This window comes from Arachis ipaensis, chromosome B5 (assembly GCF_059453495.1).
Source record: "Arachis ipaensis isolate K30076 ecotype BB chromosome B5, ASM5945349v1, whole genome shotgun sequence".
Lineage (NCBI taxonomy): Eukaryota > Viridiplantae > Streptophyta > Magnoliopsida > Fabales > Fabaceae > Arachis > Arachis ipaensis.
In genome coordinates, this window is record NC_142440.1 from 157188985 (window position 1) to 157259932 (window position 70948).

Here is a 70948-nt window from a genome sequence, read left to right on the forward strand (position 1 = left end):
TATCGTTATTTGACTCAATTTAGTCCCTGAAGTGGTTTATAACGTTAGTCCCCAATTTAAGTTCCATCTATGTCCACCATTAGAAGTCACTCTCTTTCTTTTTCTCTGCTCTCCTTCTTCTTCTTCTTCTTCTTCTCCGACACATCTTCTTCAACCAAAGCAGCATAATCAAATAGGGTGAACCCAAATGACATCCATGCAAATTCAATTTAGCCTCCAATGAATCCCACACCATTAGCTCTCACACAAGAATCTAGTAACTCCTTAAGTCCGGAAACTATTTCCACTGTCGATTACTTCCTGAATGAGTTGCCATTGTCGATTGAGGAATTGAATGAGATGTCTGAGCTTCTCATCTTCTTAAGCTAGGAAACCATTTCCATGTGCTCACCATGAGTGGCAAAAGTTAAAAGAACCATATTGGCGCAAACAGTGTCAATCTCAAAGCCACCTGACTTCATTTGATCCACAACTCTCTATAAATCATGGAACAACCCCAACCTCCCATAACCATACATAATGGACTTCAACTCAAAAGCTGAAGGGTCAATCGCTCCACCATTGCCTCTCAAACCCTCAACCAAATCCTCGGCTTCACGAGACCTATCCATTACATACAAACCACTAACCATATACTCAAAAGCCCTATGTTTTATGTAAACAGAGAAAGAACTATGAAAAAGCTGGTTCATGTAATAATAAGCAACATCAAAATTTTTCGGTGAGCCTCGCTTGGAGTGTGACTCAAGCAATTTACAGTAGAAAAGAGCAAGTTCTCTGTTTCGAGATTCAAATTCGGAAGTGGCCTCAAAGACCAAAGCTTCAGCTTCCTCAGAACGACCCAATTGATCAAGAAGTGCTGCAGAGTCGGAAACAATGATAGGGTTCCAAGTGAACTAGGAAGTTTGGGCGATACATGAATAAAACTGTGAAATTTTGGGGAATTAGAAAATGAGAAAAGAAGAAAAGGGTTTAGGGTTTACTGCAGAGAGAGCGAGAGAAGAAAGATGAGAAAAAGAGGAGGAAGGAGATAGAAGATGACAAAATAATGTCTTCTAATAGTGAAAGAAGAAGAAAGAGATGTGGTTGAAGGAGATGTGGCAAAAGAAGAAGAAGAAAGGGAGTGAATTCTAATGGTGGACACAGATGGAACTCAAATTGGGGACTAGGGTTATAAACCACTTCAGGAATTAAATTGAGTCAAATAACGATAACAACCACGTTACTTATCCATCGTGGCGTCTCTCAATACACGTCATCACGCCGTTAAGGTATATTTTCCGGAAAATACTTCAGGAACGACCGTGAGTCACCTTTGTTAAATTCAGGAACAATATTAAAATCATTACAAGTTTAAAGACAACTATAAAACTTGATTACAAATTCAAATACCACTTTAAAATTTAACTCAGATCTTCCACTCATCAGCTTTCTCCATTCACATATACATAACCTTTTAATCTATTGTTTATACTACGATTAATTAAGGGATTTTAGCAGTTTATTGCCTGGGTTTATTATATTGTTATAAACTATAGCACGCCACATGCGCAATTATATATATATATATATATATATATATATATATATATATATTACGTTTCTAAAATAAAATCTCTAAATAGTTTATAAATATATAGCATTTTTTATATCATGTGTTAACTTTTGAATGAATTGAATTAAACTCACTTAGCTTAATCTCAACTGTAATATAATATATAAGAATTTCATGTTACGTAGTGATGAACTGATGATGACCCTACAAAAAAAAATTATATTATTATCCAATCAAATAATATTTTTAATCATAAAATTTTTAAAATAGTGAGTAATCAAATCATTTTTTACTAATATGACTGTATATATAATTAAATATCAATATAAATTAAATTATTATGGTATATAAATATAATGTTGCATATACTTTAATTACTAATTAGTTTCCCAAGCTAAGAGAAAGAACGCTTTTTTTCTCTTTTCCTCTTTTTCCATGACTGGTTATTTGCTCTAGATTTGATTAAATTAAATCCAGAATTAAACTTAAAGGATAATAATAATAATAATAATAATAATAATAATAATCATAATCAAATCAAAGCATTCTAATTTGTAAATCTAGAGGCCACGGAATGGTGGAGGGTCTTTGTACTTGCAGGCAGTACTCTATCACGTTTGAAAGGAAGAATCCAACGACTTTTTTTTTTGACGAAGGTATTTATAAATATAAATAATAAATACATAAAGTAAAACAAAAGCTTTATTAAAGAACTACCCTCAAATAACAACAACATAATATAATAATAGGGAAAAGAAATAGTGGTGTATTTTCCATGCCCAACGAAACTTTGATAAAATAAGAACTGTCGGTAGAACAAAAAAAAAAAGAAAAGGAGGGGGGGGGGGGCTTCACTTTCCCAAAAAAAAGAGATGAAATGTGTACACATAATAATGTACAAATATTCAAGAAATTTAATAATTTTATTTTTATGAGTTATGCTGCGTGTACATCAAAGTCAACCATCAGTATAAAATACATGTTGAAATACAAATATACATTAAAAATAAATTAAACTACACATATATTTATATACAAGTATATTGGTGGCTAATTTTAGTTGCTAATTTTGGTGTACAAATAACATTTCTTAATTTTTATATATAAATCTCAATAATTAACATGATAATAATGATATTAAAAGGACATTTTTTTAAAAAAAAAGAATAGAATTATTCAAAAAAATTTCAATAATTAATAGAATTAATTGGGTGGCTAATTGCTAATGGTATAACCAAAATCCCAGCTGCTATGAAAATGATAGAGCACCATGAAATTGCAAGGTTGAGATAGATGCTTCCTTCCTATAAAGCCAAATTAAAAGGGTCTATAAAGGAGGCCAATGCCATTGTGAGTACGCAATTATATATATATATGTCAAACATCAATGGGATTTGCTACACACTTAGCTTCATTATTTCATTATTTAGCAATAACATTGACATTTCTTCAGCTAAGATATTGACATTCAACGAGCTCTTTCAGCTTCCATTGCCATAAAAAAAAACAATTAATCCGGATGGACCACACTTTTGCATCCTTAGCTTCATGCTTCTTTAGCTTAAATATAGGTGCAATTTCTTTGTACAAGTTCCTACTACAATCTTAGGTGCTACAAATATGGATTCATATGTTGCTTATTATATGACTAAGCCAATAGGAAAGTTAATTTGCTTTCTCCTTGTGGTAATATGACAAGTATCTCCTTTATTTTATTTTATTCAGTGAACAAATCTCTTATGATGTAGATTCTTTGATTTTTACCAATTTGGTTGTGTAGACCCAATTGACACTCTAATAAGAGACCAATGACTAAGTCAACTTCATAAGTTTGTTTGATATAGCTGGCTGTCAGATTTAAGTACACTGTGAAGTTTTTCATATTCTCATCATCAGCTTTGAAATGCTTTAAATCTATGATTCAATATTTTTGTCCTAAAAAATTGAAAAAAGTTAGGAAATTAACTTGAGCCATTTTATTGACACATACCAATAATATAGGTTCATGAGGGTTACATATATATAATAAGGTGGAAACTCAGGTGCAGTCGACTTCACGTGAAGTTGATAGATGAAAACCGATAGATGAAAATTTAGTCAAATTAAATCAGTCAAACTTCACATGAAGTCGACTGCACCTGAGTTTCCACCATATAATAATTACATAAAATACTATTGTATTTATATTTTTAAGTAAGAGAAGTTGTATTTTATATTTTTAAGTAAGAGAAGTTAAGTTTGTTTAATTTATAGCGTGAAATTTGACAATAATTTGGATTTGTGTGTAGTGTAAGAGTAATTCAGCAATAATTTTTAATGTTGCATTCATATATATTATATTAGAAATTAAGTGAACTTAATTTATTTGTTTTGGAGAGAGGGCATTTTCAACTTCTTGGTTGTTTAATTTACTAAATTCTAGTTGTATAATTAGTATTACTACTCTTGAATTATTTTAAATATTTTCCTTGGTTAGTTAAGAACATATTGATATATTAATTAGTTAGTTAAGAACATTGATTGGAAGGTATAACTAATTAACAGAAGGCTTAATAGATGGAATTTAAATTTATTATAAATTATATCACTAAATTATATTACATGTTATATCATCACATCATAAACATTTCAACATTATATATATATATATATGTATATGATTTTTTTTTTTAATGGTGTAATGATACATAGGTAGATACTATTCATATTAAATGATTTTTCTTCTTTAACCAAAATTAAAAATTTGGACTTGACTTTAAAGTGAAAAAAAAATTTAAAATTTTGAGAAAAAAAACAAATAGGTTCTGACCTTTTGCCCCGCGGATATTTTCGTCCTTGACCATTAAAAAATACTTTTAAGTCCCTGACCTTCACAAAATTAGGACGAATCAGTCCTTGACGGAGACATTTAGACGGATCAGTCCCTGACGGAGGCATTTAGACGGATCGGTCCCTGACGGAGGCATTTGGACGGATCGGTCCCTGATGGAGGCATTTAGACGGGGACTGATCCGTCCAAGTTTTGTAAAGATCAGAGACTTAAAAATATTTTTCAGTGGCCAAGAACAAAAATATCCGCAGAACAAAAGGTCAGGAACCTATTTATCTTTTTCTCTAAAATTTTGGATTAACTGTTTTATTTCTGGAGGTATCTACAAAGAATATGAAGCTAAAATAAAAATATAAGATGGTGTAATCATGTGGGTATAATGTAATATGGAGGAAGCTAATAGGGACATTATGATTGGACAAGGATTGGTGTGTGTCACTTTTGGATTAGTTGCCCTTTTGTAATCTTCTTATTCTTTTATTTTATTTTATTTTTAAATTTCTTCCTTTATGTAATGTAAGATGACGATAACATTGCTGGTCTCCAAAGTATATAATTATGTATCACTAAGGACATTATGCACGTTGTCAACCAACTCATCATCTTCAACCGTGACAACTCCTATTCCCCCCCTTTAATAATTAATTAATATATACCATTTAGTAATTATTCTTTGTTAGTTATTATTCCCTCCTGTATCCTTTCATTTGTTGCCAATTAGGTTTTAATAATTCATAATTTTACTTTTAGTTTCTAATAATGACTCAGTTAATTGTAATAATTAATAAATATTAAATAAGATAAATTCTGACTATTTTTTATTAATTTTTTTATTACCAAATATTTCTGTTGTTTATATAGATAGTCATATTAGACCTGTTTAACTTTCAAGTCTAGGTTGGTTGCCTTAATTTTCCAGATTAATTTATGCATGAAGTTTATAGAATATATATTTTAGGGTTGGTTGCTTTACTCTAATTTAAAATTTATAGAATATATATTTTTCAGATGACAAAAAATAAATATCAAGTTTCCAAGTAATTTATTTTTTTTTTTTTGGTATACAGTTTCCAAGTAATTTAGTGAAGTGTGAGTTGAGACAAAAATATAATAGTGTGTCATCAGAGGACTTTTTATTTAGAACCTGGAATCTCTACTTAACCCAAAAAAAAAAAAAAGTGGTTAAAGGGCATTGATGAGCCCACCAATGTGCTTTGTTCGGTATTGATTACCGAATTGGGAAACGGTGTTTCTCTCAACACCCAACATATATTTATACATGATAAGTAACTTGTAAGAACCTTCCCTCAAGAGAAGAACACCACAGGGACAAAAGGGGAAAATGTTGGAGTGAAACCCCATTTTGGTCCCTGAGATTGGCAGGTTGTACTAATTTGGTCTTTGACTTTTTAATTGCTACAATTTGATCATCGAGATTCAAAAAAGTGCACCAATATAGTCCCTCGTGTATCTTCTGTCGTTGGAATTCAACACTGTTAGTGGCGTAGCTCAAGTCTTGTCATGCTAGACATATTAAAACGACGTGGTATGCGTTTTGGCGCTAAAGAAGGCACTAAATGACGTCATTTGAGGGTTTGAACAATACTAAAACGTTATATCCCTCCCTTTTGATATTGTTCAAACCCTGAAATGACATTATTTAGTGCTCTTTTAGCGTCAAAACGTGTACAACGTCGTTTTAATATGTCTAACATAGGAAGATTTGAGCTATCTCTCTAACGGCGTTGAAGAAGGACTACATTGATGTACTTTTTTGAATCTGGAGAACCAAAGTGTAGCAATTGGAAAGTCAATGACCAAATCAGTGCAACTCGCCAATTTCAGGGACTAAAATAGGGCTTAACTCAAAAATGTTGTGTCCAATCTTGTATGAATTATAAAGAGTTTAATCCTAACTCTTTGAATCAAAATAAAATACTTTGGAGTTTGGAGGTTGGATAACACTTGTATAAATATATTCTAGTGTGAGATAAATCTAGTCTTAATTTCAGCAAAAATATTGACTTTTTTTTCCTTAAATGCCCCTGCTTATTATATCACACTATTCTTTTGTCCCCTGGGTATATATAGTAAGATATATTGACATTTGATTAGTCATAAGGTGTCACATGTTATTCCATAAGAGGAGGAGGGGCACATGTTTGATGCCTCATTGGTTTGTTGGACATTTGGTCACACATGGACCACTTGGCATCTGCTTCAAGGTAACTCTGCCAAACATGTTGTCTGAATCACCATCGCAGAATCCCCACTGAGTTAATTAAAGCTTTATCAAAGGGGAGAATGAAATCCTGAACTAGCCCTGATTAGATATGTGAATTGCGTTTAAACTCAATGTTTTGCTTCAATTCTGTGTACTAATTATTTGCATTGGATTCATCTCATGCATGAAGAGGATATTTGTATGATTGTTGCTTATAGAATTGACAAGTCATTAGATTATCTTGTTACATATGTAGCATATTAAACTTGGTGAGTTTGAATCATTCCTGAAGGCAATATGGAAAGTATTGTTACTCATTTTATTTATTTTAGTTTTTGTACAACTCATTATATTTAGGCCCATACATGATCCATTGGGCTACGTTAAATTGTGCACACAAAGATCCCTACACAACACACGAGTTTGGAAAAAAAAAAAAACTCACACACACACCAATGCAATAAATCATATTTTTTCCAAGTTCGTAAAGACGTAAACCAATATTGTAAATGTGAGTTAAGCCCCTTTAGTCTTGAGATTGGCAAATTGTGCTGATTTGGTTTCTAATTTTTTAATTGTTATAATTTGGTCTTTTAAATTTAAAAAAGTGCATCAATATAGTCCCTCTTCAACGCCGTTAGTGAGATAGCTCAAGTCTTACTTTGTTGAACATATTAAAACGACATAGTACACTTTTTGACACTAAAAGAGCACTAAATGATATCATTTCAAGGTTTGAACAATATTAAAAGGGAGGGGTATAACATTTTAGTTTTATTCAAACCCTCAAACAATGTCATTTAGTGTTTTCTTTAGCGCTAAAATGCATACCACATTGTTTGAATATGTCTAGTGTGACAAGGCTTGAGTTACGCCACTAACGGTGTTGAGTTTCGACAGAAGATACACAAGGGACTACATTAGAGTACTTTTTTAAATCTGGAGGACAAAATTGTGACAATTAAAAAGTTAAGAATCAAATCAGTGCAACTTGCTAATCTCAGGGATCAAAATAGGGTTTAACTCTGTAAATGTAGATTGTATAGAGTATCAATATTATTTCGAGGCTTATTTAAAACAGATTATGAGAATTAGACTTTGTGAAACAAGATTAGAGATAATAGTAAAGGTGTTTGAGATAGCTTCACCTCAACTTCCATATGTGCAAGAAACTCTAATACCTAAGTCAACAAGAGTTTCAGATTATGTGTAGAATAAATTGAGAAATATCTAAAATTTATGAAGTATTTATAGACAAAAGTCACTTGGTCATCATTTTAGAAGATCTTCTTTGAGGCGAGTGAGTGTTTTTACTTTTTTCCTCTTACTGCACGGGGAGTTATTCCACGTCGAGAGTGTTGAGATGTAACTTGGTATGTAAGTTGGGTCGAACACAAGTCTCCATACCCGTGTCCTAAGTAAATTGGGCATTTTGACCCGTGTAGCTTTTGGACATGTGTCTTCTATTGGGCTCACAAAATTCTCCTTGGGTATTGACTTTAATTATTTTAGCTTTTCTTATTTTTATCTTCTTATTTGAGTATTTGACTATGATATTCCCTATACGTATGAGTTATAAAAGAAAAAAAAAAAAAACTGGATTTGGTAAATTAAATTTAGTGGTCCCAAAATTATAATAAAACTTTATTTGAACAAATTCGCACATACAAATAGCTGGTGGCATATCATGCAACATATGAGGCCAACTAGAAGAGATTAGCAGATAGCAGAAAGATACAAATACCTATTAACATGTTTTACTATTAATGATGCTTCCTAGGACAACCACATGCATACATTTGTTCAAGGCATGTGATCAATTCCAAAACATGCTACTCCCTTCCTTTCCCTTTATCTATCACTCTAAAAATTTAGTTGTTCTCAGATCAATCTATCGACATACTAAATTATATTCAAATACATTAATCAAAGAATATTCTTAAATTTTCACAAGAAAAGATAAAAGGGAATATAAGGAGTGTTTATTTGCAGAGCTTGGTCCTTCCACCACTTCCCTCATGGCAAAAAGTTTGATTCTGCATAGGAAGCTGTGTAACTGTATATTCTGAATTAGATCAACTGGCTGCAAATTTAGTAATTTACTCATGCATATGATATTGCGGATAATGGAAATGCAGTGCCAAAGCAATGCTCACCCCTAGTAAATTGAAAAACTTCGCACCTAAGATAAGCAACCGTGTTAAGTGGCAGCTTTTAGTTTCTTGCATCCTCCTGCTTCAAAATTCACTGCAACTTTATCATCTTTATAGAAAATATTGTACCTCTTTCAGTTCACATGTTGAGAACTTTACTGTGGTTTAAACTCATCGGATGCTCTACACCAGCCTGTAAATAAATACATGAAAGGGAAGGGAAATGGAGCCTTGAATTACCTTCCATAGTGGCCAACATTGTCAAAGTATATCATTGAAATATCAACAAAAGAAAACCCAAATTAACCAAATACCAATTCCAACAATAAATCCTCCGGTTAGACTCGTAAAAATGATGTGGAAATTCACTAGAACACCATACACATGCCACTTACCACTGAGTTTGTTGGCCACAGCTGCAATCCAGGCTCTATCTTTAGTACTAAATGCATACCTCGCAGCTGAGGCCAGCAGAATAAACCCCACTGGTTTTCGCGAGTTAGCTGCAGTCTGATTATTAACTAGCACTGGTTGCACCAGGAGAGAGCTAGTCCCTTTAGACACTAGTTCCGGAAATTCAGAATCTGAGACATCAGTCAAACGTTCAGGTTATATGAGCAAAGGTCCAAAACTATAAAATGTTCAAAGTGAAGTGCAAGTCATGCTTAGGAGTGGATTATTTTTTATAAAGTTAATTAGTAAGTAGACGAAAAATGGAAGGTCAAGAAAAAAGCTCTAGTAGGGAAAGGAGATTCATTACCTGCATCTTGAGGAAAATATAGGGTATCCTTCAAATCAACCAGATCAGCCTTTTCAATTTTTTTCGCAAACCAATCAAGAAGAATTTCTTTAGATGAACCATCAGGTATGTTCCAATAGCCCCTTGCACACATGTCTCTTTGAACAAAAATTAGCTGAACAAATCGAAATAGTTCAAGAATAAGGTAGAAGAAGAAAAACTACAGATCATAGAGAAAGAAAGTGAGATTGAGACTGAATTGTATTACTGAATTGAACTAATGAATGTAAATAGATTTTGCTGGTTAGATTTTACATGCTAAATAATAGCGAAGTATCCTTTAAGAGCAAATTCATTATATTTGTTATTGATAACTAGCTACTAGCATCACTAACTACTCTAACCAACGCTGACAAACCTGTCTCATCTCAGCGGAGCTATGTAATATTACAGATACTCCAAGAGAAACCTATTACATTTTTTACATCAATGACTTCACAACTATGAAATACTAATTTAAAAAATTTAATCATAAACAAACATAATTCATATCAACAAAGTATCGTTTTTCTCTGTTCTTTCTTCCCATGCTGCCTGGGCCAACCCACCTTTTTTTTTTTTTCGTATAATTTGATACTTAACAGTAAGCTACTAATGAAGGACCCTAGCATGCATGAATCAATCTATCATGTGTTCATTTAAACTATTGTCTTACCGCAGCAATGGCATTTGAATTACGCAGCAGAACGTATGATGCCCAAGCTAGATCCTCCTTCAGACCATCAGCTATATCTTGTGACATGACAAATATTTGCTGTGTACCATCAGGTAGAGTTGCTTGATCCACTGGTTGAGCACCCTACGAATTTCCAAGACTTGGCTGAGAATCAATATATTGCACAGATGAAAACTTTACAAATACATGCATTATGCATATAAAAGATGTGAGGTATCAGAAACTGAGATGATGAAGAAATGATGAACAAGGAAAGAGAGAAAGAGAGAGAGAGAAGTCAGGAAAAGAGAGAGAGCTATTGCATTGAGTGTTTTTGGATCTGTATTTTCTGAACTGAATTTTAGTTTACAAGTTTATACTATATATACAGGTAAGGGTGGAAGTGAGCCGGGCTACTTGACGGGGACTCGTTTTATTCATAGTTTCACTTTATATTAAACACTACAAAACAAAAAAGAATCAATAATCAATACTAGTTAATATTGTAGCTTTTTTGTTTAAAGAAAAAATTATGGATTGTAAATATGGTTATGATATGTGAATAGTGATTAATATATAGATGAATTATTTTGAACTTTAATTCATGAAATAGGCTTTTCAAATAAGCTCGTAAGCTTGTCGGGTTTAAACAGGCTAGGCTCGAGCCTGAAAAAGCCTATGAAAAGTAATAGGTCTAGGTTTGGGCTATCTATTTATAACATGAATCAGGCTCGTTAAAGCCAAAGCTCGGCTCGGCTCGGCTCGACCCATTTCCACCCCCATGCAAAGTTGCTTAACAGATTCTAACTAATTGTGCTGAATTGGACACAATAACAAACTCACTAAGATTGGAATGGTTGAAGATGTTTTCACGAGTACAAAATTAGGAGTACAAAATCAGGAGTACACTATAAGAAGGAGGAATAACCCAAAATCTATATTAATGTAAACAATGATAGATTTGACTATACAATGAGTGTATCTTTCTCTTGAAACATAACAATCTCATGCCAGTGAAAAACATGATAGGATCACGATGCTACGGTCAATTGTTTAAAACTTGATTTTTTTTGAAAAACCAACAAATAAATAAATACCTTGAGGAATTTACCAAGGTAAGGTAGAGCGACAGAGAAGGAAGCCAAAGACAAACCCAAAACCTCTGTAGTCTAGATAGCAAAGATAAACACAGCAAATGAAACTCATTTCAGACAAAAAAAAATAACCAATGAACTGAATTGAAAATGGAAAAAGAAATAAAAAGAAAAAGGAAATTTTGATAAGTTTTTACAAGCTGGGCAGGTGTCATAGTAGCTGAATCTGTGCCAAGGAAGTGATTCAAGAAGAGAAGGGAACCAAAGCCATAACCAATCCATCTGGGCAAATAGGATTCATCCAAGCCAGGTATCCCTGAAACACCCCAAAAACAAGAACAATGTCATACAAGCATAAACACAAACACATGATAGGCAAAGATAGGAGACTCAACCTAAGGTGAAGCGAAGAACGGAGAGGTTGAGCTGTTGTTGTTGGGTTGTGTTGGGTGGCTTAGAATCTTGAAAGGTGGCACGAACTCTGAGTGTTGTTGTTGGTGAAGATGATAATGTTGATGTTGTGAAGGTGGGTTTGTGGGAAGGAAGACATGGTCTTAAGTTGAAGATTATGGTACTCATTGGAAATGAGATACTGTTGGGGAGATAGCCTTTCTGGTTAGTTTTTAGTTTTGCCACTTATTAGTTATTATTTTGTTTTAGTTTTTGCCTTTTTGGTGTTTCCATTGTGAAAAAAGGATTTTTATCACAATATTATTAGGGTAATAATAAAATCATTTTTAATCATTTGGTTTTTTAAATATGACCTCTTTTCATCTAATATGACTAATAATAAGTAATTAAAGACTTTTTATCAATTAATTTTTTAATAAATAGGTAAAGGTACATAAAAAAATATAGAAAGAACAAAAATATAATTAAATGATTATTAAATAGTATAATATATTTCAAAAATTAATTTTACAAATCAAAACTGATTCTTCATTATCTAACATTTTCCTAATTTAATCTAATTCTAACCTAACATTATAGGCAGAAAAATTTTAATAAGAAAGAATTATATATATATATATATGAGTAAATTGTTAAATTCGTAAATGAAAAATCATTCATTCTTTAAATTAGTTTCTAAATTTTTTTTAATCAGATTTGTTTTTTAAAAATTTAAAATCATATTAGTCATTTTACAGTTTTGTTACTAATAATGTTAAAATTAATAATGTTAAAATTTGTTGATATTACATGTTCAGTTGTTGATATTACATGTTTAGTGGCTGAGATTAGACTAAAAAAATTAGAAAAAAGTTATATGTAAATTAATGTGTTTGAAATTAGAGAGAAAGAATAATTAATATCTTTGAAATTAAAAAAAGAGATAATAATTAATTTTAAAGTATATTTATAATTTTAAATATTTTTAATTATATTATTTAAAATATAATTCAAAAACTAATTTCATTAATAAGAGCGTGTACTCCCATTTTTTATTAACCCATATCTCATGCTTTTTAATATAAATACTCTCTTCTTTTTTGTATTCTTTTTTCTTCTTCCCATGTTTCCTCTTCGTTATTGTTTTTTTATTGCTATTGTCGTGGCTGTTTTTTCTTTTTTTTTTTCTTTCTCTTCTTTCGAGTATTTTTGCAGTATTATATATTTTTTTGTTTTGATTTTTTATTTTTTTTGTTTTTATTCTTATTAAAAGAATAAAATAAAAAAAATTATGAGAAGTGAAATAAGAAAGAGAAGATGAAAAAGCAAAGAAGAAGAATACGACAACGATGATGAAAAAGAAGAGGATAATGAATTTTGAATTATGTAAAATTTATTAAAAAATAACACCGAAACTTTTTAACCGTGACACATCTTCTTGTTAAAAAGGTGAAATAAGAATTATGTGAATGTCAAACAAGAAACAAACAAGAAGAAGATGATGATGATGATAATAAAAAAGAGAAAAAGAAGGAAGAAGAGTTTTGAATTATGAAAAATTTATCGAAAAAATAACATCAAAATTTTTTAATCGTTACTTAAGTTTCTGAATTTTGATAAGAAAATTTTTTAACCGTGAAATCGAATTTCTTAACTATGTCATTTTTAACTAAATGATGTACTTTTTTTTAATTATTGAACTAGTTGAGTGACATTAAATTTATATATAAACAATTTAACTATTTTTGTGTCACTTATAATAAAAAGATGTATTTTTTGTTCTAAAATCTATTTAAATATATTTTATTAATTGAGTGAATTAAGATTTTAGACTTGTAATTTTTTAAAGATTTATTATGTTATTCATTTATCAAAAATTTGTGCGTTATTTTTAAATAAATAATATATATATTTTTTACCCAAACGGTATCCCCCAATCCGACAGGTTAATGACTAATACGTCACGGATCTGAACTCCATTTAAGGGTCTACTGCATGCACAAGGCAGGGTTCGAATTCCCTACACTTGCTTAAGCGGATGAGTGAGCTGACCACTCGACCAACCCAGGTTGGTTTAAATAATATATTTTATTATCATTGAATTCATTACGCGGCAGGGGTTCATGTCCCGGCCCGACCCGAATACCCGGCCCGGTCCTGAACATTTTAGGGGCTAATTTGGTGTGATTTCACTGGGTATAAGGCCGGGTAAGAGTCTCAAAAATAGACCCGGTCTTTATTTCGGATCGGGTCCGGGCCATAGCTCGGGTCACCCGAACTCGGTTCGATGGCCCGGTCATCATACACAATTAATATTTTGTGTTATTAGTAATGGATGATGGCTATTGTTATGTGAAATTTAAGTATTATAAATCTTAATATTTTGTGTTATTAGTCATTATAAGACTATAAATTAATGTTTTATATTTAAAATGCATAAGACTTTAGACTAATGCATAATATTGTGTTATTTGTATTGATTTAAATATTTGGTGTTATTAGATAATATTAGTATTGATTGTGGTTATACTTTAATTTTAGGGAATTGTTGGTTCTTGTTATATTTTTCTAAGTGAATTTTACCATGTCAAATAATGGTTGGAGTCTTAGACATTTGGATATTTCCACATGGTAACTTACAAGAAGGTAATATTAACGGCTCGGTTTTCACCCAGTTTTTACCCGGTATAATCGTGACCCGAAAGTGTGTAGGTTTCATTGGGTCTAGGGCCGGATTTGGGTCTAACAAATAGGCCCGGTATATATTTCAGGTCAGGTTTGGGTCACATCGAACCCGGTTTTACTCGCCCCATGAACACCCCTATTACGTGGTATTAAGCCAAAAAAAAAAGAAAGAAGCGCAAGAAGTAATAGTAGTACTAGTAACCATGTGAGTGAATACTCTATCCGGTCCCTGACAATTACCTCAAAAGGACAACGAGGTCCCAAGAAAAAAAAAAACACCAAATCCGGTCTCTGATCTTCTTTTTTTGGATGGATTAGCTCCTGTGTTAAAAAAATAACATTAACTTTTTTGGCACAGAGACCTCGTTATCCTTTTGAAGTCATTGTAGATTGAATTTTTTTTTTTTTTTTTTTTTGTCAAAAATCTCGTTGTCTTTTGAGATAATTATCAGAAATTATTTTAAATTTTTCTCTAACCATGATAACAAGAAAAAAAATATTTGAAAAAAAAAAAAAAGAGACTGTACGAGTACAAATTAAAAAAAAAAGAAAAAAAAAGCATATACGAATTAAAAAACGCGTGCGCAAAAAATAGCGCATAAATGTAAAATATATTATAACAACCTAATTAAACTTATTTAACAATTTTATTTGGTTATAAAGGTTTTTCATACATCATGTTCTAACCTCAACAAAAATGAGTTTCTCTTTGCAGCGGCCTTTTGGTGGATTTGGAGGGATAGGAACAATGACATCTTCCATCAAGATGATCCATGGAGTAAGGAGAAAATTATTCACTTAGTTCAACATGCTGCTCGCGATTTCTCTAAGGTTGTTACTAACCAAAAACATATTATTCCTTCCTCTTTGCAATATAACTGGGAACCACCTCCAATGAATGTCTGTAAAGTGAACTGCGATGCAAGCGTTTTTGAAAATGGGCAATTAGCGGGCTTTGGATGTATTATTAGAGACAGCATGGGAATTTGGATGAAAGGTTGTTCTGCCAGTATACCTCTTTCTAGTGTTCTCTCTTGTGAGCTTCATGCTATTTGGAGAGGGCTTGTTATGGCTTGGGATTGCGAGTGTAAAGAGGTCATATGTGAAACTGATAATCTTGATGCATTTCTTCTTGTTTCGCGAGGCACAACCAGCATGATTACGAATGACTCTGATCTGCTTGGCAAAATCAAAGAGATGCTTCAGCGCAATTGGACAGCTACTTTAGTGCTCATCCAGCGTACAGCAAACAGAGCGGCTGATTTAATGGCTAAGACTGCTGCTTTAAACAAGCAGGTGTACCTAGAGTGGTTACAACCCCCTAATAATTTAGACATTATTATTAGAGAGGAGTACTACTCTTTCTCTTAGGTGTTTTTTTTCTTTGTGTTATGTTCAGTCACCAAAAAAATACATCATAATATAGTTCTGACTGTGTTTTGAGATATATAAAAGCAACAAAAAACCAGGAGCCAACAATAATAGAATTTTTTTTTATTTTTCAGCAAAATTACTTTTTGTTATTAACAAAAAATATTTTCTATTACACAATTTTGATCACCTTTATATAAAATGCTATTTTTGCATTCATTTTAAAAATAAAAAGTGAACATCATATCAATATATTTTGTTTTTTTTTTAAAATCTCCATATAATAGCTCAAGAAAACATTTTCAAAATATATAAACTATTTTCTACACTTTTAAAATGTTTTTTATTTTCTCTGTATGCTTTAATTTTGATTGGTGGTCCTTGGTAAGAATAGATAGATATTTTCACGTCTTAATCTTCACACGTGTCTCCTATGTTACAGGGCATCGCCGGTAATCTAGAGTCCGAAACCGGATACTCCGAGGTCCCCATTCCCGCTGCATATATAAGCCAATCCTCCAACCTTTCTCTCTCTTCTTTCTTTCTCTTTCTCTCTCACTGTTGTTGAGTATTCTCTCTGCAATTTCATCACTTCTTTAATTTTTAATTTTTATTTTTCGCTCCGAATTTCGCTTCCAAAAGCAACGCTATGCTTTTTCTCAGCTCGTGATTTCGATGTGAGTAACTCCTTAACTTATTTAATCGAATGTTTGTTTCTTCCTTGCACTGATACAGTGGTATGTTTCATTTTGGCTTCTGTTTTTCTTCCCTTCACCTATCAATGATCGATCTTAGAAGCTATGTATAGTGAAGACTGTTACTTTCTTTGTTGCTTCGATTTTTTGTTTTCCTTTTCAAATTTAAAAATTGGGACAATGAGTTGAATTTTATTTATATTTTTTATTTTTTTCGTGTTCTGAGCTGAGTTTAAGTTTAAGGTTTGCGTTTTACTTATTATGGGGGGTTGTGATTGGGAGTTTATGGGGTTTGGTTTACACTGCAGGCTTTGGGGATTCTTAGTTTGTGTATGTAGCTGATGATTGGTGTTCTGGTTTCTGTATTTTTCAATTGGTAAGTTTTTCTTTTTGGTGCTGCTTTTGCAATTTTGGTTGCATTTATTTATCTTTTTTGAAATTTTGAATCTTTGAATTGAAAGCTTCGGGTTCTGCTCTGTGTGTGTGTGTGTTTTTTTTTTTTTGGGGGGGGGGGGGGTTCAACCCTGCTAATGTTTGTAATCTCCCCTGACGCGCTTTTTCTGTGCAAAAGCATGTCTAGTCCAAATGTTAGTAAGAATTAGGGCTTTTTGTGTGTAGTTATTAGATTGTGATTCCCCTTGCTTCAAAGGACATTTTTGTACCGTCCAAATTTTAGGCTTGTTCCATGACTTGAAAGTGTATGTTTACTTTCTTCACCATGTGGTTGCTGTTTATTTGGTTGTTTAACTTGTATTAGTTTCACTGTTTCAGCGTATACTTTCCTTATGCTAATATATATGTCTGGTTCTAACCTCTTTTTTAATTTTGGATCCATATCAGCAATTGTTCAGAGCTGAGTAGAAAGTATCATTTTTTGGTGCATTGGATTTCAAGGCTGTATTATTGGATAGAAGTTTGGAAACTCAAGTGGAGTTTGAAAGTTTAAAAGATCAGGGGAATATTTATGCTCAATCTACCTGTTACATAAAGCTTGTGAACTGCTTTGAGAATATTTGGAATATCAGTCAGGCCTGGCTCTGAGGAGCTATAGATTCCAGTCACCAAGAAGGAGGTGCCCTCTATGGCACCTTCTCGGGTGGCTGGAGGATTGACCCAATCATCATCAAGTTCTGGAATTTTTTTTCAAGGAGATGCACAATCACATAGTGTAGTTAACTCTCCGTTAAACTCGCCATTCATTAACTCATCTAATGCGGTTCCTGGAACTGGTCTTCCAAACCTGGGTCCAGTGTCAGGGGATATGAACAATACAATTTTGAACAGTGCGGCAAACTCAGCACCAAGTATTGGACCTAGCTCTTTACTCACAGATGCAAATTCAGCATTCGCTGGTGGGCTCCATTTGCCAAGAAGTGCAAGCATTAACACAGACTCATACTTACGGTTACCTGCTTCACCCATGTCATTTACATCAAATAATGTTAGTATTTCAGGGTCATCAGTTATGGATGGTTCGAATGTAGTACAACAGAGCTCTCACCAAGATCAGAATGCTCAACCATTGCAGCAGAATCAGCAGCAAGGAGCTTCTAGTGTTATGTCTACACCTGTGTCTCAAATTGGTCCTTCCCCACTTCAAATGGGTGCACAAATACCTGGATCTTTCATGCAAGATCCAAATAATTTATCTCAGCTGTCCAAAAAACCGAGGCTGGATATCAAGCAGGAGGATTTAATGCAACAGCAGGTGATACAGCAGCTTCTTCAGAGACAGGACCCCATGCAATTCCAGGGTCGTAATCCACAGATACAGGCTTTGATGCAACAGCAGCAAAGACTGAGGCAACAGCACATCCTTCAGTCAATGCCACAGTTACAGCGAGCACACTTACAACAACAGCAGCAGCAACAGCAACAAATGCACTTGAGGCAGCAGCAATTACAGCAACAATCAATGCAACCCATATCTGCGGTGAAGCGTCCGTATGACAGTAGCGTTAATGGTGTATGTGCTCGAAGATTAATGCAATACCTCTATCATCAAAGGCAACGACCAATTGTGAGTTTTGTTCATGTGTTAATTTATGGCTTTCTTCTGTCAAGCATCATATTTTTCTGCACATTTAAATGTATGTTTTAAACACATTTGATTGATGTTTTTTGTTCCCATTGGAATCCTGATTAGTTACAACTGAATTCAATTTTCTGTTTGTCTCAGGAAAACACTATTGCTTATTGGAGAAAATTTGTGGCCGAGTATTACTCTCCTCGAGCAAGGGAACGGTGGTGCTTGTCTTTGTATAATAATGTTGGGCATCATGCACTAGGTGTTTTCCCTCAGGCATCTATGGTTAGTTTCTATACTTGTACTCAATACTCTATAATTGTATACCATAATCTTTGTTTAAAAAAAATTCAGGCATTCAGCCATAGCAGAATGGTATGGCCCTTGTTATTGGAACCACCATGAAAAGATCTTAGTTTAGTGGAATTGTGTTGTGGAAAATGAGGGGCACCAGTGGCATTTACGGCCGAAATGGCGGACGTGTTGAGCTTTTTTTTATATTTTAAGTAAATTTTGAGGGTCATTTTGGTAATTTGTGGTTTCAGTAAGAAAACGGTAACCCATCACCAGAGAACTCAGTTCTCTCAATCTTGTTCTCTCTGCCTCTCGTTCTTGTGCTGCCCTTTTAATTTGCTTCTTGTTACTGTTGACATGTACATAAATCTGACATGGATTTTTCCCCCCAAAGGATGCGTGGCAGTGTGACATATGTGGTTCTAAATCTGGAAGGGGATTTGGTAAGGAACTGAGAACATTATTTTTTTTTATTATGTAATACTGTCATTGTATTTTTGTATTCTACAGAATCTGTATGTTTGACTTTCTTGCTTACAAAAATGACCCTAGTGCAATCAATATTAACCAATAATTACATTATGAATAGTTGTATAAATAATAATCTTTGGTCTAAACTTGAAAATTATAGAAAGTCAGATATCTGACGGCATTGTATTCGGACAATGATAAGCAAGTATAATAAAAGAATGACTGGTTTAGATTATCTGAATGCAGAATGTACCTGTATGCAATGTTATTGGTGTGGGTATTTGAATTTTCTAGTCACATTAATGCACTAATACTTACATTCTGGATCTGTGTAACAGAGGCAACTTTTGAAGTTCTCCCTAGACTTAGTGACATCAAATTTGGCAGTGGAGTTATCGATGAACTTTTATTTTTGGATTTGCCACGCGAACAAAGATTTCCTTCTGGTTTAATGATGTTAGAATATGCAAAAGCGGTTCAAGAGAGTGTATATGAGCAGCTTCGTGTTGTTCGTGAAGGTCACCTCCGTATTATATTTACACAAGACCTGAAGGTTATAAAACCATCAATGTATTTTAAAAATATTTTCCATTTGAATCTATTATGCATAATTATCTGCTGATTATCATGTAAATTATTACAGATATTATCTTGGGAGTTCTGTGCAAAGCGCCATGAAGAACTTCTTCCTAGAAGGTTGGTTGCACCACAGGTTGGTTCCAAGGCTTTGTTCCATTTTGGTGGGCTACTCATTATGTACTTGGGAGTTGGTTATAGAGATGCTTTATATGAAGTAGCCTGAAGAGGCATTATAGTGGGAACTAATTCATGCAATTCCAATATTGCAGGTAAATCAGTTGGTTCAAGTAGCTCAAAAATGCCAGAGTACAGTTGCTGAAAGTGGTCCAGATGGGGTTTCTCAGCAAGATCTTCAAACAAACAGTAATATGTGAGTTAATGCATTCTTATTCTTATTCCTCGCTGATAGACATGTGTTGTGAATCCTTGTTCTTGGAATTTATGTCTCGCTTGATGTGAAGATGTGGTGTTATATGGAATGATGACTTCTTGTTTTGGTTGGACTAACAATTGGATAAACAACTGTAGAAAGGATATCAGATAGAAAACTGTCCTGCTTCTCCATTTTTCGAATAATTTATTTGTGATGTGTATTTGTGTAGTTCTTCTTTCAGTGCTACATGCTATCAACCGATGTGAGTGCACTAAGCCACGCTATAATGTATTTTTTGCATTAGGGTATTGGCTGCTGGGCGTCAACTTGCAAAGAGTCTCGAGTTGCAATCAGTAAATGACTTGGGTTTTTCCAAAAGATATGTAAGATGTTTGCAGGTACACTGTTAAAATCTAGATTCAGTGTCTTCTGATTTTTTTCTTCTTTTATCATTTACTCCAGATTTCTTATAATTGCCTGCTGTAATGGGTGACAGATTTCCGAGGTTGTCAATTCCATGAAAGATCTCATGGATATCTGTCGGGAGCACAAAATTGGGCCAATGGGTAAAATTTTATTGTTCTTGTTACTATTTTACACTGGTTGGTTGTATGTCATTGTTTTCACATGTTGAACACATGGCAATTGACCATCTAAAATTGTGTTTCCTTCTGGACATTAGATTAGATGTGGTATACTATGTTCAAATTATGAGTATCTTTTCTTTCCCGTTAATGATTCAACTCCTACCTGCAGAGAGCTTGAAAACTTATCCTCGTTTTGCAACCCCTGCCAAGCTTGAGAAGCAAAAAATTCATGAGATGGAACAGCTAGCAAATGCTCAAGGTCTGCCAACCGAACGAAACACACTCAACAAACTGATGGCACTGAATCCTGGTCTGAACAACCCAATAAACAATAATCTTAATATGGGGAATCGTGGTGCTTTGAGTGGGTCAGCACAAGCTGCTCTCGCAATGTCTAACTACCCGAATCTTCTCATTAGACAAAACTCAATGAATTCAAGCCCTGGCTCAATTCAGCGAGAAGGATCGTCATCTTTCAACAATGCGAACCAGAGTCCCTCTTCAGCTATGCAAGGTGCTGCTGCCTCTGCTTTTATTCCAGGCTCAATGCAGAATTCAACCGGTTTCCCAAGTCCCCATCTACCCCCACAGCAGCGGCAGCAACACCTTCTACAGCGTTCAGCAAGTGCGAATGGTTTACTGCAACAAAACCATTCACAGGGATCCCAAGGAAATCAAGCTCTACAGCAGCAGATGATCCAGCAACTGCTGATGTCAAATAACAATGGGGGAGTGCAATCACAATCTCTTAGTGGACCCAATGCAAATGGGAACATAGCAAAGAATGGGTTGAGTTTTGGAGGCCACTCTCCTACTCCTTCCATAACTGGAGGATCTATCAATGTTTCAGGAAACAACGGCCCTGTTTCAAGGAGTAATAGCTTCAAAGTGGCCTCAAACAGTGATTCTTCTGCAGCCGGCGGCAACAATGGTATCAACCAGAGAACGCCAGATATGCCACAAAATATCCTTTTGCAAGATGTGGTTCCGGATATTGTCGGTGATTTCACCGATAGTCCCTTCTTCAATAGTGATCTAGATGATAACATGGGTTTTGGCTGGAAGGCATAACCAACACAAAATGGCTTATCAAGTGCTCTTGTTATAATTATTGTACAGAAAACTTTTTTAAATAGCTGCTGCTCCCTTTTCTTGGTGGAATTTGTTGTGACTTGACTAGGTCTTTAGAGATTCTATCTCAGGGTTTTTGTCTTGCCTGCAAGTGTAATCTATTAGACAATTTAATCAACAGTTTTAGCTCTTTTTTCTTGTTTCCTTTTTTCAATACAACACTTATACAATTCAGGTGCTTTGTGCTCCTTTCTTGCCATATTGTCCTTAGCGTTGACATATGACGTAGGATGTTTGTCCTGAAATGTGGCTAAGTGGGTTGTGACCCAAACTGGTCGTCATATCCCTTAAAAGTCAGAACCCCATAAAAAGAAATGTGTAACTGAGTTGGGACAACTTTTTTGTTTAAATCTAGTATCAAATCAGAATATTGATTAGAATTCAACCTGGCTTTGGCTTGTACCTTTGACCTAAATGCTTCTTAGTGGTAGGTGTATGCTTTTTGAGAATTAGATTGGATTCTCTTTTAGTTGACTTTGTCAAGTACTTTCACGTCCAAAATGTTACTTATTCCCTCATTCATTTAGTTTTTGGTTTCCATTCTATGCCTTTTTCCATGTTTACAGGTTGGAACACAACTGTGAGTAGAATACGTAGTAAAAGAGTTCATGATACTTGGTGTGTAGAGAACATACGATACATATATTTTGAATGTGTTGATGATGTTCTAAAGCAGGCTTTGTAGGAAGGAAGACATGATCTCAAGTTGGTGATGATAGTGTTCATTTTGAATGGCTTTGTAACGCTTGAATTTGTCTACCAACCCCACTTCAGTTTCCAGTTGCTACTTGCTACTTGCTACACAGCTTGGTCCCAGCTACGTACTCAGCTTGGGAAATAACATGCCAATTGCCAAATAATGCACTTACTATAATAATTTGCTTGATGAGACACGTGCTATAATCATTGGATATCCTTTTACAAGTATATGTTATCATAACAAGTGATCTTTTATTAGCGGCGGCAACGGGGCAGGTTTTTGCTCTATCCGACCCCGCTCCGCCTACAATAACTCGCATAGAATCTGCCCCGCTTCTACCTGCGGATAGTAAAACGTTGAACCCTAACCCACCCCCTAACCCACCCTATCCCTCCCTGTGGGTATCCACCCCGCCTCTACCTGCTCCTATAATTATTAAAATTCAATAAATAAAATTAAATTTCAAAATTTATATAACCATCATTACATACATAACATAAATCAAAATAAAAATTTAAATATGATATAATATTATTAATCATTTACTAATTATTTTACATATATTATACATATATATTAAAATTATATATATTATATATATATAGCAGGGCGGGTATAAACTAAACCCGACCCCGTCCCACCCTCCAAGAACTCGCCCCGCTAAAAACCCATTCCGATACGGGGTGAAGTGGGTACCCGCGAGTTCAGGTGGTTTTGTCATCCCTATTTTTTATGCAACCAAAACATCAATTACTATATATATATTGTGTTAAGAAGTCTGATTACACTGTTATTAAAGATTTAGTACTCTTCTAAGTTGTATGAGAAGGGTAGATTTTCCTCACGGATTCTATTTATAGTTTTACGGAACAAGTGGGTATCTGTGGATATTAATAATTTAAAAAAAAAAAGCAAAAAAAAATCACAAAATAATGAATATAATACAATATTATTTAATTTAAAAAATAAAAATACATAATCTATTTGTATTAAACACATCTTGAAGTAAAATACCAATATAAAAATTAACTTATGTCATTCCCAAATCAAATCATTTCTTACACAAAAAAAGACTTTTTAATATTATCTAGATCTCATATTAACAAAACTAACAATAACTAAACTTTTAATTTTAGGCTATTACATAAATAGAATCAATGGTGATAATATAATTTCTGTCACAAAAATTTAGTGAATCCTCATGGTCGAAGATCTTTCTTCGTTTTCGTCTTCATTTATTCATCAAGGCAAATCCCATTTTTATAGAGATTTAAATGGATTTTTGTATTCATCTCGTAGTAGATAATCTTCACAAATTACAATTTTCAACAAATATTTTTGCTATTCCTAAATAAAAATGATAAAAATTTTAATTTTAATTTCTCTGTGGAAAATGGTTGACTCCAATAATATTCTCTCTTTCATATAAAATACCTTTGTTCACCCAAAAAATGGTCTCATCTCAAAATATCTAAAATATCCATTATCAATGTAAAAACATTAAAAATAGCTAACTGAAAAAAGTTAATCCTTATTTAGAATGCCATAGATCGATAAAATAATTTCTAAAAACTTATTATCAATTTGTTGCGTAATCAAATTGCTAATTACACTAACTTAAACCTTGATGGAATGCAAAACGCAATCATATAATTATATTTGTTAATTTTTAAATAACGTGATAAAAGTATATAAATCTCATTTAATTAAGCTGTACGTGGAAATTAAATGAAATCCAGACTAGTTTATCTGAAAATATAAATACGCGAAGAGACGTAACGAAGATGTTTACAAATAGGAAGCGTTACACTTGGGCAGAATAATAATGTCGCGATACAACCTGCAAGTTAACCAATCAGAAAGAGCCACGTATTCAAATAGGTCTTCATGCGGCTGCGGATCTATCACCGACTTAGATGCACTATCCTTTTCTTGACGCGTGTCCACTCCATTACCGGACATAGCCGGTAATCTAGAGCCCGAAACTGGACACACCGAGGTCCACATTTCTTCTGAGTATATAAACCTCCACTCTCAACTCTTTCATTTTCTCTCTCTCTCTCTTCTTTCTCTCTCACTGTTATTGAGTATTCTCTCTGCAATTTCACCATTTTTTAATTAATGAGATTTTTATTTTTCTCTCCTAATTACGCTTTCAAAACCAAAGCTATCGCTTTTTCTCAGCTTGCGATTTCGATGTGAGTAGCTCCTTAATCAAATGTTTCATTTTTCTTTGCACTGAATGTTACTCAATTTGGCTTCAATTTTTTCCCCCTCTTCACTTACCAGTGATCGATCTTGGAAGCTCTGAAAAGTGAAGACTGTTACTTTCTTTGTTGTTTCGATTTTTTTTTGCCTCTTTGCAAATTAAGAAATGGATAGAGTTTCGGTTATTTAGTTTTTCATTGCTTTAGCGATTTTTGCGGTGCTGAGCTGAGTTTGAGGTTTGGTTTACTTATCATAGAGGATTGTAATTGGTACTTCTATGCGGTTTGGTTTACGCTGTAGACTTTGGGGATTCTTAATTTATGTGTCTCGGTGTGTATGCGTGCTGATAATTGGTGTTATAATTTCTGTACTTTCAATTGGAGAGTTTTTCCTCTTTGGTGATGTTTTTTGGAATCTTCATTAGGTGAATTTTTGGAAATTTGAATCTTTGAATTGAAAGTGTTGGGCTTTGGGGGTTTTGTCTCTAGTCTGCTAATGCTTGTTTTCTGAACTTCCCCTAATGCCTCTTTCTGTGTAGAAGCATGTCTATTCTTAATGTTTAGTAAGAATTAGGGTTTCTCGTATGTAGTTGTTGGATTGTGATTCTCCTTACATGGAAAGGGTACTTTGTACTGTTCAATTTATGTGTTTGTTCTATAACTTGAAAGCTTATGGTTACTTCTTAATGACGGTGTTTCTGTTTATTTGGTTGTTTGACTTGTATTAGTTTCAGATTAGTTTTCCTTTTGCTGATATATATGTCTGCCACTAACCTCTCTTTTTAATTTAGATCTACAACTGCAGTTGTCCAGAGGTGAGCAGAAAGTATCAGTTTTGGGCATATTCAGAAAGGTTTTGTTATTGGAGGAACTCAAGTGAAGTTTGGAAGTTTAGAAGATCAGGGGTATAATTGTGCTCAATCTACCTGTTACATAGAGCTCGTGAACTGTGTGAAGAATATTTTCATTTCTAGTCAGGCCTGGCTCTAGATAGCTACTTAGATTCCAGTCACCAAGGGGGGGTGCCCCCTATGGCACCTTCTCGGGTGGCTGGAGGGTTAACCCAATCATCATCAGGTTCTGGAATTTTCTTTCAAGGAGATGGGCAGTCACAGAGTGTAGTCAACTCTCACATAAGCTCATCATTCGGTAACTCATCTAATGCGGTCCCTGGAGCTGGTCGTTCTCACCTGGGTCCAGTGTCTGGGGATATGAATAATGCAGTTTTGAACAGTGTGGCAAACTCAGCACCAAGTGTTGGAGCTAGCTCTTTAGTCACAGATGCAAATTCAGCATTCTCTGGTGGGCCCCATTTGCAGAGAAGTGCAAGCATTAACACAGACTCATACTTACGTTTACCTGCTTCGCCCATGTCATTTACATCAAATAATGTTAGTATTTCAGGGTCATCAGTTATGGATGGTTCCAGTGTAGTACAGCAGAGCTCTCACCAAGATCAGAATGTCCAACCATTGCAGCAGAATCAGCAGCATGGTGCCTCTAGTGCTATGTCTATGCCTGGATCTCAAAGTGCCCCTTCCCCGCTTCCAATGGGTGCACAAATACCAGGATCTTTCATGCAAAATACGGATAATTTATCCCAGCTGTCCAAAAAACCTAGGCTGGATATTAAGCAGGAGGATTTAATGCAACAGCAGGTTATACAACAGCTTCTTCAAAGACAGGACACCATGCAATATCAGGGGCGTAATCCACAGATACAGGCTTTGATTCAGCAGCAGCAAAGACTGAGGCAACAACATATCCTTCAGTCAATGCCACAGTTACAGCGAGCACACTTGCAGCAGCAGCAGCAACAACAGCAGCAGCAACAACAACAAATGCATTTGAGGCAGCAGCAATTACAGCAACAATCAATGCAATCTGCAGTAAAGCGCCCGTATGACAGCAGTGTTAATGGAGTATGTGCTCGCAGATTGATGCAATACCTCTATCATCAAAGGCAACGCCCAAGTGTGAGTTCTGTTCATTTACCGACTGTTGCATGCAATAGTTCGTCTTCCTTATTTTTCAGGTTCTTACAGCAGCAATTGTTTTCAGATGCATTTTACATTCATTATGTTTATTTGTTAATTTAGGGATATCTTGTTCAGGAGTCATTTTACCCCTCGCATTTAAAACAAATAGATGTATTTGGTTGATGTTTTCTGTTCCATTGAAATTCTATATTAGTTGCAACTGTTATTCAAATATTCAATTCATCTGTTTTGTCTCAGGAAAACACTATTGCCTATTGGAGAAAATTTGTGGCCGAGTATTACTCTCCTCGAGCAAAGGAACGGTGGTGCTTGTCATTGTATAATAATGTTGGGCATCATGCACTCGGTGTTTTCCCTCAGGCATCTATGGCAAGTCACTCTGCTTGTTATTTAAATTTTCTATTAATTATTTCAAGGACAGTAGGATGCTTAATACATACAGATGGTATTGTTGGCAATTTCTAAGAATGCCTTGCACAAAATTATGTCTGAAAATTGAATTTACTTGGATTACTATTTTTCGTCTGCACCATGTTCTGCCCTTTTAATTTATTTTTACTTTTGACATATACATAATCTGACATGGATTTTTTAATTTCCCCCAAAAGGATGCATGGCAGTGCGACATATGTGGTTCTAAATCTGGAAGGGGATTTGGTAAGGAACTGAGAACGTTATTTTGTTATTTTGCAATACTGCAAGTGAGAACATACGTGATATTGTGATTGTAGAAATTTATCTGATAATTCTGTTTATTGTCTAGTCTGTAAGTTTGACTTTCTGGCTGAAAAGTATTACTCCAGTGCAATCACTACTAACCAGTAATTGGATTATGAATTGTAGTAAATAATAATCTTCAGTCTAAGCTTGAAAAATTAAAGAATGAGAACTGACCGCATTGAATGCAAACAGTGATAAGCAAATATAATAATCAGTGAGTGGTTAGATTATCTGAACTCAGAATGTACTTGTATGTGATATTATGAGCATGTTTCTTTGAATTCTTTAATCTTATATTCTTATTGATGTAATAATATTTAAATTCTGGATCTGTGTAACAGAGGCAACTTTTGAAGTGCTCCCTAGACTCAATGACATCAAATTTGGTAGTGGAGTAATTGATGAACTTCTCTTTTTGGAGTTGCCACGCGAACAAAGATTTCCTTCTGGTGTAATGATGTTAGAATATGCAAAAGCAGTTCAAGAGAGCGTATACGAGCAACTTCGTGTTGTTCGTGAGGGTCACCTGCGTATTATATTTACACAAGACCTTAAGGTCACAACACTGTCAATGTATTTTAAAATTATTTTCTATTTGAGCCTTTCGTACATAATAATCTTCTGATATTCATGTTAATGTTTACAGATATTATCTTGGGAGTTCTGTGCAAGGCGCCATGAAGAACTTCTTCCTAGAAGGTTGGTTGCACCACAGGTATGATATCTCTGCAGTTTAACTGTGTGTTAAAAGAGGCTACCTCAGGAGTTGCTTTTTCCCTCTTTTATACAACCATCACTTTAACTACACTGGTGGAGATAGTGGAATTCGTTATGGTAAATTGATCAGTAAGAGTAAGTGGCATTATTGTGGAACTAATTCATAAATCCACATTATTACAGGTAAACCAGTTGGTCCAAGTAGCTCAAAAATGTCAGAGTACAATTGCTGAAAGTGGTTCAGATGGGGTTTCTCAGCAAGATCTGCAAACAAACAGCAATATGTGAGTTAGTTCATTTATATTCCTCACTAAATTTCATGTTTTCGTGAATCGTCCTCCTCAAAAATTATGTCTCTTGATGGCGTGCTATCTGAGGATTTGGAGATAGATGCAATGATGCATTTCTTTCTTGGCTAGAGACTAGAGTAGACTGACCGTCAGATAGGCAACTATGGAAAGGATAGCATATAGAAAACTGTCCTTGTCCTCCATTTTAATTGAATAGTTTGTGATATATGTGTGTCAAATTCTCTTTCGTGAAGTGTGGCAACAGATAGGAGTGTACTAACGCTTCTTACAATTTATGTTGTGCATTAGGGTTTTGGCTGCTGGCCGTCAACTTGCAAAGAGTCTGGAGTTGCAATCTCTAAATGATTTAGGTTTTTCCAAAAGATATGTAAGATGTTTGCAGGTACACTACTTAAATCTACTTAAGAGTTTTTTTATAAGTTTATTATTATTATTATCTAATGAAGCTTTCTCATTATTTGCCTGTAATGGGTGACAGATATCTGAGGTTGTCAATTCCATGAAAGATCTGATAGATATCTGTCGGGAGCACAAAATTGGAGCAATTGGTAAATTTTAAATTGCTTTTGTTACTATATTACCCTATTTGGTTGCATGTCATTCTTTCATGTGTGTTTTATGTAGATATTAGATGTGCTTCTCTTGTAGGTTTGACTCTAATGTTATGTTTTGTGAAGCTGTTTTAGTTTCAATATTTGGAGATCTATTTTCCCATCATCAGGTAGCTTTTTCTTGCCTTGTAATGATTCAACTCTTAACCTGCAGAGAGCTTGAAGAATTATCCTCGTTTTGCAACCGCGGCTAAGCTCCAGATGCAAAAAATGCATGAGATGGAACAGCTAGCAAATGTTCAAGGTCTGCCAACTGATCGAAACACGATTAACAAACTAATGGCAATGAATCCTAGTTTGAACAACCCAATAAATAATAATCCTAATATGATAAATCGTGGTGGTTTGAGTGGATCAGCACAAGCTGCTCTGGCACTTAACTACCAGAGTCTTCTTATGAGGCAAAACTCGATGAATTCAAGCCCTGGCTCAATTCAGAGAGAAGGATCATCATCTTTCAACAATGCAAACCAGAGTCCCTCGTCAGCTATGCAAGGTGCTACCTCTGCCTTTATTCCAGGTTCAATGCAGAATTCACCCATTGGTGGTTTCCCGAGTCCCCATCTACCCCCGCAGCAGCAACAGCAGCAGCCGCAACAACACCTTCAACAGAGATCCTTAAGTGCAAATAGCTTCATGCAACAAAACCATTCACAGGGATCCCAAGGAAATCAAGCTCTACAGCAGCAGATGATCCAGCAACTGCTGATGTCAAATAACAATGGGGGAGTACAATCACAATCTCTTGGTGGACCCAATGCAAATGGGAGCATAGCAAAGAATGGGTTGGGTTTCGGAGGACACTCTCCGTCTCCTTCCATAACTGGAGGATCTGTCAATGTTTCAGGAAATAAAGGTCCGGTTTCAAGGAGCAATAGCTTCAAATCGGCCTCAAACAGTGATTCTTCTCCGGCTGGTGGCAACAATGGATTCAACCCGAGAACTTCGGATATACCGCAGAATCTGCATTTGCAAGATGTGGTTCCAGATATTGCCAGTGATTTTACAGATAGCCCCTTCTTCAGTAGTGATCTGGATGATAACATGGGTTTTGGCTGGAAGGCATGACTAACAAAATCTGGCTTATCAAAGGCTCTTGTTGTTATCATATTGTACAGGACACTTCAAAGTTTAAATAGTTGCTGCTCCCTTTTCTTGGTGTACTTTGCTCATTTTTCTTGGTGGAATTTGTTGTGACTTGACTAGGTATTTAGAGATTCTATCTGAGGGTTTTTGTCTCGCCTGCAAGTGTAATCAATTGGACAATTTAATTAACGGTTTCAGCTTTCTTTTTACTTCTTTTTCACACCACTTGCGCAAACTCGTTGCTTTATATTTATACTATTTTTCTTTATTTCCCTTTTTTAACCAATCTACAACGTACACTGAAGTCAGAATTCCTAAAAAAGAAATGTCCAACTTAGTTGGGACAATTTCTCTGTTTTACTAAATTAAGTGTGGAATCGAATCTCAAAACTGATTAAATATTTAACCCCACTTGTTCCATATTAAGACAAGATGTGACTTAAGGGTTTTCACCCCATACCTCTAGATGAGAATTCCTTTCTACCTGATTTCTAGTTGACTTTATTAGCCCTTACACCTCCAAAATTACTACCAACCAAAGCGTTTACTTTTCAAGATATAGACATCAATTCAACCCATTAGAATGTATATGCCAGTAACGTGCTCTCAGTAGTAACTTTCCAGAAGCCATCATCTCATCCCACAGAAAAGAAGAGATTAAGATGAAATTATGCTGCTACATCGTAGTCTTATTGTGCAGAGAACATACTATACAGATATCTGGACATGCGATTGCCTATATCTTTGCAGCAAAAAGCAGCTAATTCCTGATGCTCCCATTTACACAAGTTTCTCAGTTTATTGAGAATCAACAAGACTTGATTCACTATTTTTCATCATTCATCAACTACAACAGCACCAGGACCAAGCAGTGCAGCAATAAGAATTTGCTCCCAACGTCTCACGCCCCTCTGCATTATACTTGTGGTAAAAGTCCGCAGTCGTGAAGGACTGCTAGAGTCGCCTCTTCTTGTTGGAGACATACAACAATCTGTTTGAGGGCAGTACTTCAATGTACACTTTCCTGATGGATGGTGTATTTTGACATCAAACGCTGGCAAAAGTGGCCATCCGACGACTTGAACATGAGAGATGCTGCATCAAAGATATCCAATTTATCAGAGTTAGAAACATATAAGCAAAATGGCAATTCTTTATTTAAAAAAAAATTCATAATCCTTGACAAGTTGTTAGACTCAGAAGATTAGTTCAAGATGTAAATAATTAACCGAGCCATAAACTCTACCGTGATTGTTTCTGAGAAAAGGAAACAACAGGATGAAGCATTCAGCATTTAGATGTTACAAAATAATGTTTGGTTACTATGTTCTATGACATTGTTTGCCACCTTTGGAAGGCAAATGACAAGAGTATTTGCTGACCTTCCATCAAAAGCCTCATCACGAGTTGCCTTCAACAATTTTAAGCAGAATAACATTGAATTATCTATGCACAACTGCTTATGACGGGGTGTGCCTGTGTGCATGTGTATGTGTATGTGCGAGAGAAAGGATTTGTAAATTAACCATATGTAAAATAATTGATCCATTTCTTGCTTTTGAACTCTGCCCAGCAGCTCAACTTGAAGCACACCTCCAATGCACAGAATAGGTTCAGGTAGCTTGAATTTCTGCAAGCAGTTTTCCTGCAGTTTCATTATGGAAATAATTCATTAAACACTGGCATAGAGAGTAATCTATGCTACAAAAAGATTGCAATTTTAAATAGATCAAGTCCACAAAAATATCTAGAGGAAAAAAAGATCCGTTGATGCTCAAAAGATATATGTAGCTGAATCCCAATCCTCTTCTTTGTTGAGTGTGTTTTTGGATAGAAAATAGGAAATGCAAAATAACAAGCATGTTAATAGTGCAACTCACTTGCAACATTGGAAATTCAGGTGAAGTATATGTCCATAGATTACCCCCAAACATGTGATTAGCAATAATATCATCAACTTCAGCACTCTCTAACTCTTTCGGGTATTTTGGACGGCCCATTCGGAATCGGACAGCTTTTGCTGAATATATAGGGAGGCCTGGCTGAAAATATGCTGCATGGTAAAAAGATACATTAATCAGCTAATTAAGTTGAAGTTAATATCCTGGGCATTAGCCATTTTCAGTTCAACTTAATACCAAACTTGACAATTAGCTACTGGACTAACCTTTGAATGGCTGCACATGAATCTCAGTGATTAGACATATTTTGGAAGTTAGCTTATAAACTAAAGTCTCTGGTACAGAAGGATCACTCTCCCCTTTACTAGACCAGTACGATGCTCTAAAATCAGTCCTATCTCGAGGGTCCAACGTATTCAGAACACTTTCTTCGGGGTAGTTATCGGTGCTGGATGCACTTATGGCATCCGAGATGCAATTTTTGCTGATAGAAGGAGTGAGACCACATGCTAGGAACGCATAGACTTTATGATTTCTCTTAAGACATTCCCAATTTGAAGAACTTCCAAGCATGTTACTCACTGGTTCAATCATGTTCTCTACCTCAATGACATGTCCAACACCAGATAGTTCAGGAAACATTTTCAAGCAAAGATGCTTGCAAAGGCCATTTTCAATAACTGCATAATGTTTAAAGTGCAAATCAATACAATTTTAAACAGCACCATAATATTTCAACATTGGAAAATTTAATACCAATAATGTATCACAAAAGAAATAGACTTTGCAAGACAATATAAAGTTAGAGAAGCTACTAATTTCACAAACCATGAACTCAAATGGCTTACCAAATTGGTGCCAAGAACGGGAAAGAGTCGAAACGCGGACAAGGTCACAAGGGTCATCCAAATGAGTGAGAACCTTTATTGACATGTCTGGTCCAAGCCATTGCAATAAATCCAGTTTGTTTTTCACTTCAGACATGATGATGCTCCCAAATTAGAACCAGCTAAAGTTCAAGTCTTCAACCTCACATTTAGTGATCAGAATCAAATATCTTCAAGAAACTGGTTTTCCACCTACAATCAATTACATTGACAGGGAAAAAAAGAACAAAATTTATTAAGCTTCACATGATTGAGCCCGTAGAAAATTGACGAAAACCAGAACCAAAAAAGGAAAATTAGTTAGGAAGATTTATTCCCTACTTACTATATTGTTCCAATAAGCTAACTGAAAAAATCTGTTTCCAGAAGATTATTTAATGAGGGTACTATGGTGTGAACTAATTACAATTAATGAAGAGATAAAGATAAATCCAAATAAGGAAAAATAGGAAAGAGGCTTTAGAAGGATTAGGATTAAGTGTGGCAAACAGAAACCGTAAACACATGCATTCATGTGCATACACAGAGAGAAAACAAAATCTCAATTTTGAAAATTGACAGATAAAAGAAAAAGAAAAAAGTGGTACCTTTCTGAAGTGCGTATCTAAAGAGAGAAGAAAAAGGGATACCCGTGATTCTGAGAAACCGAGGAAGAAGAAAGGTGTGGATTACAGAGTGAGAGTGTGTGTGCGCGCAATGAATCTAATCTAAAACAGGAACAAGGTCCAACAGGTGTTTTTGGAAGTGGTTGAAATATCGCTATGTTACCAAGAACCCTGTGTTAAACATATTGAGTTAAATATAGATAATAACAATAATAATTTGTATTACCAAAAAAAAAAAAACAATAATAATTTCAAATTAGTTAAACAAATAATTATACACTAAAATTAAAAAGTCATGAATTTAACTCTTAAAATTAGTAAATTAATATTTTTATAAATTATATATAATAAAAGATATTTTTGAAAATAATATATACTAATACTCTGTCATATTATTATTAGGACAATTTATTTAAATAAATTATTAGAATGAATTTTATCCAAATACAACTTTTAAAAAGAGAAGATGTAAATGCAATTTTTTATATCTCTATATAAACCGCTACTGGTAGTAACGGTTTATGTGTATTGGGGTGTGTGCGTAAACCGCTAAAGGCAGTAATGGTTTACATTGAGTGGCTCTATAAAACTGTGGAAAGCAGCCGCAGATTCTTTATTTGGAGTGGAATTTGATTTTTGGTAGAGAGGAAATTCTAGAGAGAGGGAGGAGCACCTTGAGAGCGGATCCGAGGTATTTCAGCGCCGAGCTTCAGCGGGATATCATGGCAAACGAACAGAGCTTATATCGACTGAACGGTATTGCTCATATTGTTGGTGCCATTATCGACGAAGTTAGTTTTATTTTATTTTTGTTAGCATTATCATTTGTTAATTTGAATATGGTATGTATGGTAGAGGAACTAGAATTTATAATTTAACTCTTATGGTTGAGTATTGGATTTTGCATATTAGGATGTAGAATGTAGTGGGGTGTACATAGAAATTTGCTAAGAAAAACGAAAATGGTTTGAAAATTTTTTTTGTATAGTTAGACAAATTCGCAACCAAATTTTAAAAGATTTGATTTCAAAAGATTTAAGTTTAAAAGATTTTATTTTAAAAGTCTAATTTCAAATAATTAATTTTTATGAAAGACCGGTTCTTTGGACCAGAAAATTGGTTGTTGTCAAAAACGTGTTTAATTTTCACAATCGATTAAAAATCGTTTATTTAATTGTATAACCAGTTTTTTAATTAATCAATAAAATAAGTATTTAACAATTTGATTTGATAATTGAGTAATAGATTAATTGTTTAATTGTTTGGTGATGGTATAAGTTGTTTATTTGGTGTAATTAGATAGGATTTTTCGTTGTAGAAAGTAGAATTTAACTGCTTTGTGTATATCTTTTATGTTGGGTGCAGCCAAGTAGGTGTATCTACAGTGTGATGCGGCAACAAAATATACCTATGCATGACAGAATTATCTCTTATTTGGAGAGGGCATCGAGGTATTCTTTATTCATTTGAAGGTAGAAAAAAATGATATGTCGTGTTATTCCTTCATCTTATAACCGCTTACTATCGTTCAGGTGGGCCGCATACTTACCACCAAACGATAGCAAGGAACAAAGGGTTATTCCTTCCAACTTCGCAAGCAGTTCGGGTATCCTAACCTCCAGAAAATTCCGCCAACAGTGAAACAGGACCTGCATGTCTTCATCGGACTCTGTCACAAAGGTCTCATACTTCACACCAGCGAACACAATAGTAATGGGAATCTTGTAGAACAATTTTTTAACCTACTTTGTCACACACATATCCAACTTCTCTAATATGACGATCGGATAAAAACACTAAGCGGTACCCTATCTGTAAATTTCACACCGTGCCTTTTGCTTTTTTGAATTTTCCCAGAGCAATGCACTAGAGTCACAAAACTCTCCTCACCATCCATTGTGAGAGAACTCTTCTTCCACCTCAATGTCTTTGAGGGGTATATATAGCCAACAACCTCGCACACACATACTCAACGTAAATCACTACTGCCTCTAGCGGTTTATGCACATGCCCCAATATACATAAACTGCCCCAATATACATAAACTGCTACTGTCTGTACCAGTTTATGCACAAGTCACTCTGAACAAAAATCGCTGCTGTTTATAGCGATTTCTGTGTAAATGCCTCACCTACGTAAACCGTGACTAGCAATGGTGATTTTTATTCTTCTGTAAACTGGTTTCTATAGGCATGTAAAAAATTGCATTTGCGTCTTCCCTTCTCAAAAGTTGTATTTGAATAAAATTTATATCAAAATAATTTATTTAAATAAATTATTCTTCTTATTATTATTATTATTATATACCGTGCCCTAAAATTAGGATTTTAAAAAAACTTGATATATGGCTAAATTTAGGATAAACTTTAGAAGGTAGAACTATCATGTTTAAAACAATTTATTTATATTTCAGTTTCAATGTGTTGTGCGTGTGTTTTTCTCTGTAAAATAATATCATAACATGGTTATAAGAAAAAATACTTTACTCTATTTTATTACACATTTAATAATAAAAAATTATTAGAATTTACTATTTATTTTCTTAAAAAAATAATCCTAAAGTAGGCACTTTATTTAAACCATTTATTAGCAAGTTACAATTGTTCTTAGTTATGTATACTACAATGATTAAGGTGGTTTTACTTGGCTAACTTAAATGAACACTTGAACATGAAGCCAAGAATTATACCATGCGTTTGGATGTGATTAAATATAAACTTAATATGTGTCAACTTCATAAAGATTCTAATTAGATTTGTTGTGACAATACAAAAGTAAAATATTACTTATTGGTTAAAAAATTTAATCATGTATGTGACATAAAAATACTTGGAAGAAAATTAAATTAGGTTTGTCTAGTGTTAGTTCACTAGTCCCGTTAAGTAAGTATTGGAATTCGAATCCTACTTTGTGTATGCATTATACAATAATTTATTAGTCAACGATAAACTCTTAAATAAAACTCAGTACCGCGACAATCGGACATACTATTTTTTCTCAGTAATAAATCATCGTCCACTCTTCTATATATTATTCATCACTTCTCTTTAATTTGTTATTTTTTTCCTTGAAAACTCATTTATTGAATAAACGAGTCAAGTGTATAAGTATAACCCATTTTTATGCCTATAAAAAATTTTGACCATCAATAAGTATAGTAACTAGGAGTAGTGAATTACTTCTACATTTTATTTCTAATTAATTTTAAAAAATTCAGCAAGTATAACCAAATGACCAATAAGGATCCGGTATAATGGATTTCAACTTTAACAAAGACAACTACTAATGAATTCTTTAGTTGTAGTGTCAAGATTAAAATACTTTTTAAAGATAAATCATAATTTTGTTTTTTTCTCTAAATAAAGAGAACAAGCTGTGAATATATATTATGTCATCTACTTTAGAAGTTCTATAGGTGAAGAAATATTTTGATCAAATGCTTACAAAAAACGCTGTGAGCTTTACAACAAAAGATGTAGCCACATTCAGAAAATTTATATAAATAAAAATACAGCCATTGTTAACAAAAAAAGCTAACCTAAGAAAAATAAATTACAACAAATTGTCTATATAAACAGTTAATTAATTAAACATCAACTGTTCCAAAAACGCTTCCATCAAAATTGTTTTGTATTCTGGGTTGGGCAAATCACTGCCCCATCTATGCAAAGCCCGCCTTTTGTGTGAGTGCAATCAATTTGGGCCAGGGAAAACTTGATGGTTGTGGGCCCATTGGGCTTATCAATGACAAAATCCCCAACATGATAATGGGTCCACTCTCCTGGCCCACTCAAGTAACACTGGGAAAGTGAATTCTGGCCATCAGATGTGGATAGTTGAAATCTAACGGGCTTGATGTCCCAACCATGGACTTGGGCCAGGTTGCACACTCTTCGGCCCAATCTGTTTGAGGTCTTTCCCAAATGAAGCCTGAAAAAAACGCTATATTTCCCTCTTGGAAATTCAAAGTCTAGTTCCCCCAACACTTCAACCCACCACATTTGTTGAAGATATGCAACACTTTTAAACCTGCATCCCCCGAAAAACAATTCATGTTAATTTTCCATTTCTTTAAATAATTTTAAAAAACCACTATTATTGACACAGTAAAAATTCAGGTGCAGTTAACTTTATGTAAAGTTGATAGTTGAGAATTATAAAATAATTTAACAAGTTTAACTAAATTGTTATTTAACGGTTCTAACCTATCAACTTCACATAAAATTCTCTGCCACCGAACTTTCACCAATTGACACACATAAAAGTATGGTTAAATAGTAAATACTTAAACAACATGATTATTGTTGGATTAACCTTTTTCATATTGCAGAAGTCAATGATTTTTGTACATATGTAACTTGTCTTTTATCTTAAATAAAAAAAGGGATGACAATACAACAAGCCCTTTAACATTATATATCTAAATCTCACCATTCATGGCAAGGTGTTGAATTGGAATCCTTGCTTAACAGTCAAAAGCCGAATAACTTAATTGGCTCTTTATTGGATTGAGGATCTTTATGAATTATAAGTATCATTATTATTTTTAAAAAGTGGTTAGTTAAAGTCACAAAAGCAGCATTTTTTTGGCTTTTATTAATCGGAAACAACACACTTTCGATTTCAATGGGTGGTCCTGAGAGTTCTTGCACCATGGAAAATGAGCATAACGATAAAGGCATGCATCTCAATTCATCCTTATAATAATAAGTGTTTAATTTTCTCCGGTACCTTTATTTGTATTAGAATATTAATTTATGCCTCTTATATAATTAATTAATAATTGATACTAAATTACAATTTTCACAGCTTTCAAAAATTAATAATGCAAATAGTGAGACGCATAAAAATTCTTAATCATGATATAAACTAAAAGAAAAAACTACTAGGGCTTTTATGATTTTATTTATACAGAAACTCGTATCCTATATTTTAAGCGTTTTTTTTTTCAAGTTGTATAATTATAATTTGTTTCATAGTCATAATAGGAAACATTTACTTAAGAATTATGAAGACATATTTCGGATACGATATTCACCGACATTCGTCCGACATGCGTGTCGGTTGTATCAAACTGTGTCTTAATAAAAAGTAAAAAATTCTTTTTCGGACATACTTTGACACACCTAAATATCATCACGTATCAGCGTGTCTAATATTATTCTTAAAATAAATTTAGATATAGTATATATTATTATTTATTAAAATAAAAATATTTTAAATACTTGATCTAATTAAAATAAGACATTAAAAATAATTAAAAAATTAATTTATATTTAATATTAATAAAATATCAAAATATCATTACGATTTATCTAAAAAATACTTTATATTTTATATGTATGTGTGTTCCTATGTCTTAAAAAATTTTAAAATTCGCATGTCAGTATATTTCATGTCGTATCATATTCTGTATCCGAATATCAGTATCCGGTTAAGATACAATCACTTTCTTAGCTTAAATAATATTCCTTATTTAGTTAATAATGTTGGGTTTCTTATTCCGTATATACACAGATTTTAGTAATATATTTGTTAAGTTTTATATGAATAACTTCAATTTATAGGAGTAATTATTATTCCAATTAACTAATTTTTTTATAATATAATATTTGTAATAAGAAAATTTTAAATATATTAGTAATATAAACTAATTAATTAATTAATTAATTAGAGAGAAATAAGTAAAAAAAAAATTAGATGATTTAATTTGCTAGTTGGAAATATGAAATACAACTACCATACCCAGAATAGACAAATATCAATTAACAAAAAGATTTCTTGTTCTTGAATGCAAGTCCTTTTCAGCCACTATTTCATATTGTATATTATTTTCAAAAGTGCAAATTGTTTCATATTTCTTCATTATATAAATTTTTTTTATAAGATATGATCGAATAACTGACTAGGAAAGATGAGCTACCAGAATATGGGTACAACAAATGGCATTCCACTAGCCAATAAGAAAATAAACTAACAAAAACACTTGTTCGGAAATCGTAGGAATAAATAAATAAATAAAGCGATAGAATTCATTTACTCCTACAGAGAAGTTATATTATGCTATCATTTATGACTTTTAGAAATTTTATTCTTGTAAAATATATTATTAATCTCCAATAAAATTAGAAGGGGAAAATACAATTAGTTCAACTATTATATACTACGAAAATTCAAGTACAATTAACTTCGTATAAAATTAAATGTTAAAAATTATTAAATAATATAATAAATTTGACTAAATTCTCGTTTAATACCTAAGTTTCCACCACTATATATTTTCAACTAAAATATGAGCATAATATATTGGATAACTGTTCTATGTGTTCCCTAACTTTGTTCATATCATATGATAGATCCACACTGCCTAACATTATTGCAAAATTGTTATCTGTATGAATAAGGTTAAAAGTGAGAAATTTCCGATCCGTTATGTGCTATCCAAATGCAATATGCACAAAAAGGAAAGAAACTATTTACATACGACAAAGTAGGGGGGGGGGGTGCTTTTTCTTTAATTTAATTATGATAATTGTCGTTTAACCTAAATTGATGATACATCTATAAAGAAAAATATAATTAAAACAAAAAAGTTTGGTGTATATATATGAACTATTTATCCAGCATATATAAAGAAAAAAATATAATTAGCTTCCCATTATTTTTTTCTGAAAAAAAAATTAATATAGTGTTCACCTGGATTCTTCAGTTGGAATATTATTCCAATATCTTCTGTCATCAATTCCTGTAATCTTGAAAGACTTTGATGAGATGAACAAACAAACTTGTCCACTGCTTCTATCCAACCAAACTTCCTTTAAACCATAAAATAAAAAATAAAAAATATATATATATTAAGAATAAAAAAGGAGAAAAGTTTAGGAGACCAGCAACTTTGTTAAATTTTGGCCAGCATGTAACCAGCAAAGAAAAGTGAACCATTGGATGAAATTTCACACCAATCTCACACCATTAAAACCATCATTGATGGCTATTTGATTACTACAAATCACAAAAATGACTGGCCCTAACATTCCTCTAAAAAAGGAAAAGAATTCCAAAAGAAAAGGATCATAAGAGAATGAGCAAGTAAATTAAAAGTACTCACTTTGGTGCCACCATCAAAGAAATTAGGTCGACATAGTTTGGCATAAACCTCTTTCTTGGACATGATTCTAATTAGATCCTCTTTGTTATCACCAAGAATCTTATTGAGAAGGAACTCATATGATTGTGGCAACTTTGATTCCCACACAAAATCAGCTGAGGAAGCTCTATGAAAAGTTTTGTTCACTTTAGCCAATTGGCAAATCTCTTTTGGATCAAAACTCATCATCATGAATGAGATGCAGCTCTCTGGAATGTCACCAAGCCCTGTTGATGATCTTGATTCTGAAACAACATCCTCAATTTCTGCTACACTAATTGAGGAACTAGCAGCCCCCATCAAAATTTAGATTCCACTTTACACTTGATCAATTCAAGTTGAGCTCGTTCTTCTTTTGTTGTAACTTAATTATTCGTCTTTTATGACGGACTTATAACGGATGGATTTGGATCTGAACGTGATGATTCTGCTCGATTCGAATATGAAGTAGAAGAATTTGGTTCAATGGTAGAGGAGAAGAGGGTAAAGGAGATGAGAGAAGAAGATTGAAGGAGAAGGTGGTATTAGTTTCATTTTATTCATAAATGAATGTGTGATAGTGTCACATGCCTCATTGAGAATTTTGGGTTTTAAGAACAAACAAGTGGTTGGGAATGTTATGAGGAAGGGGGGAAAAGGTATAAAGGGGGAATTATTTAAGCTCTTTGGGGTCCAAGTTCCAAACCACAAATTAAATTAAAATTTTGAAGATAGTGGACGTGTATATGAGTGTGCATGGAATATAAAATTAAGACTTTTGTGGTTGCCTCCTTCATTCTTATTATTTACTTTAATTAATTACTTATTTATATGATGTGTGGAGATTAATTAATTAATTAAGGGCCTATTCTGTCCCTTCCAACTTCCAAGTTCTACATCTTTTTTTTCATTTAATTTGTTTTAATTAATTCTAAATTCTGTCCTTGACTTCTGGGTATGAATATTAGAAACTTATGGGTATGAATATTAGAATGGAGGAGTGCTAGGGGAACAACGAAAATTTTGAACAACATGAACAATCACCAATCAAATGAAAATACACTACACTCTAATTTAATGCTACTAATTAAATTTACTCTTTTAATTTTATTAATTTACATTGTTTACACATTGTTCAAAAATTTTGTTAGTTACCTGTACTTTTCCTATTAAAATTCCGTATATTGAATGATACATGATTTATATGTATTGATTGAGTCCCACAAGGGAACTAATGGAATATTTGAATTTAGATTTTTGATACTATGTAATGAAACCACTCATCTCAAAAATTCAAGCTGATAGAAAAATGTAACATTAATGGTACAGATATTCCATTGACTCCCTATACTTTCTCGTATTGATTATATTTATGTTCGTGTTTGAGTTAGCAAAAGTTAGAATACGTGTTATTACTTATTAATGTTGTATTATGTATTGAAAGAAGTCTCGTATTATTTAATCAACAATATTTAAAAAACAATAAAAAATAATCTAAATCAGTTAAAATTTATTTTATTTTACATTTATTAATTATTTTTAAAATAAATATATGATATTAGATGTAATATATACATATGAAATTATAAATATTAAATTAAATAAAATAATTTTATATTATTATCTTTCTAAAATTACTCTTATTTAATAAATAAATTCATTATGTACTCATGTGTTTCCTATATTTAATTGATATATTACTTCTTAATACATAAACTTTATGCTTATTTCTTTTAAATTTTCTTTAAAGATCAGAGTAAGAGAAAAATTCTTAAGGAAAAGTATATGGAACCAAAAGGTGATCAGCCAAAAAATAAACAAAACCGTTTAATTAGAATCATTTTTTGAATAATATGTTTGAAAACTGCTCCTGGGATTACGGAGCACAAACCAAAATCCAATTTTTCATAGAGTCTAAACACATTTTTGCTGGTTTTTGGCTGATATGCTTTTGGTTCCTAGTTATTTTCAATTCTTAATTATATTGGAGAAGTTACAGAGCATATATAGTTAACAAAGGAATTTTCTTTAAAGTCATCACATCATCGTAAGATGAGATGTCACTTTTGGTTTGATGAATTCAACGAGGCAGGACCTTTCGTCCCATCTTAACTTTCAACTTGATTTAGCATTTTACTTTTATTATGGTTGAATTGATGTGAGGCTATTAGATTTAGTAGGTAGTTTAATTAATGTGAAAGCGGAGTTACCATTATACTCCATTGTTAATATTCATCAGGACAGTGATCGTTTTATAACATCTATGTGTTGGAATTAATAATGCTTAAAAGAAAGGATTATGTTAGCTAACCAATAACTTTTTTGAACAACATGAACAACTACCAATCAAATCAAAATACATTATATTTTTAAATTATCCATTTAAATCTTAATATTAGAATAATCATCTGCACACCTAATAAAATAAATATCTAATATATCAATTATTTACATTGTTTAGTATTTTCATTCTCTACCTATACTTTTTCTAAAAGAAAAGGTAGCATTGAGAAAGAGAGAGATAGAAGACTTTTCTTTTTTTTTTTTTCAGTCATATAACTCATATTACGTATGTGAAAGAAAACATGACTATGTTGAATAAAAGAAATTAAAGAACAAAACGTTCAAGAATGAAATTTCAAACTTGTATAAATAAGAAACTTCTTGTTATATTTTTCTCCCTCCATTTTCTATCACATATAATATAATTCTTACAAAAGGAAATAATAAATGGCATGGTATATATATATTTTATATTGTGGCCCGTGTATAATCTTATCCACTTTTGCATATATTGTCGTCACAACAAACAGTGATATATAGCCCGTGTTGTATATTGCCATCACATCGATTGTATTGTTTGAACGGCAAAGCATAAACAAAATCTATATATAATTGGGTACCTTAATTATTGTAAGCTCTTTATTCTTTTCAAGGGAGTTTTCCTACGTGTAAATTATATCCACCAATTGCGAAGAGATATATCATATAACATGGCAGTGAGTCAGATTAATAAAGTGCTGAGTATGCAACAATTTGGATAGGGTTTGCCCCACCAATGCAATGCAAAGCAAAAGCCAGATATTGTATAAATTTGTCATCATTTCCTTTATTACGAGACACTAGACAAAAAGGAGAAAGAAAAAGAAAAAAAAAATTAAAGATAATGCCGCCTATAAATATTAAATAATTAATAATTTTTTTAAACAACACAAATAATTACTAATAAAATAAAAATATATTATATTTTTAAATTATTTATTTAAATTTTAATATTAAAATAATCATTCACATATCTAATAAAATAAATATTTAATATATTATTATTCATATTATTTAATATTTTTATTATTTATCTATATTTTTTTATATATAAATATTTAAGGCCCTGAGAACATAAAAGCCGAGGATATATAATAAATCAACCAATGGTTCGAATAATACTTGGTGTTTATATGTATTTGTTGCTATTATGTCAAATTTATGGAGGATCCATGAGGCCATATATATATATATATATATATATATATATATATATATATATATATATATATATGCAGTGCAATAGTATTTGCAGCCTTAATGTTTTTTGTTGGTTGGTTTTATTATCACAAAGCTGCTCCAAAATTGGCATGGTTCTAAGATGTAGAATTTATGTTGAATCACCATTTGGCAGGATTACTAGGACTTTGATCTCTTTCTTGGATCGGGCATCAAGTACATGTATCTTTACCAATTAACCAATTTTTAAATGCTGGAATAGATCCAAAGGAGATTCCACTTCTTCGTGAATTTATCTTGAATCGGGATCTTTTGGCTCAACTTTATCCCAGTTTTGCCGAGGGAGCAACTCCATTTTTCACCTTGAATTGGTCAAAATATGCGAATTTTTTTACTTTTCGTGGAGGATTAGATCCAGTAACTGGCGGTTTATGGCTGACTGATATTGCGCACCATCATTTAGCTATTACGATTCTTTTCCTGATAGCTGGTCACATGTATAGAACCAATTGGGGGATTGGTCATGGTATAAAAGAGATCTTAGAGGCCTATAAGGGTCCATTTACAGGCCAGGGTCATAAAGGTCTATATGAGATCCTAACAACTTCATGGCATGCTTAATTATCTATTAACTTAGCTATGTTAGGCTCTTTGACTATTGTTGTAGCTCACCATATGTATTCTATGCCTCCTTATCCATACCTAGCTACCGACTATGGGACCCAACTATCATTGTTCACACATCACATGTGGATTGGTGGATTTCTCATAGTTGGTGATGCTGTGCACGCAGCCATCTTTATGGTAAGAGACTATGATCCAACTACTCGATACAACGATCTATTAGATCGTGTTCTTAGGCATCGCGATGCAATCATATCACATCTAAACTGGGTATGCATATTTTTAGGCTTTCACAGTTTTGGTTTGTATATTCATAATGATACCATGAGCGCTTTAGGGCGCCCCCAAGATATGTTTTCAGATACCGCTATACAATTACAACCCGTCTTTGCTCAATGGATACAAAATACCCACGCTTTAGCACCGAACACAACGGCTCCTGGTGCAACAACAAGCACCAGTTTGACTTGGGGCGGTGGTGATTTAGTGGCAGTGGGGGGCAAGGTTGCTTTGTTACTTATTCCATTAGGAACTGCAGATTTTTTGGTCCATCACATTCATGCATTTACAATTCATGTAACGGTATTGATACTCCTAAAGGGTGTTCTATTTGCTCGTAGCTCGCGATTAATACCGGATAAAGCAAATCTCGGTTTTCGTTTCCCTTGTGATGGACCCGGAAGAGGAGGGACATGCCAAGTATCCGCTTGGAATCATGTCTTCTTGGGGCTATTCTGGATGTACAATGCAATTTCAGTAGTCATATTCCATTTCAGTTGGAAAATGCAGTCAGATGTTTGGGGTACTATAAGCGATCAATGGGTAGTTACTCATATCACAGGATAAACGCATAAGCAGGTAAAGAGTACATGTGTTGAGCTACCAAGGAAGTAATAACTCCTGAAGAGGCTAGAGCAAGACCTAATTGAAAATGAAGTGAATTATTGATTGTGTCATAAAGACCCTTATGTCCACGCCCAATCTACCCCCTAGAGGAATGTGTGCTTCTAAGATCTCTTTTATAATGTGGCCAATCCCGAAGTTGGTTCTATACATATGACCAGCTATCAGGAAAAGAATCGCAATAGCTAAATGATGGTGCGCAATATCAGTCAGCCATAAGCTTTGCGTTTGTGGATGGAATCCCCCAAGAAGTGTTAGAATGGCAGTTCCTGCTCCCTGAGGGGTACCAAATAAATGACTACTGGAATCTGGGTTTTGAGCATAAAGATTCCACTGGCCTGTAAAAAGTGGACCTAATCCTTGAGGATGTGGCAATACACCTAAAAAATTATTCCATCGAACGTATTCCCCTCTAGCTCCTGGAATAGCGACATGAACTAAATGTCCTGTCCAAGCCAAGGAACTGACTCCGGATAGTCCTGACAAATGATGATTAAGACGGAATTCGGCATTTTTAAACCAAGAAACGCTCGGTTTCCATTTCGGTTGTAGGTGTAACCACCCCGCTATTAAGGATATGGTTGAAAGAAATAATAGAAAAAGAGCTCCAGTATAAAGATCCCCATTAGTACGTAAACCGATTGTATACCACCACTGATAAACACCGGAATAGGCAATATTCACTGGACCAAGAGCACCCCCATGAGTAAAAGCTTCTACAGCCGGTTGACCAAAATGAGGATCCCAAATTGCATGAGCAATAGGTCTTACATGTAAAGGATCCTGTACCCATGTCTCAAAATTTTCCTGCCAAGCTACATGAAACAGATTCTCGGAAGTCCACAGAAAAATTATTGCTAATTGTCCGAAATACGAAGCAAAAATATTTTGATAAAGACGTTCCTCAGTAATATCATTATATATATATATATATTCCCATCAATACTTATTTAATTTTATGTATGTGTGTATGTCTTCCTTTCTTGCTATCTCTATACTCATTAAATTCTTTCTTTCTCTATTATTAAATATATGCTATTGCTAGATACCAAGTTAATTATTTATAATGGATGGTCTTTAAAAAAAATTGTTATATTTTTTAATTTGACAAATAAAAAATTAATACAGATTAAATTTAAATATTATATTAAAAAAAATTAATAAATTATTATATACTAAAAATAAAATTTAAATTTTTAATATTTATTTAAATAAACAAATAAATTGATCACTTAATTAATTTAAATTGATTCACTATGTAATTATTTTTTTGAACAAAAGAGTTCAATACAATAAGTAGAACAAGAGTAACAATAAGCAAACAGAAAAATTAAAAAAGAAAAAAAAACAAAAAAAAACTCATCAATTATTTTTATACTCCTCCTTTCTATAGTGTACTCCTAATTTTGTACTTATGAAAGCATCTCCCACCACTCCAATCTTACTAAAATTCTGTCGATCCGATTGTAAGATCGTTAAACAGAAATTCACCAGTTATATATCTTGTTGTATCTAATTCTTACTAAAACTTTGTTAATCTAACAGCATATTTTCTCCCCTTTACTTGCACAGTCTCCTCGTTAAAATCTTCTACAGAGACTGACATAATCCTGCAATATAACTCAATTCCGCCCACACAGCAAATTTTTCTTCTCTTGTATGAGCCTCATACACCAAAAAAGTATAATTGAAATTATTTTTAATAAAACCATTTCAACACACAACCAAAGTTTCTCATTTATGACACAGCGATTTATTTTACACATTATTTCATTCCAAATTAATAGTAACCATTTGAGGCACCCTCAAATTCAAACATATTCTCATCCGACAGCATCACTCTCCCAAATTCTTATTACATCAAATTTTATTACTACCTGCCATTTAGTCTCAAACAAGCCTAACATATTTAATATAAATCTTTTCTTGAGATTTTTTATCATACTTAATTTTTCATCACCTATCAACTCCTGTCAACCCCTAATAAATTATTACACTATGTAATTATTATATCATGCTTGTAGATGCATATAAGCAGAAGTGATATTCATGCATTTTATGCGTCAGAAATCATCACAAAAATGGAGATAAATGGACTTGGAAGTTTAGATAGTGATGAGTTTGAAAAACTCTAATTTAATTTTGATGATGAACAAACATTATTGAAATAATTAATTATAAAATTATTAATTTAATTTTCATTTAACATATGTTAATAATTTTGTGATGCAGGTTTCTAATTGGGCCGAAAATAAAATTCTAATACAAGCCCAATTAAATAAAAAAATTCAGCTTTGGTTTGATGCTAGAATATATGATGAGTATGGCTGAATTATTTTTTGTGCTAATCGGGTCAGATCGTGTTATTATTACTACAAGCCCAAATAAATGCTTTCCTATTTGCTCCATGTATGATCCAAAAATTCATCAGAAAAGCAATTGTTATTATTGGGCCAGAATTAATTGTTGTTGCAACTAAGCCCAATTTTACATTTGATGAAAATTCCTCATGCATGATCCAGAACCAATGAAAAAAGGAAAGCAAAATTACTTCCAACGGATCCAAGCATTTCACTATGTGATGGATTCCAAAATTCATTACATTGTCATTTATTGCATGGGAACTATGAGAGAGAAAACAAGACACTTGATTTGATTGTAGCACTTATGGCTACACGCTACTCAGCAAGGAAAGAATCATTTCATTTAATCTCATTCTCTTTTCTAATTCAATACTTTTCAAATTTCTCTCTTCTCTCTCTATTTGCTTCTCTTCTTCGGTTATTACACAGGAAACAATGGATGCCATGGAAGCTACATGGAGCTACCGAAGTGAAGGAAGAGCAAGTCTAAAGACCATCACAATGATGGCAAAAAAACATAACAAAACAAAAGTGTGCTGTGGCTGAGATTTTCACCAAATATGGTTAGATTTGGTGAGGTAGTCTCGAGCTCTTCATGCTCAAAAAGGAAGAAGAAGATTCAGCCAGCAAGGTGAGATTCTTGGAGGCATGACTTATCTTTGATTCTGCTCAACCACCATAGGAAGTAGCTAGAGTGGCGAAGTGATGGAAGAGGCAGAGATTGAAGCAGATGAAGCCATCATCATCATGAAGCATCAAGGGCCAGAAATCCATCTTGGAGAGCAAGCCAAGGATGGAGAGCTCGGATTGATGAAGAGTGATGACCAAGAAAGGACTAGAGGTAATTGCATGTTGGTTATTGCATGGTTATCTCTTCTCTCTCTATGTGGCCGAACCGGTTATGTGTGAAGGAAAAGAAGTTAAGCTTGGGTTTTGGCTTCAAGTGTGGAAACTTCCCTCTTTTATAAAAAGAGTGAACAACCACTGTTTGAAGCAAGGAGTAAGATTTGAGAGTGCAAGGTACAGAAGTCTCAGAGCTACCTAAGCTAGTAGCTTTTCTTCTCCTTCAATGTATTCTGTTTTATAATTTTTCTGTTTAATTTTGTCATGTCTTGAGTCTCATGGAAAAGGCAAACAGTGAGGTTTGTATGAAAAAGCCATAGAGCGGAAAAAGGCAGAGAGTGCAAAATTAAAAGAAAAAGCCATAGATGTCCTTAGAGTTTCTTTGTACATCTGTGTTGTGTTTCATGATTCTGTGGGAATCCCCTTATAAGTTGGGTTAGCACTTTACAGCTTGTAATCAAGATTGATTATAGTGAAATTCCATCATAGTTGTGATGGAGACTGGATGTAGGCTGCACTGTACTTAGCAGCTGAACCAGGATATATCTGGGTGTAATTCTCTTTCTCTACTACTTCAATTCTGTTTCTACTGCACAGGAGATAAAACAAAAAATATCTCGTGCCGCGTGACGAGACAAAAATAAAAAGTCTCGTGGTTAGGAACGAGACAAAAACAGAAAAGTCTCCTCAAAAACTGGAAAGTGTAATCAAGCAAAAAGGGGGATAAGATTCAACCCCCTTCTCTTAGCCACTGAAACCATCAGATAGAATATGAGTTTGTATTAGATAGTGAAGTGTGATTATTGTATCATCATTGATTGATTATTGTAACACGTGACTCAATTCTTAACTCACTAACTGATTCTAACTACTCTCACTAACAACCTCCAGAAACTTAACAATCTTCTGCTAAGTTAGCATCACACTCTACTTATAGCTCTCCTAAACGCTAACAATAATCAATTTCTAATTTGTTTTTTCATTAAAAGTGTTGGTTCTCAGCATTTTTCAAAAATAACCATACTATATGTCAAATAACTTTCTTTTTACGAAAACAAGAATCTAAATAATATGTAGTGTTTGTTTTTGTGTTTGTCACAGCAATTTCAAAAATATATATAAAGCTGGCAATTGGCAAATCAAGAATCTCATGGTTAATTAGTTTAACAATCTACAGTAGTACAGAATATTTAACTGTCCATCAGTACCATGTGTTATATAAAATATTTCTTTGATGGAATAGAGAGTACATGATATCTGTTGCAATGAGTTGTTCTGAAATAACCAATATTCACATGAAACATGCTTTTTGGTCGTAACTTCATGATTGAATTAACAACTATATATTACACAGTTGGATCTAACATCATCTTTAACTTTTGACGTATTCACTATGCTAGACAAATTAAATCCTTGTTTCTTGTGATAAATTATTGAAAAAAAATACTTTAAAAAGCCCATAGTGCGTGATAGTTTGTAGATTGGGAAACATCTTTAACACGTGCAATGAATTTTAACATATCAATTACAACCGGCCAACTACCCTTTAGTGATTTTGTTCTATTTTTTTTTTTTTTAAATATAATACCTGGCAATGAATCAATGAATCATTAATGATTTTTTTTTTGTGCGAAGCTAAATTTTCAATAACAGTGGATTAAATTGGATTTTACAAATAAAAATGATGAGACCTCTTTTAGTAGAGGATGGACCATTCTAATAGCTAGGTAGCCTAAGCTATAGTAATTAATATGATTGAAAGTGACAAAGACATGGGGCTAATACCATATTATTGAATCAATTAGTTGTAACATAATTGGGAATTAAATGGAATGTGAATGGACGGTATTGATCTATATTGTTCGTTCAACATTCAATAATCATATTTTGGATCTTCTCAAATTTTTTCAATTATTTAATAAACTATAATTTTTTTATCTTATATATTTTAAGTCAGATTAAAAAAAATATGAGAAAAAAATTTCATTTTAATATTTTAGATATAATATGAAAAAAATTTTAAATAAATAAAAAATTATACTTCATCAAACAATTAAAAAAATTAAAAAGATTCACTCCCCACACACAATATAACAAATGAAATATATAATAAGGATATGATTGAATTGAAGACAGTAACCAATTTTATGGTAATCTCAGGAAGATAAAAAAAACAGTTAGAATTTATTTTATTTATTATTTATTAATTACGGTAACAATTGATGAATTTTAAATAAAATAAATTCTAACTATTTTTTTTTATCAAATATTTTCAATACTTTTACATGGAGATGGCGCAAAGTTAGACGAGGGCCCTGATAGTCAGGGAAAGCCCTTCATGGGATCAAAGAGAGAATTCATTATTATTGGGGCGCCCTTATTATTGTCCACGTTTCATGTATCTTGCATGGCATGTATCTAGGCTGAAAAAATCACCCCAGAAAAAAAAGCTTTTTTTTTTGGACATACAGACGAAAGGTTTAGGTGTGAGTATGTAATGCCTTGATTGCCTTCGATGGGCTATGGGCTAAGATGATAAGGAGGGGGTCGGGATGGGCTAATTGGAAACGGGCCCTAATTCTGAACCAAAACTCATTTTGGGCTTTCTCCCATAATTAACGTGCACTGTAGTACCACAGAAAAAAACATGTACAAACAAGGGGTAGCAGCACAGACAACATCCCAAGAGCAGATAGGAGTGGTGAGAGGAAGATGATTACCTGAAGGCCCCCGCCACAAAACAGGTTGAAGGTAAATACTGACGCGGCTTTCCATAGGGAAACTGGCACCGCAGCCACAGCAATCATCGTCAGAGATTGGCAGGAAAAGATCATTACTGGAACAACAACAAGGTTCACCACAATATTAGCAATAACAGCAGAGGCTCAAGCATACAGAGAGGCACTTATTCTAATAAAGAATTTACAAATTGGCAACTGCATAATTGAAACTGATTGTTTACCTTTGGTTCAAGCCATCAAGGCTATAACACCCATAGCAGATGCGGATGCAATCATCAGAGACATTCTCCAACTGCTGGACGAAGCTCCGGATGTGGGAGCTACCTGGACTCCAAGAAAAGGCAATAAAGTAGCTCACCAACTGGCAGCATTAGCAGCAGGGAATGAACTCAGGAGGCAGTGGATATTTGATCCTCCTAATCAAATCAGGAACACAATCAGAATAGAAGCTGGATTCGCAATTCTTCAGCAAAATCAGCGGATGCATAAACAAGTCAAAGGGGTCTATCAACTATCAAGGGCACCAATTAGAGAATGGGCTACCTGAGAGGGCAAAAACGGAGAGTCAAGACAAGCAACAAGCTGAAGAGGGGATGCAGCTGAGATCCACGGCGGTGCTTCGACCAACCTTAGACAATAGCAACCACATATTCCATTCATGGAGACGAGCACGTAGAAGGAGCGCTGACGGACCCATAGCCTGGCAATCGACCTCGAGGCAGAGAATTAGCGGCGCGGTCAATGCGAACGATGTAGGAAGTCCTTCACGGCGGAGCCATCACCCAGGGAGACAACATTTGGGGTCGGCGACGAGCAGCGGAAATGGAAAACCCATGATAAATTCGGGCGGATTCAGGACGAGAACAACATGGATAAGCGATCGCGGCAAGCTTCAGATCCATGCATCATGTTCTTCAACCACTAATGGAGCTTCCGGCGACAATGGCATCCTCAATCAGACAGCGATTGAACACGACGAGTTCTATCCTTAGAGTTGGGTTTTCCGGAGTCGGGTCAGGCACTGTAGGATCGGGTCTTGGTTTTTAACCTGTTCTAATTGTCTGGCTGGGTTAGTTCTCTGGCCCATGCTCTCGACCCAAAAAAAAAGAAAAAAATATGTGCGGAAATTTATATAGGTTGATCTAGTAGTGAGCTCATTAGTCTGCTTAAGTAAGTGTCAAGAGGTTCGAATTCTATCTTGTACATGTAGCAATTCATTGATCAGCAACAAATCCTTAAATCGAGTTCAAATTCGTGACGAATTAATCGTTAACCTATCAGATTAAAAGATACCGTTAAAAAAATCGGTCGCCCACAAAAATATATAAAAATGAACAATACTCATTAGGACTGCACACGAATTGATCCGATTTGCACTAATCTCAATGGATCGGATCAGATACAATATCCGTTTTTTTTTTCTCGGATATCGGATATCGGATATACACGCTCGTAAAAATTTCTTAAAAATTGAAAATTCAAAATAGAAATAAAAATGATTTCACTACAACATGAACCCAAGACTAACCGTTTCTAATTAAACTAGAATCAGACCACCATAAAATTTAAATCACAAAAAAATAACCAAAAGAGAGGCAAAAAATTACAGAACACAAAAATAACCAGATGCAGATCCAAAACTATAGAAGTGAAGCAGAATTGTAAAGAGTGAAGCAGTCTGCACTGGAACAATGAGTCGGTGACCAGGAGTAGATTAGCGACCGAACGGCGATAGAAGCATAACGACAGTGACGATTAAGTGATTAACAACGCTAACGAACAGAGATGACGAACAGATAAGGGGAGCGAGCAGCGACAGGACAAAGAGGCAAGGCGGCAATGAAGAAAAGATGAACGACAAGAACAGAAACGATGAACGTACCGACAAAGGAGTTGGTTCTTATTATATTTTTCTAAGTGAATTTTACCATGTCAAATAATGATTGGAGTCTTGAAAATTTGGATATTTTTACATGCTAACTTACAAGAAGGTATCAAGATAATATAATGTTAACGGCCCGGTTTTTACCCGGTATAATCGTGGCCCGAAAGTGTATAGGTTTCATCGGGTCTAGGGTCGAGTTCGGGTCTAACAAATAGGCCCGGTATATATTTCGGATTGGGTCTGGGTCACATCAAACTCGATTTCACCCGGCCATGCACACCCCTATTTGTTATCAACTCTATGTATAGGTCATTATTAAATATTAACCAAGCTTAAACCGTTACGACATTATTGCGTTATAAGCTTTGTTTAAGTCATTTCATCTCATCAGTTGATATAGAAAATTTTATGTACTCTATATTAGATTTTCTTTTTCTAGAGACATTTAAAACAGTAAATAGCTAATCTTTTCTTACATTGGAAGAAATAAATGTATTGAATGAAAGACAGAGACAGTGTTGACTGTTGACATTGTGGTATTTGTGGTGGGTTGTGAATTGTGAATTTAAGATGGCCTTTTGAGGTGCATATGTGATAATGAGATTAGAAGAGAAACTAAATAAAATAATTACTAAATTTAAAACTTAAAAGAAGACAATTGGTCATTTTAAAAGAAGAAAATTTTCACTTCCCCTCTTTCTCGCTTTTTTAGTAAAGAATAAGTAATCAATATTTTCCGTTTTATATTTATGTTGTATTTAAATTAATATTAATTAATCTTTTATATTTCACTAAAATTTTATTAGTCTCTAAAGTTTTTCTTTTTCTAATTCTAGCTATTTATTTGAATATTTCCAACCATACTTTTGTACTTGTTTCACTTAATTTTTAGTAAAACTTGACACTATCAAGATTGCAATTCAAAAAGTAAATATGATTCTTCTGAAAAAAAAAAAGATTAAATTCAAAAATTACTTAATATTAATATCAAAAGTGTATTGTGCAGTAAAATACAAGAAATAAAGTTAAATTGAAATAAGAAAAAGAAACAGAAAACAGAATCAAAAATGCTGGAAGTGCAAAGAAAAATAAATAAACTGAAATAAAAAATTCAAAAAATAAATAAATAAGTAAAACAAAGTAAAGACAAAGAAAAAATAAATAAGTGAATCAAACCACTAGAAAAGAAACAAATAGAATTAAATTGAAATCAGAAGAAATTAAATAACTGAAGTAAAAAAAAAAAAAGAACAATAAATGTTGAAAAAAAAGGAAACAATATAATGAATAAAAAAAAAAGAAAATTGACTCTAAACACTTACTTGTACTTGCGCTTCATAATCTTCTATTGTGTGATTAGAATTAGAAATTTTTACAAAATTTAATGTGACTGTGAAGTGTTTTGGGTTAAAGTTCCTCAATTCTTTTTAACTTCTCTTATTTATAGACGATATAAGTGGACTGTTAAATAGTCTTTTCTTCCCATAATCTAACTTCTTCTTTTTTTTTTTTAAATTACGATCATACCTATACCTTGACCATGAGAATCTTGACTCCCAAATCATCTCACGTCTTCTCTTCAGTTTGTTCTCTAAAATTTGCACTTATGTTTTCTTAATTCAAACAAAAATCTTAATCATCTAGTAACTACTCTTCGGTCTGTTTTTCATGAGTTGAAAATCTTTGATATTGATGTTCTTACGGCACGTTTTATTTATTTCATCATGTAGTCAAAAGTCATCCTAGTCGAAAAATCTATTTTTCGCACTAACAAATTTTCAGGTTCTGTACTATACTACTAGATTTGAACCACATGTAGTTTATTCGTATAATACACCTTTAAACTTAGAATGAGTCCAAATCTTGTGCCAGCAGTACCATTTTACATTGAAATACAAAACATATCTTTTTTTTTTAAATCTGTATCATTGCTTAGTTTTGTTATCTAAAAACTCTTCTTAGTCGTAAATTTATAGATGTACTTTTTTGAAATAAAAACTACTTATATAAACTTGAATTTATGTTAACATGTGTAGTCTTACATAAAACAAAAAACTAGTGTATACATTTTTTAAAAATTTATATTCGACATGCTCTACTAATTTTGCTAATTATTTTTAACATTATAAGGCATGCATAATTGAACTGATTCAAGTCTAACCCAGTTTAATTTAAGATTCAATAAAATGGCTTTTAACTAAAGTGGCCCAGATTTATTGTCTGCCGGACTCCGACGGCCACTTCGCCTCTCTCTGAAGCCACATCCTCGTGTTGTTGCGGTACTGAGTTCCATTTAAAGGTTTGTCACTGACCAATGGGATGCTGCATGCACAAGGCGGGATTCGAACCCCCGACACTTGCTTAAGCGGACTAGTGAGCTAACCACTAGACCAACCCAACTTGGTTATCCTCGTGTTGTTGTAGGGTCGTGTTTTCTAAGTCGACTTTAATTTGATCTTTTGTTAACACTTCATGATTTTTTTAAGTTATAATTTCCGTTAGATCATTTAGTTGTGGCTAAAAATATGTCTAACAAAATGATTTTGAGTCCAAAATTCTTGTTTCTAAACACAAGTCGTGGCTAATTATTAGACTTGGAGAACAAATCAAAACTAAAACTAAATTAACAAACCACATTGTTTAAAAAATATGTGCCTTATAATTTAATATGTATGTTTGACTAATTTATTTAATAATTTTTATTATTAGTTTTATATAAAATAACTACATATAACTGCTGGTAAAGTTTTTACCATATTTTAATTAGTTTGGTTTTTGAGAATTGGAATTAGATATAAGCAAATAAACCAGTCCTTAATTAATATCATTCAGATAAACATATCAGTCGGTTTGCTTCCAATTGAAATATCGTTGACTTTTAGACCTATCGTGTTTATTTTATATTTTACCTTTGGAACCTATATTTTATCTTTGACTTCTCATATAGCTGGCTACTACGAACTATTAGCTACTAGCTAGCTAGTAATAAAAAGATGTATACTATAGTGCTTAGATATATAGTTATCTAATTTATTAAAAAAATAAAATTAATATTTAATTTAAAAAATATAAAAATAAATTATTTTTAAATATTTAAATTTACATAAAAAACAAGCCGGACAAATTCGGTAGCAAGAATTTTACTAAAAAGAAAAGCACGAAACAAAGATATTCCATTAATAATGAAAGAGTGTGAGAGTGTGTGGGAACGTGTTTGCATGAAAGGCAACGGCTGCGTCATGTGGGACCCGAACGCTAACCGCCCCTTCGTGTATTAAGATTGTTGCAAGAAGATTTAGATTGAGCGCTTGATGGTTGCAAGCAGACAAAACGGTTTAAGAATGGTTGCAAGCAGATAAAACGGTTACGATACTATAATTTACGTCTTATTGAATTGAGTATCTTTTTCCTGTTTTGCATATCAAATTAAATAAATCTTTTATTATCATATTATTATTATTATTATTATTATATAAATATTAGTATATGTTCACTGCAGTTGTGATGCTCTCATCAAATTGTCTCCCACCCTCGCTCATTTCTTCTCATGCCATATGGGTCGCGGCGATAAGAAGGGTTCAAACCATTCTTCTTCTATTTCTATCCAGGATCTTGCATACCCTTCTCCTTCTACCACCACTACTACTACCACCCCCACCACAAATTCCCCAACCAGTCCTGTTAACCTGGGTAATCTGGGATATAAATTACCTTCATCATCATCATCATCATCTTCATCTTCTTCTTCCTCCCAATCCACATCCACCGCTGATCTCTCCTATTCCAGAAGAGCACCACAGCACCCATGACTTGTTCTCTTCCCATGCCATATCCCTCCCTTGCGCCACACAACCTGCACTCTCCATTAACTTTCTCACCCTCTTTCCTTCCACTTACTATCTCGCTCCTCATCAAACCCATGAGAAGCTCCACCGTGGTTGCTGTGGCTGAAGATCCCTTCTTTGAAGCAGATACGGTGGCTTTAACGACCATCCCCCTGCTACATGGTAGTCGTTTTTGCACCCAAGCCTTCTCTTTTGGCCCGGAGAGGAACCACCTGTGCCTTTTAGTCATCCCCTCGCTTGAGGTTCTAACTTCTAACAAAGGTCCTTATTCCTCTCTCTCTTATCGATTTCAGTTATTTTGTTTTCTATTTAATTATATTTAATTTATTGATTATTGATAAACTAATGAAGATGGCGTTTTATGCTTTGCGGGTATCAGTACTGAAAATACTCCACAGGATGCAAATGGTCTGTTTTCATTTTTATCTAAATCGGTAAATACTAATATCAACAGAAGGAGTAGTAGAAGGAGGCTATGGCCATCCAATACTAATAACAACCCTGCAGCGAAGGCTTAGCATAGATGCCATATTGAATGTTGCACCTGGGTTCAAGTCCCAGCTATGGCTCCCTGGATGTTATATCTTTCACTTTTAATATAATATAGTTAAAATATAAAGTGCTTGAATATAACCAAGGTTCAAGATTTCGTTAATAAAGTTATTGAAATATGAAAAGAGGAATGTTAAGGGACAGCAACATTTAGAATTTATAGCCATCAAATAGTCATTAACGAGGTTTTTAATGGTACGAAATTATTGTGAAATTTAATCAAATGGCTCACCCTTCTTTTGATGATTACATGCTGTCATAATTTAATAAAATTACTGGCACTAGACTTTTTCATATGAAAATAGAAAGGGTTGGTGAGTTGGCACCTTTGGAGGGATCCATTGATGTATATATGCTCATACATACATACCCCTAAATATCAATATGAAAGCATCTTCAATTTGATTGACTATTGAAAATCAATCTACTCTTTGGAATTTTCCTTTTCCTTATAATATCTATAGAAACGCTACCTTATTTTTGGTATAACTCGTATGTTAACTGTTGCGTGTAACTTTGTTTATGTTCTCCAATAAATATTAGCTCGTAAATAACGGCCAAATTAAAATATTCACGTCAAAGTATTATTATTATTTTATTTATCCGTGGTCATATATTGCTCCTTCAAACTAGTTGATCAAGCTTTGTTGCTAATGATAGATGATACCTTTTCAAAGGTTTTAATATTTTATTCTTATTAAAGGCATACATTCATATCTCTCTTGATGGTTTTAATTTGGATTCATTAATTGCAGCTAAGCTGGTTGAATACATGTATAAGTGGCCTCAAGTTTTACACTCTTAGTAAGATATTTATATATAGCTACATTTATTTTTCGGAGAATGCTAGGTAAACAATAAATATTTTGAACAACATGAACAACTATCAATCAAATAAAAATATATTACACCCTAATTTAATACTACTAATTAAATTTACACTTTTAATTTTATTAATTTATATTATTTACACATTGTTTAAAAATATTGTTGGTCACCTATCCTTTTCCTTATTTTTCCATAACCTGAAAAATCCGTGCCATCTCATTTACTTAATTGTTTTAACTATTTTCAGCTAGCTCATCATAACAATGCTGGAGAGGAGATCTCATCGCCTGCTGAATAATTTTTATTGGGATTGAAGTATTGAAATTGAACTATGACCTTGCTACGTGTGTTGTTTCGGCTTTGTTTTTCACTTTTTCCTTTTCTTCGAGTAGTTGGTACATATGTGAATGTGATATAATAATAAAAAATAATTTATTTCCTTATTGAATTGGCAGGTAGCCCTAGGGATGACCCAAGTTAATTTGCATAAGGCGGCATAACAGCTAAATTATATTTAAATGGTTCAGTTTTATGCTTTATTGTATATTAATTCGTCGGGGGTAAATTACATTTTTTAAGAAAAAAATAACAATTTATTTTGGCAAATTCACTTTTCGATTCTTTTAAAAAAATCACAAGTGGAACCTAATAAATTCATTTCTTTAAGTTAAAAATTATAATTTTTCTGGTAAATTGATTTTTTTTAAATATAAAATAAAAAACAATTTTCATTCATATTCAATTGATCAATTCAACGGCGATGAATTCTCTTGTCACAGATATATATTATGCTTTGTTTCTCTTTAAATGAGACACTAGTTTGAACTAAGTCAACTAACTTTGAACATTGTTACCTAGTAAATATGTCACCACTACTATAGTAATAAACTAAAGATTATTACTCTGATCTATATTTTTTTATGAGAATATTCAGGGACGAAGCTAGAGTATTATTGAAGTGGGAAACGAAAAAACTCCATTGCCAAAAAAAAAAAAAAAGCGAATATAAATAATGTATTCTCTATTTTTATTCAAATCAAATGCATATTAAACATATTTAATTTTGGCTTTTTTTGCAACTATATTGTAAGGAGGCTAAGTTAACATTGTTTTTTTATTTCACTTGAAAACCAATGCGTAGTGATCATGAATATATGACAACAACAATTTAGTTTTTTCTATTAGTGGGAAGCAGATAATTATTTGTACCACAACAATTTAAATGGGACCATACCATTGACTGAAAACTCAAATGGCGGCCATACTACTATAAGACTTATTAGGTGTAAGAACCTAGCTAAAAAATGAAAAAATACTAAAAAAAAAAATAAAAAAACACAGACGAAACGTATCCCAAACTAGCAGGCACGGACCCACTCATAAATATGTGGGGGCATTTGCCCGTATCGAGTGTTTGAAAAAAAAATGAAGCATATAAAAATCTTATAAAAAATAATATTAAATATATAAGTATGTATATATTATCTCTATTTTTTATTGAGTAATGTCTTAGTCCTCATATTTTTAAAAAAAATATTTTATTTAAAACAAAATTATATTGTTAAATATGAAAATAATAATAAAAAGTTATGTATTATATAAATTTAATTTACTGAGATAAAAGAAATCATATATACTCATTTAGTAGTTTTTCTTAAAATTTGATTGATATATATACATCATTGATATATTGTATATATCTTTACATCATTTATTTAATTTTATTGTTTTATAAGTTTAGTCTTGCATATAATAATAGTTGAGAATTTTTAAGGGTTAGTAATTTTTAGTATTTTTTGTTATTATTTGATTAATGTAAATATTAAATTATTTTTTATAAATAAATTTTTTAATTTATATGTATAAACTCTAAAAAATTTAAATACAAACTATATTGATTTATGTGTGTAAAATTTTGATAAATATAATTACAAATTATATATTTATTATGTGCAAAATATTTATAAATATGAATATAAATTATACTGCCAAAAAATAATAATATTTGTTCGTTATGTAACATTACTCATCATTGTTTTCATTAAAAAAATTTTCATCATAAATATTGTAAAAATCAATTTTGGTCTAACATCACTATTTTATTTTATTTTATTTATTTTGTATCTTACACAATTATAATAGAATTTTATTTAGATTTTTTAATTATTGAACTATAATTATTTTATATATTATATAAAAAATAATTTATAAAAATATTATTTGATGAATTTAAAAAAATTTAATTTAAATTGATGATAATCAAACATTATTAAAATAATTAATTACAAAATTATTCGATCTGAGATAAACAATCATTCTGCATTCTTTTGAATATATACAAATATAAAGAGATAGCTTGAATATAAATTGAACGCATCTTTTTTCGGTGAGTGCAATGTGGGTTGATTTTTTTGATAAGCTTTAATGGTGTGAGTAATGCTTCATTATGATCATTTGGGGGGAATTACACTGTTATGACGGCGTTAAGTTAAGAAATTTAGGGGAGAAGAAATCGGTGGCACCGATTTCAAGCAAAGAGAAGAGGGAACACAAATTGGTCCTACCGATTTGTGGAGGAGAGATGAAGAACACAAATCGATGCCACTGATTTGTGTAAGAAGGAGAAACCAGATCGGACCCACCGATTTGTAGGAGTCCTACTCGATAACATAGTAATCGGTGGCACCGATTTCGGGCGGGAAAAAAAAATTTTTAATACGACCGTGCACCAATCGGAGCGAGCGATTTGTGTGGAACGCGGTCGGTGGGTCCGATTTGCGGTAACTGCTTAAATAAAATGAAGAAAACATCACAGAAGTTTCATTTCTTCGTCTGTGCTCTCCGTCTAAGCTGATGTTCTTCCTCCTCTCCTTTTATTCTTCTCCGTCATTCTTTCCATCATTCTTGTAGAAAAAATTTAAATGAGTGTGAGAATAGACAAGTACGTATACTGATATGGATGATAGAGTTGTGTTAAAGATTTATTGTTATGGGCAGATTTTGTTGCAAACATACGAAGGAGTTCAATTTGTGTGTGAAAATCCAGTAGATGTTATTCCGTTCACGTTGTCGTTTGAGGAATTGAAAGGTGTGATTTGTGAGAAGATAGATTCTCAAAGATCTAGAAGAGTATCCTATATTTTGTACAGGTATCCTTTATCTGTGTTTGGTGGGTTCGTTCAATTTCAGACCAAGTACGTGACGGATGAAGCGAGTATGCATGAAATGTTTTCAATGTATATGGAAAATCGCCACCGAATGTCTTATATCGAGTTGTATGTTGAGTTTGAGCAATCTGAAGCGGACCGTAACATTTGTGTTGGAAGATTATAATAGTGAAAGCGAGGATGAATTTGAAAGTAACTATGAGATTGTTGGTCTAGGTGAACACGAAGATGAAGCTGGCGGCGACATGAATGCAGATGTGGCGGCAGTTGTAGATGCACTAGCAAACCCGCATCCGTTTCAGGAGCCTTCTTTCATGCGGTCGTTGGATGTGGCGACATGAATGCAGATGTGGCGGCAGTTGTAGATGCACTAACAACATCGTGCCTATTGCATTCGCCATAGTGGAGGGAGAGACTTCTGACGCATGGTACTTTTTCCTGAGTAACTTGCGTCAACATGTGGTGACACGTGATGGTGTAGGACTCATCTCTGATCGACACGATTCTATTAGGTCAGCTATTGAGAGAAGTAACGGGGCTTGGTCTCCTCCTAGAGCGTTCCATATGTTTTGTATCCGACATATTGAATCCAACTTCTTGAGGAAGTTCAAGGCACCTTACTTGCAGAAGCTAATAGTCAATATTGGTAAGTTTAAATAAAATGAACTTTGAATTTATTGTCAATACGATCAAATAGAATGGTTTTCATTGTTGACTGAATGTTTTTCATAGGATACTCGAGGACCATCAGGGAGTACCAGATGCGCTATGAACGATTAAAGGAACGGGGTGAGGCTTACACCAACTGGCTTGATCGGATCCCACGTGAGCAGTATGCTTTGGCATTTGATGGTGGATACCGATGGGGTCATATGACCACCAATCTTGTGGAGTGCATCAACTCCATCTTAAAAGGTGCACGCAATCTCCCGGTGACTGCGCTTGTTAAGGCTACATTTTACAGACTGAATGAGTTGTTCACTAGGAAAAGAGCTGAAGCTGAAGCCCGAATAAATTCTGGACTTGTGTTCTCTGAGTTGGTGACCACCAAGGTGCATGCAAATCAACGGGCATCGGGTAACATACAGGTTAGTTGTTTTGATAGAGAAAATGAAGTATTTGAGGTACGGGAGATGCCAAGTGGGGTTGAGTATGCAGTTGACCTACGCCAGCGTCGTTGCGACTGTGGTGAATTTCAGGTTGACCGAATTCCATGTCGACATGTGTTTGCTTGTTGTGCAAATCAGTGGTTGGACTGGCAAGTGTACGTTCATGATGTATACAAGATGGACCAAGTTCGAAGAGTATACAGGGCTAGGTTTAGACCACTGGGAAATCCTGCAACCTGGCCTGCTTATCATGGACCTCGATTTATTGGAAACCCGTTCCTCATATTGGTTCATCCATACAACTTCACTTCCTTGGTGCCCACTTCATATTGGTGTATAACTTTCTGCACTTCTTGGCAATCCTGTTAAAAGCAGATGGTGTATACCGATTCGCACTCCGACGAGGGGGATCAGCTCTAAGGTTGTAACCTTTTCCTCTTTCACTTGTGGCCGTACCTACGAAAACACAACATGTAATACAAATATGTAATACAAATACATTTTCACCATAAAGCTACTAATACAAATACAAATGATGGATCCTATTACTCAAATGGGTATTCAATATGTAATACAAATACAATTTCACCATAAAGCTACTAATAGAAATTAAGTAATTAAATACAGAAACAACTTTATTTTACCTGCACTGGGAGCTGGATCCTCATCATCATCATCCTCATCCTCATCCTCATCCGCATCATCTGGATGGTCTACTAGGTAGTTATCAGTCTCATCAACTGCCCTGTTACTCTCATGAATCAGATTCATCGGAATACGTCTAGGATTTCCACTCTGTATAATCCCTCCAATGCCTTCAGCACTTCTGCTTGAGTCAACAGACATTCTGGCACCAGAATTAGCCGAGGAAGTGTGAACCCGAGGTCTCGAATCCAATGACCTCCTAGCCGGAGTAATCCCACTCGAATGTGCTTGATGGTCGGTGGGAATGTCAACATAATTACCTGAATGTGAGTGGTGCGACCCCAATGCCATGAAACCAAGCAGCTGACTGAATGAAGTTTGCTCTGGATACTCAAAATGTGGACCACCCAAATACTGTTGCTGTACCGGGACTGGTGCTGAGAAATAATCAGACGGATGTGTCTCAGGAACATATGGTACAAAGTACTCAACCCCCTGGTGTGGCGGTATTACTGGCGGTGGTGGTGGAGGTACCGGATCCGGTTCTGGTTCCGGCGCAGGTGGTGGTGGAGAACCTTCTAGATTCTCTTCGAATACAAGGTTCGACAATTGCAAGTGGTCACCAAAAGAAGCTCGATACCACTGCATGTAAATTTTCAATGGATAATGTAAATGCACCAAGTCATCCGAGAGAGTGTGACTATATCGATTGGTCCACTTCATTACCCAAGAAGAGTGGGTATTGGCCCAATCTTGATTCTTAGGCCCAGTAAGAACGTCGCCGTGTGATGCACCTAGAATCTCTGCTTGATTAGGAACACCCTGTGTCAATCCAAATTGTCTCCTGACTCTATCAGATGCATGCCACTCGATGCATTCAAAAGATATAAGTGGCACTGTAACACTCCAGATAACCGAATTATGATGGATGTCTAAAGGAATCAAGTCTGGGTCGATGTTTCCAATGCCATATGCCTGCCAAACAAACTAGACACATCGAACCATCAGATGATTACACAACAATTAATTTACTATACAAGTTACATACGGTACTTGTATTTTACAACATACCTGTCCTTCTTGTAGATCATCCAACAATCTCCTGAAGTGCGCAAGAGAATGATATCGGTAGGCATAGTTTTCACGGTCCCAGCTACGCCACCTGCCATCGGACAATTCATTAGTTAACTAATCTTGTAAAAAACATAAACAATTTCTATCATACATTTTAATGCATACTTTAATCAAACTTACCCTTAACTAACTAACCAGAATAACCTCACAACTGATAAACTATTTATTCGTAAAACAGCATACTAATTTTATTATTGTTATTATTACTCATAAAACAGCATACACATTTATTATTATTATTATTATTATTATTATTATTATTATTATTATTATTATTATTATTATTCATAACACAGCATTACAATTTTTTAATCTAAATTTAGTTACTACTAAATTATTTTCTAAATTTTAATGAATTAAAATTTATTTATTATTGATCAAAAATAAAATAATTTATTAAATTTTAATTATTAATCATAATAAATTATTAAACTCAATCAGATGTACTACTACTAATAATAACTACAATCTACTTTAGGGGAGCATGTACAGTATCTGATTTCATTAGTTCATTAACTAAAAAAAAAAATAATTATTTACAGCTTACCATACCGTACATACATACATACATACATACATACATACATACATACATACATACATACATACATGATTAGTTTCGATTTTAATTTCTATTACTAACCACCTAATCATACATCCATACATACATACATACATATATACATACATACATGATTAATTTCTATTTCTAACCACCTAATAATAAAATCATACATACATATATGATTTAATTAATCTCTACCTAATGCTATTACAATATATATTTCTAATTAAATTTAATATTTATCACTATTATTAATATTAAATCAGATTATTTAAAAATAAAAACTTACATAATTTGGATCTCCAAGATAATTAACAATGTGAAGTTCTAGTTGATTTACTTCTTTATTTTTCCGTCTTCTTGGCATTTTCTTTGAATTCTTTTCAAAACCTGTTGTTGTCCAACAATAGTGTGCAGCAAAGATTTAGTGGGGTTGAGGTGGGTTGAGAGAGGGAGATGAAAGTTAAAGAGAGTGAAAGGGATCCGGTGAAGGTGCTGAAGAGAGGGATAAAAAAGTGAAAGAGAGTGAAAGAGAGTGAGAGGGAAACGAAAGTGAAAGAGAGTGAAAGGGATACACGGATGAGGGGTTCTTTTGTTGCAAGGGGTCACGGGTGAACTGCATGCGTGACACGTAGCGAAGGTACGCAAATCGGTGCCACAGATTTGTGCATCCTGACCCACCTGAAATTGGTGCCTCCGATTTTCTTGTCTCCAATCGGTGCCACCGATTTCTGTTGCCCAGCCGTTACAAATCCGTTAATTCCCAAATAATCACCATATCGCTGCATAACTCCATCAACGCGTCATATCTAAATTAAAAAACTCGTGTTGCCAAATTAAATTTATATTGGTTGACTTTAAGTGGGAAAACAATTTGGGATTGGTTTGTTGAATAATAATTGGTGAACGTACGCTCAATTCTTTTTTGCTCACGTTTCACCATCAATCATCGCGATTAATATTACTTATTAGTTATTGATTTATTATCATGGACATTCTCTTGTCTCACTTTTGACTTTTGACTTTTGACTTTTGACTTTTGAATTCGATTTTCATGGTGTCAGATGGGGAGAATTTACTGAAGCTAATATGCTGGTTGAATGCATGTAAGTACCTTCACAGTTTTACTTTATTATTTATTTGTCCATAACCTGAAAAATCCCTGCCAATTAACATCTCATTTACTTAATGAATTATTTGAACTATTTTCAGCTAGATCATCATAATGCTGGGGATCTCATCACCTGCGTGCCTGCTGAATAATTTACTGGAGTTGAACTTGCTGTTATCTCAGCTTTTATTTTTTATTTTTTCTTTTTTCCAATAATAATAAAGTGCTACATGAAGTAGTCTGGTCTGAAATTAATATCTCGTGTGATTTTGACTTGTTGTCCATTTATATATTCCTATTTACTCCATGTTATTATTGTGATTATGATGAGTATTGTTACGGCCTGGCCCAAACTCACGCGGGTCAACCCGACCCGAGTTCTCGCCGACCCAGTAATGCGCCCTCCACCCGACTCGGACACGCGTCCCGTACGGCTTGCACACAGCCGAAGGACAGCGCCCTTGAGGGTATGGGCCTGGCCATTGAAGGGGCCCACTACTGACATGTATATAAGGGGGAGACTGGCTCTCCCCCCAAGGTACGTCACACTCTTACACCACCTCCTTTCCGCCTGCACATATTCTGACAAGAGCGTCGGAGTGTCTTTGCAGGTGGCACCCCCCCTCCACATACGAAGTGCTCGGAACCTCGCACACCCGGGACCAGGAAACCATGACCAGACGAGCCTCTCCACCATCCCAAGCGTTGACCTCAGGGTCCTAACCCGAACAGTCCGGTACCCGACCTACCGAACATTGGCGCCGTCTGTGGGGAACGTCCATGGATTTCGTGCTGGTCCAGACTGGGACAAGTTCCGAGGTAGCGCCTCCCATACTCGGGGGAGGCGCCGTCGCGACGGAATCCCGGCAACAGCAACGGTCGCCCCCGAGGGATGCGACACAGACTCACGAGAGACGCCCTTTCGGGGGGACGGGTGATAACCACGCCAGGATAATGCAAGAACTACGCCATAGAATGCAGGACTTAGAGCGCCGGCTAGCAGAAAGAGAGTGCGACCAACGCTCCCCAGAACGGAGCCCCACCCGTTCCCGTTCGAGGAGCCGCTCGAGGCGCACGCCGAGCCCCCAGTACGAGTCGGAGAGCACTGGGGGGCGAGTACGCCCCAGAAGGAGAAGTCGCGACCCCATCATCTACGCCCGACACGAAAGGCGGCGCACGTCGAACAGGGGTGACAAGGAAGCCCACCGCGAGAACAATGAGTCGAGAAGAACTACCCGAGGACCCGTCATAATAGGAGCGACCCCTTTCCACCGCTCTGTACTCGAGGTCCGACTACCAAAACACTTCGACAAACCGACAGACATGAAATATGACGGAACGCAAGACCCCCTGGAACACTTGACGACTTTTGAGGCCAGGATGAACCTGGAAGGGGTGGGAGATGAGGTCAGATGCCGCGCCTTCCCAGTCACCTTAGCGGGCCCAGCAATACGGTGGTTTAACAACCTCCCGCAAGGCTCGGTGACCCAATTTTCCGACATCAGCCACGCCTTCTTGGCTCAGTTCACAACCAGGATTGTCAAAGCCAAACACCCGATTAATTTGCTGGGGGTAACACAGAGACCCGGAGAGCCGACCAGGAAGTACCTGGACCGTTTTAATGACGAGTGCTTGGAAATTGACGGCCTGACGGACTCAGTGGCAAGTTTGTGTCTAACGAACGGACTCTCGAATGAGGACTTCAGGAAACACCTCACCACAAAGCCCGTCTGGACAATGCAAGAGATCCGGTGCGTGGCCAAAGAATACATTAATGACGAGGAAGTCAGCCGGGTTGTGGCTGCCAATAAACGGCAGCCCGCCTACAACCAATCCCGGCACTTCGAAGCCAAAGAAAGACCAAAGGAACACGCCAGGGACGGCGGTCCGAGTAAACCACCCAAACCGTTCCCCCGAGTTGGGAAGTTCACCAACTACACCCCCCTCACGGCATCAATCACTGAAGTTTACCAACAGATAGCAGAAAAGGGGATACTGTCGAAGCCCCGACCACTGAAGGACAGGACGGGAGGAAACAAGAACCTCTACTGCGAGTATCACAAGGGTTACGGGCACAAGACCCAAGACTGCTTTGACCTAAAGGATTCCCTCGAGCAAGCTATCAGGGACGGCAAACTCGCCGACTTCTCCCACCTTATAAGGGAACCAAGGAGACGCAACCGGACAACGACAACGAAGACAGATCCCGACCAACAAGACGACGACAAGAACCAGAGGGTGACGACCACGGTCTCACTGTGGTAAACGTGGTGACGGCCAGGAATACCGCCCCGAGGTCGAAATCGGCGCAGAAGAAAGATGCCAAGGTCCTAGCGGTCTCCACCTCATCTGTTAGAAGTCTTAAAGGTCTCCCACCTATCTCCTTCGGCCCGGAGGACCAATGGTTTGACGAGGTGCCGGAAAGTCCGCCCATGGTCATTACGGCTAGGGTCGGAACTGGCCTCGTCAAACGAATCCTGGTAGACACGGGGGCAGACTCAAACATCATGTTCCGAAACGTTTTCGATGCCCTGGGATTGAGAGATTCTGACCTGACGACCCACCAGCACGGTGTGGTAGGGTTAGGAGACCACTTCATCAAGGCAGACGGAATCATCACACTCCCGACCTCTGTGGGACAAGGGCAAAGACGGAGGACAATCATGGCAGACTTTGTAATATTACGAGATTCGACGGCTTATAACATCATCCTGGGGAGAAAGACCATTAACGACCTGGGGGCAGCTATCAGTACGAAACTACTGGTGATGAAGTTCATCACCGATGACGGATCCGTGGGATCCCTCCGGGGCGACTTGGAAACGGCGGTCGCTTGCGACCACGCCAGCCTTTCTCTCAGGAAAAAATCCAAGGAAGCGTCAGGGGTTTTCCTGGCCGACCTGGACGCCAGGGTAGATGACAAACCCAGACTAGAGCCAGAAGGAGACTTGGAAAAGTTCAGAGTCGGCGAGGAGGACGATAAATTCACATTCATAAACAGAAACCTCCCGCACGGAATAAAGGAGCCTTTGATGGAGATGATCAGGGCTAATGCCGACCTCTTTGCCTGGACACCTGCCGACATGCCAGGAATAGACCCCCAGCTCATGTCGCATCACCTGGCCGTAAAGGCAGGAGCCAAACCAGTGGCCCAGAGAAGGAGGAAAATGTCGCAGGAAAGGGCGGACGAAGTAGCCAAGCAAACGGCCAGCCTCTTAGAAGCGGGATTCATCCGGGAACTGGATTACTCGACCTGGTTGTCAAATGTGGTTCTAGTTAAAAAACACAACGGGAGGTGGAGAATGTGCGTGGACTACTCTGACCTCAACAAGGCTTGTCCCAAGGACTGCTACCCCCTACCTAATATTGATGCGCTTGTCGACGCGGCGGCAGGGTACAGATACCTGAGCTTCATGGATGCCTACTCAGGGTACAATCAGATACCGATGCACCGACCCGACGAGGAAAAAACGGCGTTCATAATGCCAGGGGGCATCTATTGTTACAAGGTAATGCCATTTGGTCTAAAAAATGCAGGAGACACATACCAAAGGTTGATGAATAAGATATTCAGCGAACTCCTGGGCAAAACAGTGGAAGTCTATGTAGATGACATACTCGCAAAGACCGCCCGACCTGACGATCTCCTGAGCGACCTTAACGGCATTTTCTCGTCCCTACGACAACACGGCATGAGGCTTAATCCGCTCAAATGCGCGTTCGCCATGGAGGCCGGAAAGTTCCTGGGCTTCATGATCACTCAAAGAGGAGTGGAAGCCAATCCCGAAAAATGCCAAGCGGTCCTCCAAATGAAGAGTCCGGGTTGCATCAAAGACGTCCAGAGACTTGCTGGGAGATTGACAGCTTTGTCCCGTTTCCTCGGCGCATCGGCAGCAAGAGCCCTGCCTTTCTTCAATTTAATGAGAAAGGGAATGACGTTCGAATGGACACCAGCGTGCGAAGAGGCATTCAACCACTTCAAGCAAATCTTGGCGGCACCACCAGTCCTTGGGAAACCCAGAGCCGGAGAACCGCTCTACCTCTACCTATCAGTAACTGAGGAAGCACTTGCCGCGGTCCTCGTTACAGAAGAAGCAAGGACACAACAGCCCGTCTACTTCGTGAGCAGGGCACTCCAGGGACCAGAGCTGAGGTATAGCAAACTAGAAAGACTGGCACTGGCGCTCCTAGTATCCTCCCGAAGGTTAAGACAATACTTCCAGAGTCACCGCATAGTTGTGAGGACAGATAAGGCGATTCGGCAAATACTGCAAAAACCTGATTTGGCTGGTAGGATGATGACCTGGGCCATCGAACTCTCACAATATGACCTACAGTATGAGCCTCGA

The 70948-nt window shown here is 34.7% G+C and overlaps 7 protein-coding genes across 22 annotated transcripts; 3 read left to right on the forward strand and 4 right to left on the reverse strand.

Moving 5' to 3' along the window:
* Nucleotides 1–8342: 8342 nt before the first annotated feature.
* On the reverse strand, nucleotides 8343–12056 carry HCF208 (chaperone (DUF2930)). 11 transcript variants are annotated; one of them, XR_015883692.1, is made up of 8 exons: nucleotides 11706–12056; nucleotides 11508–11626; nucleotides 11314–11385; nucleotides 10217–10360; nucleotides 9523–9676; nucleotides 9158–9346; nucleotides 8792–8955; nucleotides 8343–8645 (listed from the first exon to the last, which is right to left on the reverse strand). XR_015883692.1 is itself a non-coding variant. In XM_088488786.1 (7 exons), exons 1-7 carry the CDS (start codon nucleotides 11887–11889, stop codon nucleotides 8918–8920), a joined length of 900 nt encoding a protein of 299 aa, XP_088344912.1. In that variant the 5' UTR covers nucleotides 11890–11997; the 3' UTR covers nucleotides 8343–8917. The 11 variants fall into 11 exon arrangements, 2 of the variants coding, with proteins under 2 accessions (XP_088344912.1, XP_088344911.1); XR_015883690.1 differs by having other exon boundaries at nucleotides 8766–8955; nucleotides 11706–11997; XR_015883691.1 differs by having other exon boundaries at nucleotides 8343–8665; nucleotides 11706–11955.
* A 4141-nt stretch (nucleotides 12057–16197) lies between these two features.
* On the forward strand, nucleotides 16198–22111 carry LOC107644778 (putative transcriptional regulator SLK2). Of its 3 annotated transcripts, none has more exons than XM_088487952.1 (11): nucleotides 16288–16433; nucleotides 16760–16827; nucleotides 17292–18471; nucleotides 18631–18762; nucleotides 19166–19214; nucleotides 19581–19795; nucleotides 19886–19954; nucleotides 20091–20191; nucleotides 20499–20592; nucleotides 20691–20760; nucleotides 20951–22111. In XM_088487952.1, exons 3-11 carry the CDS (start codon nucleotides 17533–17535, stop codon nucleotides 21850–21852), a joined length of 2571 nt encoding a protein of 856 aa, XP_088344078.1. In that variant the 5' UTR covers nucleotides 16288–16433; nucleotides 16760–16827; nucleotides 17292–17532; the 3' UTR covers nucleotides 21853–22111. The 3 variants fall into 3 exon arrangements, with proteins under 3 accessions (XP_020958857.1, XP_088344078.1, XP_088344079.1); XM_088487953.1 differs by lacking the exon at nucleotides 16760–16827 and having other exon boundaries at nucleotides 16289–16433; nucleotides 20951–21285; nucleotides 21382–22111; XM_021103198.2 differs by lacking the exon at nucleotides 16760–16827 and having other exon boundaries at nucleotides 16198–16433.
* A 2550-nt stretch (nucleotides 22112–24661) lies between these two features.
* LOC107644777 (putative transcriptional regulator SLK2) lies at nucleotides 24662–30484 on the forward strand. 2 transcript variants are annotated; one of them, XM_016348707.3, is made up of 11 exons: nucleotides 24663–24810; nucleotides 25611–26121; nucleotides 26224–26795; nucleotides 27057–27188; nucleotides 27428–27476; nucleotides 27881–28095; nucleotides 28186–28254; nucleotides 28440–28540; nucleotides 28856–28949; nucleotides 29046–29115; nucleotides 29333–30484. In XM_016348707.3, exons 2-11 carry the CDS (start codon nucleotides 25851–25853, stop codon nucleotides 30244–30246), a joined length of 2487 nt encoding a protein of 828 aa, XP_016204193.1. In that variant the 5' UTR covers nucleotides 24663–24810; nucleotides 25611–25850; the 3' UTR covers nucleotides 30247–30484. The 2 variants fall into 2 exon arrangements, with proteins under 2 accessions (XP_016204192.1, XP_016204193.1); XM_016348706.3 differs by having other exon boundaries at nucleotides 24662–24810; nucleotides 25611–26795.
* Nucleotides 30485–30858: 374 nt separating this feature from the next.
* Nucleotides 30859–33831, reverse strand: LOC107644779 (F-box protein At4g00755). Of its 3 annotated transcripts, none has more exons than XM_016348709.3 (6): nucleotides 33640–33831; nucleotides 33014–33244; nucleotides 32432–32845; nucleotides 32145–32317; nucleotides 31791–31909; nucleotides 30859–31359 (listed from the first exon to the last, which is right to left on the reverse strand). In XM_016348709.3, the coding sequence occupies exons 2-6, from the start codon at nucleotides 33147–33149 to the stop codon at nucleotides 31101–31103; spliced, it is 1101 nt and encodes a 366-aa protein (XP_016204195.2). In that variant the 5' UTR covers nucleotides 33150–33244; nucleotides 33640–33831; the 3' UTR covers nucleotides 30859–31100. The 3 variants fall into 3 exon arrangements, with proteins under 3 accessions (XP_016204195.2, XP_088344080.1, XP_088344081.1); XM_088487954.1 differs by having other exon boundaries at nucleotides 33682–33821; XM_088487955.1 differs by lacking the exon at nucleotides 33640–33831 and adding an exon at nucleotides 33378–33587.
* A 3240-nt stretch (nucleotides 33832–37071) lies between these two features.
* On the reverse strand, nucleotides 37072–41584 carry LOC107644780 (F-box protein PP2-A13). The gene is made up of 3 exons (XM_016348710.3): nucleotides 40766–41584; nucleotides 40354–40472; nucleotides 37072–37686 (listed from the first exon to the last, which is right to left on the reverse strand). The coding sequence occupies exons 1-3, from the start codon at nucleotides 41102–41104 to the stop codon at nucleotides 37275–37277; spliced, it is 870 nt and encodes a 289-aa protein (XP_016204196.1). The 5' UTR covers nucleotides 41105–41584; the 3' UTR covers nucleotides 37072–37274.
* A 21015-nt stretch (nucleotides 41585–62599) lies between these two features.
* LOC148566363 (uncharacterized) lies at nucleotides 62600–63375 on the forward strand (the record flags this gene model as incomplete). The annotated part of the gene is made up of 2 exons (XM_088487514.1): nucleotides 62600–62681; nucleotides 62768–63375. Coding segments are annotated over exons 1-2 (690 nt in total), but the record flags the coding sequence as incomplete, so codon positions are not given.
* Nucleotides 63376–63448: 73 nt separating this feature from the next.
* On the reverse strand, nucleotides 63449–64512 carry LOC148566364 (uncharacterized). Its single transcript, XM_088486432.1, has 2 exons — nucleotides 63789–64512; nucleotides 63449–63600 (listed from the first exon to the last, which is right to left on the reverse strand). Exons 1-2 carry the CDS (start codon nucleotides 64510–64512, stop codon nucleotides 63449–63451), a joined length of 876 nt encoding a protein of 291 aa, XP_088342558.1.
* Between the last annotated feature and the right edge of the window lie 6436 nt (nucleotides 64513–70948).

Bases quoted from the DNA above. Each gene is read 5' to 3' on its own strand.
- HCF208 (XM_088488785.1), bottom strand. From the start codon at position 11,889: ATGAGTACCATAATCTTCAACTTAAGACCATGTCTTCCTTCCCACAAA. The intron at 11,627-11,705 runs GTTGAGTCTCCT...GGGGTGTTTCAG, and splicing joins CGTTCTTCGCTTCACCTTAG to GGATACCTGGCTTGGATGAA. The intron at 11,386-11,507 runs GTAAAAACTTAT...TTTGCTATCTAG, and splicing joins CTATGACACCTGCCCAGCTT to ACTACAGAGGTTTTGGGTTT.
- LOC107644778 (XM_021103198.2), top strand. From the start codon at position 17,533: ATGGCACCTTCTCGGGTGGCTGGAGGATTGACCCAATCATCATCAAGT. The intron at 19,215-19,580 runs GTAAGGAACTGA...TCTGTGTAACAG, and splicing joins TAAATCTGGAAGGGGATTTG to AGGCAACTTTTGAAGTTCTC. The intron at 20,593-20,690 runs GTACACTGTTAA...AATGGGTGACAG, and splicing joins GATATGTAAGATGTTTGCAG to ATTTCCGAGGTTGTCAATTC.
- LOC107644777 (XM_016348706.3), top strand. From the start codon at position 25,851: ATGGCACCTTCTCGGGTGGCTGGAGGGTTAACCCAATCATCATCAGGT. The intron at 27,477-27,880 runs GTAAGGAACTGA...TCTGTGTAACAG, and splicing joins TAAATCTGGAAGGGGATTTG to AGGCAACTTTTGAAGTGCTC. The intron at 28,541-28,855 runs GTGAGTTAGTTC...GTTGTGCATTAG, and splicing joins CTGCAAACAAACAGCAATAT to GGTTTTGGCTGCTGGCCGTC.
- LOC107644779 (XM_016348709.3), bottom strand. From the start codon at position 33,149: ATGTCTGAAGTGAAAAACAAACTGGATTTATTGCAATGGCTTGGACCA. The intron at 32,846-33,013 runs GTAAGCCATTTG...AACATTATGCAG, and splicing joins CCGTTCTTGGCACCAATTTG to TTATTGAAAATGGCCTTTGC. The intron at 31,910-32,144 runs GTGAGTTGCACT...ATGAAACTGCAG, and splicing joins CTGAATTTCCAATGTTGCAA to GAAAACTGCTTGCAGAAATT.
- LOC107644780 (XM_016348710.3), bottom strand. From the start codon at position 41,104: ATGGGGGCTGCTAGTTCCTCAATTAGTGTAGCAGAAATTGAGGATGTT. The intron at 40,473-40,765 runs GTGAGTACTTTT...TATGGTTTAAAG, and splicing joins TCTTTGATGGTGGCACCAAA to GAAGTTTGGTTGGATAGAAG. The intron at 37,687-40,353 runs GTGAACACTATA...CGGGGGATGCAG, and splicing joins ATTCCAACTGAAGAATCCAG to GTTTAAAAGTGTTGCATATC.
- LOC148566364 (XM_088486432.1), bottom strand. From the start codon at position 64,512: ATGAAGTGGACCAATCGATATAGTCACACTCTCTCGGATGACTTGGTG. The intron at 63,601-63,788 runs GTAAAATAAAGT...GTGTTTTCGTAG, and splicing joins GGATCCAGCTCCCAGTGCAG to GTACGGCCACAAGTGAAAGA.